This window comes from Acomys russatus, chromosome 28 (assembly GCF_903995435.1).
Source record: "Acomys russatus chromosome 28, mAcoRus1.1, whole genome shotgun sequence".
NCBI classification, from domain to species: Eukaryota; Metazoa; Chordata; class Mammalia; order Rodentia; family Muridae; genus Acomys; species Acomys russatus.
In genome coordinates, this window is record NC_067164.1 from 41924740 (window position 1) to 41996216 (window position 71477).

Here is a 71477-nt window from a genome sequence, read left to right on the forward strand (position 1 = left end):
TCTCTGAGATTGTGTGGATTCAGTTGATGCTGTACACAGACTTAGTGTGTCTATTTGTCTTTTTTGAGCTAAATGGATCCCACTTTAATATGCATGCCGTTTCCTCATCCGTTCAGCTGTCAGGTAGGTGGCGTTTCCGTTCCCTCGCTCCAGTGAACGAGGCAGCAAAAACGGCGGGGTTGGTGCGTCACGTTATTTGCACTGTGCAGTAGGCTCAGCTCTTCCCCCGTTGAGAGCGATCACAGGGTTTGTCGTCCTGAGCCCAGATCATTTCACTTTGCATCTTGGCTTCCAGGCTCATCCATGTTGTTGAAAATGGCAAAATTCCCTCTGGGTAGCTAAATAATGCTCCTGGTGCATGCGTGTGTGTGTGTGTGTGTGTGTGTGTGTGTGTGTGTGTGTGTGTGTGTCTGTGTGTGTCTGTGTGTGCATGTGTATGTCTGTGTGCCTGTGTGTCCATGTGTATGTCTGTGTGTCTATGTGTACATGTGTATATCTGTGTGTGTGTGTATGTCTGTGTGTGCATGTGTATGTCTGTGTGCCCGTGTGTCCATGTGTATGTCTTGTGTCTATGTGTGTATATGTCTGTGTGTGCATGTGTGTGCATGTGTATGTCTCTGTGTGTCTATGTGTGTATATGTCTGTGTGTGCATGTGTGTGCATGTGTATGTCTCTGTGTGTCTATGTGTGTATATGTCTGTGTGTGCATGTGTGTGCATGTGTATGTCTCTGTCTATGTGTGTATGTTCTACCATTTACATTTTGCCAACACTGTGCACGGATCCTTCTGATTCTTGCAACATATGCTGTTCCCTGTCTTTATATAGCAGCCATCCTTGCAAGTATGATGTGATCTCTCCATGCTGTTTACGTCTCTGAGGTAACTGGAGGTACCCTGCAGCTTCTTACATCTGTCTGTCTGTCCGTCCATCCGTCTGTCTATATTATATATATATATATATACACATATGTGTTTATCTAACATTTCTGGGATTTTAGCCCTTATTGCCTTTTATATAGCACACATTCTTTTTTAATACTTACCTTATATTTACTTATATGTGTGCATATCTCTGTCCACTTGCATGCAATCGCCCTCAGAGGCCAGAGGCCTCCCTCTGTCAGATCCTCTGAAGCTGCAGTTATGGGCAGTTGTGAGGCAGCCAATGCTGGGAACCAAACTCTGGTCCTCTCGAAGAGCAGCCGGGGCTCTTGATCTCCAAGCCACCTCTAGCTCCGCTGTATCTACTGTTTGGAGAGACACCTGTCCAAATTCTTTGGCCATGTTTGAATCAGGTTCCTTCTTTCTGTGTGGGCCCTTCCACAGTCTGGTGTGCTCACCAGGCATGTGAAGTCTGCAGTCTGGTCCCCTCACCAGGCGTGTGAAGGCTCGTAGCTATTTTCTCCCATTTCACAGGCATCTTTGCGTCTTAGTGATCCCTTCCTCCCTGTGCTTACAGAATCTCTTCAGTTCTCTTTATAGTCCCACTGTGTATCTGTGCTTTCAGTGTCCTCAAAATTCCTAAGACCACAGTCCGGGGGTTCCCCTCCCCTCCATGTTTTCTTACTTGAGGATTTGTCTGTTCTTAAAGCTCAGTCACTAAGCCGTGTTCTGTTCCTTTTCATGTGTTGTATACAATAGATCCAGCGCTCTGTAGCTGGTTGGTGTTTACCTTTCTCCTCTGGAAAAGTGCAGGCTATCTTTCAGATCCATGAGCACTAATGAGTGAAGGCTCCAGTCAGCCACCAGCTTGGTGGCTTCTCCATGCTCAGCAAGCTATGTAGGTATTGTCACAAACAACAGGGCCTGGCTGTGTTTAAGAAGCTTCTGCTATATGCCTCCATACCGTCCCTCCGTGGCCCTCAGTCTTAGGCGTCCCTATAATGCCTCCATACTGTCCCTCTGTGGCCCTCAGTATTAGGTGTCCCTCTAACGCCTCCATACTGTCCCTCTGTGGCCCTCAGTCTTAGGCGTCCCTCTAACGCCTCCATACTGTTCCTCTGTGGCCCTCAGTCTTAGGCGTCCCTATAATGCCTCCATACTGTCCCTCCGTGGCCCTCAGTCTTAGGTGTCCCTCTAACGCCTCCATACTGTCCCTCTGTGGCCCTCAGTCTTAGGTGTCCCTCTAACGCCTCCATACTGTCCCTCCGTGGCCCTCAGTCTTAGGTGTCCCTCTAACGCCTCCATACTGTCCCTCTGTGGCCCTCAGTCTTAGGTGTCCCTCTAATGCCTTCATACTGTCCCTCGTGGCCCTCAGTCTTAGGTGTCCCTCTAATGGCTCCATACTGTCCCTCTGTGACCCTCAGTCTTAGGTGTCCCTATCATGCCTCCATACTGTCCCTCTGTGGCCCTCAGTCTTAGGTGTCCCTCTAACGCCTCCATACTGTCCCTCCATGGCCCTCAGTCTTAGGTGTCCCTCTAATGCCTCCATACTGTCCCTCTGTGGCCCTCAGTCTTAGGTGTCCCTCTAACACCTCCATACTGTCCCTCCATGGCCCTCAGTCTTAGGTGTCCCTATAATGCATCCATACTGTCCCTCTGTGGCCCTCAGTCTTAGGTGTCCCTATAATGCCCTCTCGCCTCCCTTCACATTTGGTAACTCATGTTGCCGCCCCGCCCCGGCCCCCAGTCCTTTACTCTGTGGCTGGATGGATTATGCTCTGTTTACTGAAGGCTTGACAGCTAAGACCCACATGTAAGTGAACACACACTATGTCTGCTTTTCTGATGTAAGTGAGCACACACTATGTCTGCTTTTCTGCATCTGGGTCATCGCACTTGGAATGGTTGTTCTATCTCCATCCATTTGCCTATGAATTTCATGATTTAACTTTTTAAAAAGCTGAGTAATGTTCCTCTGTGTGTGTGTGTGTGTGTGTGTGTGTGTGTGTGTGTGTGTATGTGTATGTGTATGTGTACACATTTTTATCTATGCATCCATTGACAGACACTTAGGCCATTTCCAATTTCTGGCTACTATGAGTAGAACACCCATGAACCTAGTTGAGTAAGTGTCTCTGCGGTAGGATGTACAGTCCTTTGAGTACATGTCAGAGTGGTATAGCTGGGTCCCTGAGAACTACCACGCTGGTTTCCACACTGTCTGTACAAGTTTGCATTTCTATCAGCAATGGATGAGCGTTCAAATACCAGCATGAGATGCCATTTGTTTTACTGATGTTGGTCATTCTGATTTTGTTTCCCTGGTGACTGAGGATGTTAAACATTTCTTTAAATGTTGCTGAGCATTTGTGTTTCATCTTGTGAGAATTCTCTATTTAGATCTGTATCCCATTTTTAAAATTGTGTTGTTTTCTTTTTTTAAGATATATTTATTTGTATATATATAAGCACTCTTTTTGCATGTATGACCAAATGATAGAAGAGCATCAGACAGAAGAGGGCACCAGATCTCATTATAGATGGTGTGAGCTGCCACGTGGTTGCTGGGAATTGAACTCAGGACCTCTGAGTGAGCAGCCAGTGCTCTTAACCTCTGAGCCATCTCCCCAGCCCCATTGGGTTGTTTTCTTTTCTTTCTTTCTTTCTTTCTTTTTTTTTTTTAAAGATTTTATTTATTTATTGTATGAGTGCCCTGTCTGCACGTATACCTGCGTACCAGAAGAGAGCACCAGATCTCATTATAGATGGTTGTGAGCCACCATGTGGTTGCTGGGAATTGAACTCAGGACCTCTGGAAGAGCAGCCAGTGCTCTTAACCTCTGAGCCATCTCTCCAGCCCCATTGGGTGGTTTTCTTAATGTCTGATTGTTTAATTTCTTTCTATATTTTAGATAGTAGCCCTCTATCAGATGTATATAGTTGATAAAATTCTTTTTCTAGTTTGTAGGCTTCCACTTAGTCCAGATGAAGGTATCTTACCACACAGAAGCTTTTTGGTTCCATGAAATTCCATTTATTTATTAATTGCTGGTCTTAGTGCCTTCACTAGTGCTGTTCTGAGGAAGTCTCTTCCTGTGCTAATGAGTTCAAGCCTATCTCTCATTTTCTCTTCTGTCAGATTCAAGGTGTCTTGAGTCCTTGATCCACTTGGAGTTGAGTTCTGCGCAGGTGCTAAGTATGGACCCACTCGGGTTCTTGTACATGCTGCCATCTAGTTTGACTGGCAGCATTTGGTGAAGATGCTTTTTCCAAGTGTGTATTTCTGGCTTCTTTATAAAGTGTCCATAGGTGTGTAGACTTATGCCTGAGTCTTCAATTCAGTTCTACTGATTAATGTGTTGGTTTTAATGTTAATGTCTTGCTGTTTTTATTACTACAGTTCTGTAATGCAGTTTGAGATGAGAGATGGTGATCACTGCTGCAGTTTTTTGTTGTTTTTTTAATTCAGGGGTTTTTGTTTTGTTTTGTTTGGCTATCCTGGTTTTTTTTGTTTTGTTTTGTTTTGTGTTTTTTTTTTTTTTTTTTTGGTTTTATGAGACAGGGTTTCTCTCTGTAGCCTTGGCTGTCCTGGACTCACTTTGTAGACCAGGCTGGCCTCGAACTCACAGCGATCCACCTGCCTCTGCCTCCTGAGTGCTGGGATTACAAGCGTTTGCCACCACGCCCGGTGTTTTTTGTTTTTTGTTTTTTTTTTAATTTCTATATGAAGCTGAAAATTGCCCTTTCAAGTTCTGTGAAGAACTGTGTTAAAGTTTTGATGGAGATTGCATTGAATCTGTAGGTTGCTTTTGTTAGGATGGCTGTTTTCACTATATCAACCCTGTTACTCCATGAATGTGAGAGACTTATCTGATACTATCTCCTCTAATGTCTTTCTTCAAAGTCTTAAAGTTTGTATTATACAAGTATCTCATTTGCTGGTTAGAGTTATGCTAACATGCTTTTTGAGGCTTTTGTGAAAGGTGACGTTTCCGTGATTTCCTTCTCAGTCCATTTGTCATTTGCACATAGGAAGGCTACTGATTTCTGTATGCTAACTTTGTATCTTGCTATGGAGCTATAACCATTCGTAGCCTGTTCCTGGTGGAGTTTTTAGGGCCGTTTATGTATAAGACCATATTCTCTGCAAGTGAAGATGCCTTGGCTTCCTCCTTTCCTCTGTGTCCCCTTGATCTCCTTCAGCTGCCATATTGCTCCATCTAAGACGTCAAGTTCTGTGTTGAGCAGGTATGGAGAGAGTGGGCAGCCCTGTCTTGCTCCTGGTTTTAGTAGAAATGCTTTGAGTTTCAGGCCCTTAGGTCGATGCTGACTGTGAACTTGCTGTAAATTGCCTCCGCTGTGTGGAGCTTTGTCCTTGTATTCCCATCTCCTGTTCCCTTTCCTGAGACTCTTGAGACTGGAACTGTTAGGATTTCACATTTGGAAATATTTGCTTATAATATAGTGAGATATCTTCAGTTGGCAACATTAAATTCACTTATGCCCCATGCTTAAGTAATGTACATACATGTGCACAAATACAGTTTTATTCAGTATTTTTAGTGTGTTTGTAGTTTTTTCACAATCGTTATATGAAGTTAGGTATAGAATTCTCCAGGCATGGTGTCAGATTGATGCTCAGAATTTTCCAGATTTTATAGCATTTCAGATGTTAGGTTTCTGTGTTCGATGTTCAACCTGTAGCAGTGAGGCAGAGTGGAGCAGTGGGACCTGATGAGTTGGACCCTGGGAGGAGCTCCTCAGGCCTGTGTGTGGTGGCTGGGGCGCCTCAGGCCTGTGTGTGGTGGCTGGAGTGCCTCAGGCCTTTGTGTGGTGGCTCGGGCGCTTCAGGCCTGTGTGTGGTGGCTCGGGCGCCTCAGGCCTGTGTGTGGTGGCTCGGGCGCCTCAGGCCTGTGTGTGGTGGCTTGGGCGCCTCAGGCCTGTGTGTGGTGGCTCAAGCACCTCAGGCCTGTGTGTGGTGGCAGGAGTGCCTCAGGCCTATGTGTGGTGGCTCGGTCGCCTCAGGCCTGTGTGTGGTGGCTCGGGCGCCTCAGGCCTGTGTGTGGTGGCTCGGGCGCCTCAGGCCTGTGTGTGGTGGCTCGGGCGCCTCAGGCCTGTGTGTGGTGGCTTGGGCGCCTCAGGCCTGTGTGTGGTGGCTCGGAAGCTGCGAAATTAAAGATGGATATAGCTCAGCCAAAGAGCAGAAGTCTTGGGAACAGTTTGGAAACTGTGACATCTGTGTGTGTGTGTGTGTGTGTGTGTGTGTGTGTGTGTGTGTGTGCGCGTGCACGCGCAGAAGGCCACCTTGGGTGTCATCCTTATGAATGCTCTTTGCCTTGAGATAGGATCTTTCACTGGGCTGGAGATCACCAATCAGGCTAGGACAAGTGTGCAGAGAGCCTTGCGTCCATCTCCCCAGGACTAAGATGGCAAGCAGGCTCCCTCTGCCATGCCCTGCTTCTTAATGAGGGTATTTTTGTGGCAAAGCACTTTACTGGCTGAGATATCTCTTTCTTCTTAATTATGCTTTACATTTTATTTTATTTTCACTCATGTATGTGTCTCTATAACATGGGTGCCGGTGACCACACAGTCCATAAGAGGATATTGGACGCCACGGAGCCGGGGTTACGTTGGGAGCTTCCCAATGCCTGAGCAGGGAACTGAACCCGGGTCCTCTGGAAGAGCAGAACACGATCTTAGCAACTGAGCCGTCTCTCCAGCTCCTGAAATTTCTTATAATAAATATTGTGTCTGATTTCCCAGTGGATGCCACTAACTACATGTAGCCAGATGTTACGCAGTTAGATGTGGAAAATAATATGTATGGTTATTAACATAAGAACTTTGGGGCGGTTGAGATGGCTCAGCAGGTAAAGGCACCAGATAGTGAGCCTGGTGATCAGGGATAAGCTTCCAGAACACACATGATGGACACAGAGAACTGACTAGAGGTTATCCTCTGACCTGAACACGCATGCTATGTATGGCACACATGTGCAACCATGCCTGTGTTCATACAATAATAAATAGCTTTTAAAGCTGGCTGTCCAGGCTTCCTTCTCATTGAAACTTTAAAGTGTAAATGTTGCAGATAACACTTTGAAAAGGTTACTTTCCCCTAAGAGGCTGCTTCTGCTCACCTCATACTGTAACTACATAAATGTGCTTCACAAACAGCAGCTTCCGTCTCTCCAAGGACGCCATCCACACACTTGGTGGCAGGAAGGCGTGCATGCCTGTCATCCCAGCTTGGGAGGCAAAGGGTTGCCTTGAGCTGGAGGCCAGTTTGGGCTTCTCAATAAGATCCTGTCTAAAAAAAAAAAAAAAAAAAAAAAAAAAAAACAAAAAAACCCAGACAGTTAAATAGCTGGCATTTGGGAGGTAGAAGCAAAAAGATTAGGAATTTAAAACCATCCTAGACCATATGCTAAGTCTGAGGTAAGTCAGGATACATAAGGCCCCCCCCCCCCCCGCAAGTCCCCTACAAACCACAAAGCTGAACCTTTCAGCCCCGGCATGTGGGAGGCAGAAGCCGTAGAATCAGGAGTTCTAGGTCATCACACAAAAAAGAAGGAAAACCAAAAGAAGAGAGATTATGAAAGCCACAGCCCAGGAAAAGATGTTTGTAATACGTAACGACAAAGACTTTGTGTTCAAAATATATGAAGATAGTGACAAACAGCCCAGTAAAAATGAAGTTACAACACCTTAAATGAGCTTGACGGACAACGCCCATGTGGCCAGTAAACATAGAAAAAGGCCTTCATGTGGGTCATCAGAGAAATACCACTGAGTGTCACACTTTAGCCTCTTGTGCTCCTACAGACACTAGTGTGGAAAGAGCACCAGATGCTAATCAGGAGATGAAGTGGCTGGAGGTTGGTGTGAGCATTTTGGTAAGCAGGCAGGCAGGCAGGCGGCAGGCAGGTAGTAGCCAGGTCTTTTAGGTTTAACTGCTGCATATGATTCAGCAACTTTGCTTTTGGACTTATATATGGCGTGTGCACATGACTCAGTGATTGCAGTTCTGGGTTTATATATGCCATAACATTCATATGTTACATGTTTTTAACAACAGTGTCACACAACCCTAAAGTTTTAATAAAACGAATGAGGTGGGGTGATGGCCCATGCTGTAATTTCTGTACTTGAGATGCTGAGAAGCTTCCTACAAGTTTAAAGCCAGTCTGGTCTACATAGGGAGACCTTGCTTCTGGAAAATTAAAACAGGAAAGCAGAGAAAATTTCTACTGGAGTGAATTAGTGTAAGTGAGCAAAGCAATTCCTGAGTAAGCCTTATAAGCATAGCAATGAGGGGAAAACCAAGCGAATTCTTACACATAGTAAACGGCGCTGTGTCTGCACCAGGCTGCAAGGGTTACGAACAACACAAGAGAAGTAAAATTATGAGATTGATAATGACCTCAAAGCAATTTGTTCCGTGTTGGCTGTACACCAGAGACACAAGGGAACTTCCAAAAACTAAAACTGATTCTCATACACTAGAAAGCAAAGACATAGTGTTGCCACGTGGCCCTGCAACCCTCCTGTTGTACTCTGGGTGTACATAACCAGGACTTTAAAAGGGAGGAGGAGCGACTCGAAAGATTTGTGTCTCCATTGATAGCGCCGCTGTGAGCGGTAGTCTTGGCAGACCTGTGTGCTCCCTGAGAGCTATGCAGTCTCCGAAAGTGGAAGCAGCTTGTAAGGCGCTGATGGGTGAAGGTGAATAAAATCCACGTTGTCTCCACAGTGGGGCTGGACAGGGCCTGAGTGCCAGGAGCCCTTGGTGCCTCCAGAGTTAGTTCCCATCTCAAATGGCCCATCACCTGCCTCCTCTGGCATCACCCAGGGCCACCTTGCCCTTGGCTGGCCTCTGAGGACACCTGCGCATATGGCTACATACTCAAGCACACATATACATAGAAATAATTAAAAACATGAAAATACAAACTTCAAAAGGAAGGGAATGGATGCTAAGGTCATCTGTAAGTCAGGGTAGAATTCTTATGTAGCAGGAACGTTGCCTCGGGTTCAGTGGAAAGCACTACTGTGTGTTGTTGGGGGGGGGGGGGGGCTGTGGTGGTGGCAGCTGGCACACACCCGTGACCCCAGCTCTGAGGAACCTGAAACAGGAAGGCTGCAAATTCCACACTAGCTCTGGCTACAAGGGGGGTGAGGAAGAAAATCTGATATAATCTGTGAACATGGATGAGTCTTGGGGATTTTAAACTAAGTAAAATAAACCACTTATTTAAAAGTATAATGTGCTTACAAGATGGCTGAGCATGTAACATGCCTGCTGCCAAGCCCGATGGCCTGAACTTGACCCCTGGGACCTACATGGTGAAGAGAGAAATACGGTTTTTGCAAGCTATCTCTCATCTCCACATGCAAACCCTGTCACACACAAATAAATGTAATTCTAAAAATTAAGGTGAATTCTGTGTGATTCCACAAATAAGAGTGAGCATTGGGTCTGGTACCGCTGGCCTAGAACCCCATCTGCTGAAGAAGCCAGAGCAGGAGGGTCAGCAGTTCAAGACTCTTCTGAGCATAGAGAGTCTGACCTTGTTTCCAGAGTAATAACAGCAACAGAAACACGGTGGGTACAAGGTTGGGGGAGCCAGCGCTGGCGGCAACCAAGGGTGGGGGGCCAGCGCTGGCGGCATGTGCTGTTTAGTGGGTGTAGAATGTGAGTGTTGGGGGATAAAGACATGTTGGATACTTGTTTCAGAAAAATATGAATATATGCAACAATACTGAAGTAAGGGCTTATAACAGCTTAAGATGGTGTCCATGCGGACTTTGCCACAGCGTGGTAACTAGGAATGAGCGGTTATGAGGAAGCACTGACTTCCTACAAATGGCTCTAAACGCGGGCAGTCAGACAGCCACTGCTCGTTTTGCTAACTTACTTGAGAAATTATGTACACATTCCTGGTACCTGCACTGTGTCTCCACAGCAGTGACGCCATCTAAGCAGCTTAGATAGACAGTGTGCACCAAAGAGCCAGCCTTTAACACTCAGCATTTCTCTTCATAATGCATTTGTTTTCCATTTTACTTTTTTATTTTAGTTATTGTTGTTGGTGTTAAAGCTTGGACCAGGGCCTAGGCCTGCCTAAGCCCATATCCCTGCCACTGAGGTATACTCCCAGGACCTGCAAATTTAAGGGGGTTTTTGTTTTGGGGGGTTTTGTTTGTTTGTGTGTGTGTGTGTGTGTGTGTGTGTGTGTGTGTGTGTGTGTGTAGTTTGCCAGCAGTGCCTTTACCTGCTGAGCCATCTTGTTGGCCAAAACACTGTTTTTAGACATAATTATCTCATGTGTATGTCCATGTGTGCATGCAAAGGCCAGAGAACAACTTGTGAGTGTTGAGGAACTGGTATTTTAAAATAAATTACTTTATTTAACTAGCAAAGGAAACTTGGGGAGAAAATAAGCCACAAAATTCTTTATTCTTTTCCCTATGTCCAATGAACAACTACAGAAAACCTAAACTTTAACATCCCTGCTACTTATTTTTATTAGGAATTTGTAGACTTTTCCTGCTAAGGCCTCAATTTGTATTTTTGAAGAACAGAAAGACATTCTGTGAAGTGTGGAAATAATTTAAATTATCTAAGACTAAAACATACTATTTGTATAAAAAAGGTTAGTATTTATTAACAAATGTGTCAGTTGTCCTTTTTATTCCTGGCCCAAGATCTAGTGGTTTGTTTTGGGTTTGTTGTTGTTTTTTATTTTTATTTTTTTTGATGTTTTTGATTTTGAGGCAGTCTTTTACTATGTAGCCTTGATTAACCCGGAATTCACAATGAACTTATAGAGCTCTGTCTGCTTCTGCCTCCTGAGTGCTAGGATGAGGGTATGTACCACCATGCTTGGACATTTGTAAATGCACATTTAAACAAATAAAATGTGCAGACTCTTTCTTAGCTGTGTGTGCTATAATCCTAAGACTTAGGAGACTAAATCGGGAAAGTCTTGTCTGCAGCTGGCCTGGGCTGCGTGCATAGGTGTGAGACCTGTCCAACAAGCAGCAGCAGCACAAATCCAGGCTTGGTGCTGAGCTACTCAGTGAGCAAGGTCAGCCCCGAGACATAGTGAGACCTGGCCAGAAAACAAAACAGCTCTTATAAACAGCAATGTTTAAAGTACTTGTGTTTGTTTTTTGTTTTTTAATTTTTCAGGACATGTCCTTGTAGACAACGTTAAAATACCAGGACCTGAAGTGACTGAGAATGTCTCTGTCAAGTCGACAAACAGCTATTATTAACCCTCCTCCACCAGAGTACCTAAACGCTAGGAAAAATGGGCGGCAGACGAACCAGCTGCAGTTCCTGCACAAGGTGGTGCTGAAGGCGCTGTGGAGGCACAGCTTCTCCTGGCCTTTCCAGCAGCCTGTGGACGCCGTGAAACTGAAGCTGCCTGTGAGCGTTTTACTACATGTTCATTTTTAAATTACATTTTATTTTTTATTCATCAGTGTGTACAAGCATGGGAGGGGGCATGCACCCTTCTAGGTATGTGTGGAGGCCTGAGGGCATCCCAGGGATTGAACTCGGGTTCTCAGGCCCACAGGGTCTCACTGGCCCAGATCTCAGGTGCTGTGAATCTAGGCAGTGGGCGGACCTTCCGAGGAGTCCTGAAGCTGCTGTACCAAGGTGAAGCGGTGAAGACCTGGACAGCAAGTTCTGATGACATATGGGAGGAGAGAACTCAGTAGCCACATTCAGCTCCGTTCCCTGTGGTGTCAGCGCCCCCACTCCCACACAGGGCCTCACGTGGGAACAGGGTTTTGGGGGCACATGGAGGATGCTCTGCTCTCAGAGAACATTGGCAAGTCTAGGCTGATAACTTCCGTTTAGAGTAAGCTTTGAAGGAAGCGATTTTATATTCTAAAAACTATATTGAAAAGTGTGGGTGCCCACCACAAGCTGCGGTGCACACGTACAGGTCGGAGGGCAGCCTTTAATGTTGAGGAGTCAGTTCTGGGGCCCTGCCTGACTGTTTCTGCTGCTGTGCTGTGCACCCCAGGCTAGCTGGCTTAGCTCTGCCTCCCACCTCACCAGGGGAGTACTCAGATTACAGATGTGCACCACCACATCTGGCTTTTTATGTAGTTCCAGGGGGTGGAGCTCAGGCCACGAAGCTCGCACAGCTCATACCACCTGAGCCATCGCCCCAGCCCAGAGCCTGCCAGTTTCGTTGTCTGTTTAGGAGTTTACATGTTTAAAGAGAAAAGTCCACAACTATCTAAGGAAAAAAATGAGTTGGGGCTGGAGAGATGGCTCAGCAGGTAAGAGCAGTAGTGTCTCCCAGAGGACCTGGACTCGCTTCCCATCACCCGCGTGGCGGCTTCTGCTGTCTGTAACACAAGTCTAGGGTCCAGTGAGACCGGATGATGATCCAGCAGGAGCGCCAGAGAGCAGCACCCCCTTCTGGCCTCTGCAGGCACATACATGCTCCACAGATATATATGCGGACAAACACCATACACATAATTTTAACTTATTAATATTATAAAATATACATAATTCAGTATGATTATTCAGCACCACCAAAGACTGTCCTAAGTGTCTCCTCCCACTGAGAAAATGAAACTGAACGTCCTGGCCATTGATGTTCTTATTTTAACAGTTCAGGACAAACCGTGTAAGTTATCTTGCTCTCGCCTGCCCAGCAGCCTCCTGATGAACAATTGCAAGCTTGCCTTCTCTGTGAAGGCTTTCTTAACACTGTTTAGCAGACTTGCTTGTGTCACAGGGCACATTCCACTTTAAGTCTCACTGAACTTTTTAATCATGTTCAATCAGCAGAGTGATCAGTGCTGTGGTCAGCGAGTCAGGGAACTGGGATTTTCTTTTGAACCTGTCAGATTCCATAAATACTGTCCCTCATAATCCCCTTCTGTTTGTATTTTTTCAAAAATAATTTTTAAGAAATCTTGTGTTTATCAACCTTTTAATTTTTTCAATATTTATTTGTATGTGTGTGTGTGTGTGTCTGTGTATGTGTGTACCTGTATGTGTGTCTGTGTGTGTCTGTGTGTGTCTGTGTGCCTGTATGTGTGTGTGTCTGTGTATCTGTGTGTGTGTGTCTGTCTGTATGTGTGTGTGTGTGTATGTGTGCATGCACCAAGGCAGGAATATGGAAATTGGAGGACAGCTTTTGGGAGTCAGTTCTCTCACTCCAACATGTGGACGGAGGGAAGCACGGCAGGTGGTAGGCTTAGTGGCAAGCACCTTTACTGCCTGAGCATCTTGCCAGCCCTGCCTGTCTCTGCTAACCTACAGAGGCGTCCCCTTTTCTCTGAAAGGTAATGTTGTGACAACGAGCTTTGGTTTGTGCTAGCAAAGGCTCTCTCTGGCTTCCCCGCTGTGTCTTTGACAAAAGTAACTCTGTAAACGTTGTGAACTGTAAATCAACAGTTGAGGTGAATTCCGTCTTACATGTGGTGGTACCACACTGGACCTGAGGCCTCACGCACATGAGCGGAACACCTACACTGAGCCGCATCTCTGCTCTGCTTTTTAATGTACAGTGTTGCCTCACTGTGGTATCAGGATGGCTCCCAGGGCCGTGTACATGTTAGTTTAGTCTCTAGCACAGGGTGCACCCAGCCCTCCTAACAACACGGCTTCTTCACGCCCACAGGACTATTACACCATCATAAAAACCCCAATGGATTTAAACACAATAAAGAAGCGGTTGGAAAATAAATATTATATGAAGGCTTCCGAATGCATTGAAGACTTCAATACAATGTTCTCAAACTGTTATTTATACAACAAGGTATATACGCTTTTATTACACTGCTGTTATTTGCTGTGACGTATACAAGACTGTGCAGTAAAGTAGTATGGTTTCAGACTCGTTTCTGCTTAGGAACTCAGCGTGCTGCCTTGGAAAGGAGGGGCAGCGTGAGACAAGGCTTCTGGACTCAGCCCGTGCTGCCCTCATGCTTGAGGCCTTTCTGCTCCGCACCTGGAAGGCTGTGATTTAGGCTTGTGCTGTCATGTCCAGCTTACACCTGCTGTTAGAGATGCTGGCTCTACTGCTCTGTTAGTGTGCGAGCGTGTGCAGGGCTCGAAGAAGAGCTCTCAGGCGCTGTTCTCTCCCCCGCCATGGGCTGTGGGCCGGAGCTCAGGTCACTAAGCTTATATGACCAGGGTTTGTTCTATTTTGTTTTGTTTTTACCAATTCTGAGCTATCTTGCTGGCCCCAGTCTGCATTTTTTAAGTAAAATGTTTCTCATTGGATTTCATTAAATCTATTTGTTCAACTTGTTTTGTTTTGTTTTGTTTTCCAGCCTGTTGGCTGAATTTTCACCTGAATAGCAGAAATGTCCTATCCTTTAAGAAGTCAAATACCAAAGACTGGGAACTCACACCTGTAACTCAGCAGGCTGAGGCAGGAGGGTTTTATGAGTTTAAGGGCATCTTGGGTAACTGTGAGACCCTGTCTCAAGAAGAAAGAGAGCGGCCTGGGATGGCTCTCTGTGGCCATTGTGATTTTCCTCTGTCCTTCTGATGTCTAGTTACGAGGGGCAACGTGCTGACATGGTGATCTTGGCGACATTTTTTGGCCATTGCCAAATAGTGAACTAAATCACAGACTTTGCAGTGTTTAAGACTGAACCCAACAAAGTTGCTTCTCTTGGGAATGTTTTCGATGTCAGGCTGCTGCTTTTTAAATTTACTTAGTAGTAGTATTTTTTTGTTTTCTCAGCAGTGCAATAGTGCTGGTGGAACGCTACAGGGAGTGCAGATTTCAAACCCAGTCAGTGTACAGGGTCACTTAGTCACCTCAGACCATGAAGTGCTTTGCTCAGCAATGCCGGGCCCACTCAAGAGTAGAAACTGTCATTGCTGACTCCTTTTTGTATTTTCTTTTTTTAAAAAAATATTTTATTTATTTATTATATATACAGTACTCTGCCTGTATGTACACCTGACTGTCAGAAGAGGGCGCCAGATCTCATTATAGATGGTTATGAGCCACCATGAGGTTGCTGGGAATTGAACTCAGCACCTCTGGAGGAGCAGCCAGGAGTTAGCTGTCTCTCCAGCCTCTCCTTTCTGTGTCTGCATTGCCTCTGAGTCCTGCCTAAGCGTGCTATGGTAAATCCTATAATGAAATATGACACGGCAACCCCCCCCCCCCGATGTATTCTTACCATATTTTCAACATGTTTTCTAGCCTGGAGATGACATTGTTCTTATGGCCCAAGCTCTAGAGAAGTTATTTATACAGAAATTAGCTCAGATGCCACAAGAAGAGCAAGCGATGGGTGGTAAGGAAAGAATGAAAAAAGGTAAGGCCAGAGTGAGCAGTCAACACTGACACTGCCTCACTCGTGTAGAGAGAGAGAGAGAGAGAGAGAGAGAGAGAGAGAGAGAGAGAGTGTATGTGTGTGTGTGTGTGTGTGTGTGTGTGTGTGTGTGTGTGTGTGTGTGTGTGATGGAACAAAACATAAAATTAAAAAACAGAATCCTTTAAAGGACATAAATACATGAAAGTATCAAATTGTCAGTCTCTTGTAGCCATTGCTATTGCTGTTCCTGGTGGCTCTTTGTGCCTCTGTGCCTCGCTGTGCTGTGAGCTGTCTGCTTATACCCTGTCCTCTCTTCTTCTTTTTCTTTTTTTTGGGGGGTGGGGTAGGGTGGAGTTTTTTGTTTGTTTGTTTGTTTTTAGACAGGGTTTTTCTGTGTAGCCCTGGCTGTCTTGGAGTTGTTTTGTATATGAGGCTGGCCTTGACCTCAGAGATCTACCTACTTCTGTCTTTTGAGTGCTGGGATTACAGGTGTGCACCACCGCACCTGGCTCTTATACGCCCTTTCTTAATTTATACTGTGAGACAGAGTTTCTGTAAGTTGTTCAGACTGGCCTTCAGCACGTGGTCCTCCTGCCTCTGGCCTGTGAGTGGCCGGGGTTACCTGCCTACACCATCATATCTGGCTCTGGTGAAGTTCCATAGTTGATCATGGTATTTACATGAAAACATATGAAATTAATCTGAACATTCAAGCAGGTTATTATAGAGTGTCATCACGTGCTTATTAGTTCTGTGTCACTCAAAGCAGGTTATAGTAAGTCCCTTGGCCACTCTGTGCTGACAGCGTCTTCATCTTTACAGAAAGATGTTGACACTTTGTGTTTGTGAATGTTTCACATTTATAGTTAAATGGTGGAATAGAGGAGATTGTAGTGGGTCTGCGCTCGACATCATTTCTATTAATAGTAATATGGACTTTGTTCATTGCTGACAGTTTAAGGTGGGTTATGTCTTAGGAGAGTTTTCCTGATCGGTCATGCATGATACTCACTGATCATTAAAGTTCTTATGTCAGCCAGGTACTGTTGCATACACCTGTAATCCCAGCACTCGGGAGGCAAAGAGAGGTAGATCTATGTGAGTTCAAGGCCAGCCTGGTCTTAAAAATTGAGTCCAGTACAGCCAAGGCTCAAAGAAAGAAAAAAGGTGTTGATCTCAAGTCTGACAGTGTAGACACAGACTCCTCTAAGAGGGTTAAAACAAGCCCTTCTGAGATAGGCAGCGACAGTGTAGACACAGGCTCCTCTAAGAGGGTTAAAACAAGCCCTTCTGAGATAGGCAGCACATGTGTGAGGGTAGTGTTTATACGGCGTTAGAATAAGAGGCTAATTATTGATTTAAATTGTAATATCTACCAAGGGAAAGGTTATAATTTTTCTTCAAAAAGTATTTTATGCTGGGCAGTGGTGGCACACACATTTAATCCCAGCACTTGGGGGGCAGAGACAGGCAGATCACTGTGAGTTCGAGGCCAGCCTGGTCTACAAAGTTAGTCCAGGACAGCCAAGGCTACACAGAGAAACCCTGTCTTGAAAAACCAAACCAAACAAACAAACAAAACAAAAACAAAAACGTATTTTACGTGTATGAGTGGTTTTGCCTGCATTTATGTCTGTGCACCACATGCATGCACACGGAGACCAGGAGAGGGCGTCAGACCGTGTGGAATTCGAGTTCCAGATGGTTGTCAGCTACCATGTGATTCTAGAAATCAAACCTGGGTCGCTGAAGAACATACCCTGGTTTTAATTACTAAGCCATCTGTCCAACTTTTACATATTTTAAATTTGTTGGTTTTTTTTCTCCCTCCCTCCCCTCCTTCCTACCTTCCTATGTCATGTAGCCCAGTCTGGCTTCAAACCAACACTGTACACTGGGAACTTTGAACTCCTGATCCTCTCACTTCTGTTTCCCAAATGCTGGAACTGTAGGCACATACTATCATGTACAGCGCTTAAATCTCCCTCCTTCTCTTCCTCCTCCTCCTCCCCCCCTCTTCCTCCTCCTCTTCCTCCTCTTAGACAAAACAGGGATAGTGTTTGAATCTGAGTGTATTTTGTAGGCACGTGAGTTAGGTTTTTATACACAGTTTTTGGAAGTGGAGTGTTTTTGTGGTTACATTATTTTTCATTCAGGGAAATTAGTCAGTCATGCACAACTCAAAATACAGGGTGCAGAGTAGTAATCATGTCATCAACCCTGAGCCATCGTTCTTAACTCGGTTGATTGGTGTGCATGTGCCCTCTTTATCAAAGGTCAGTGTTCTCTCACTATGCCAAACATCTGTCTGTCAAGACAGTTTTTTCTTAGCCCTTCTGTCACTATCTGGAGCTTTCTTAAACACTATTTGTAAGTCATAATATAAAATATGATTAATCCTTAGCTTGGTTTTTATTAACAAGTGGGGTGGAACTTGGTGGTAAAACTCTGAATGACCCTTGGCTGCATAGAGGTTTCCTAGCAACACAGTTACATTTGAAAAGTTCTGATAAGAAAGCAGGTCAGAGAGAGAAAACAGAATGTTGTAAAACAAGAAAGCTGTAATCAGTTACTCCTGGCAGGAATGTCAGACCCGTTCCAGGAGGCTATCCCTGTGTGGGGGGGGGGTTGTTGCCTCGGGTTTGTGTAGAATTTGCCACACAGTGCCACTGGAGGAGTTGTGACACTCTTCCTCCCCCTCCTCTTCCTCCTCTTCCTCCTTTTCCTCCACCTCCTCTTCCTCCTCCTCTTCCTCCCCCTCCTCTTCCTCCTCTTCCTCCTTTTCCTCCACCTCCTCTTCCTCCTCCTCTTCCTCCCCCTCCTCTTCCTCCTCTCCCTCGTTTTCCTCCACCTCCTCTTCCTCCTTCTCTTCCTCCTCCTCTTCCTCCCCCTCCTCTTCCTCTTCCTCCTCTTCCTCCTCTTCCTCACCCTCTTCCTCCTCCTCTTCCTCCTCTTCCTCCTCCTCTTCCTCCTCTTCCTTCTCTTTTTAAAGACTTGTTTGTGTTGGGGTGGAATATGAAGGGGGCTTCAGGGACAGAGAATGCTGGATCCCCTAGCGCTGAAGCTACAGGCAGTACGTGTGGGAAACACAAATGTGGGTCCTCTGGAAGAGCAGGACATACTCTTAACCCCTGAGCTACTTATCCAACACCTTGAATGTTTTTTAAGAAAAATTTAATATTTTTTTCTTTTTTCAGAAATAAGGGTTGAATTCCAAGTCTTGCATAGGCTGAGTCTTAGGTTTATCGCTGAACTATATCCCAAACCCTTTTAGTTTTTCATACTGAGACAAGATCTTACTAAGTCTCCCCAGAACAGTCTCAAATTCATGAGGTCACAGGCGTATTACAACCACACTAAGTAAGACTTGTGTCAATTGTGCAAACAGTGGGTTTCACTGTTAGGCATGAGGCCTTTGGTCATAGTCACCTTCTATATTACTTTCTCCGTCTCTTCCCCCAGCCCCCTCCTCCTTCCTAACAGCTGTCTTCCACCTACCTACCCCCACCCACCCCCAGATTCTACAGGAAAGAAAACATGCAATGTTTGTTTGTATGGTGTCCATTTTTCTACACTACGTGACTTCATTCTTCTCATGGCTAAATTGCACTCTGGTGTGTTTCCACATTGTCTGTCAGTTCGTGGATGAGCACCTGGCTGTTTCCTTAGTTTGGCTGTTATGACTAATGTAGTGACCAACATTAGATCTGACGACTTGAGAAGTGAGAGAGCTCAGTCATCTGATAGCTCTAGTTTTAGCTTCTTGAGGAAGTTTCAAGTGGATTTTTAAAAAAGATTTATTTATTATGTATACATTGTTTTACCTGATGCACACCTGTAGGCCAGAGGGCACGAGATCTCATTGTAGATGGTGTGAGCTACCATGTGGTTGCTGGGAATTGAACTCAGGACTTGTGGAAGAATAGACAGTGCTCTTAACCTCTGAGCCATCTGCCCAGCCCACTTGAAATGGGTTTTAAAAGTAGACATATTAATATTCCAACCAGCAAGCATAAGATCTTTCTCGCTCTCACTGATTTGTTTTCATTTTCTTGGTGACAGCCATTCTGACTGGGTTAAGGTAAAATAGCAAGGCAATTCTCTCCCCTCTCTCTCTCTCTCTCTCTCTCTCTCTCTCTCTCTCTCTCTCTCTCTCTCTCTCTCTCTCTCTCTCTCTCAGTTTTTGGAGACAGGGTTTTTCTGTGTAGCCTTAGCCGTCCTGGACTCTCTTTATAGACCAGGCTGGCCTCAAACTCACAGTGATCCACCTGCCTCTGCCTCCCGAGTGCTGCGATTAAAGGCGTGCGCCACCACACCCGGCTCTTTTTTTTTTTTTTTTTTTCTTTCTTTTTTTTTCTTGTTGGTGCTAGGAATTGAATCCATGGCTTTGTATATACTAAGCGTGTGCTCCCTCGCAAAACCACACCCCCAGTTCTGCCTCCTCCTCCAGGTGGACACCGTGACTCACCGGGCAGAGCCTAGGCCTGTCCTATTCATTTTTGAACTACAGGGTCTGGAATAGTGTCCATGATGATATAAGCAGACAATCAATACTTAGTGTGTTCTTTTAGGTCTCAAATACATTGTTAAACCTAGTTGCCATTAGGGTGATCAGAGCTGAGCCCCTTCCCCTCACAGAGCCCTTCAGCTGAGTTGAGAGCTCAGAGGCTGTGTTAGCCAGCACCGGGCTAATATGACAAGATACCTGAGAGAATCGACTGGAAGGATTCACGCTTGAGTTCATTATTTAAGAGGCTTTAGTCTTTCTTGTTATTTTTGAGATATGGTTTTACCATATAGCTCTGGCTAGCCTGGAACTCTCTCTGTAGACCAGGCTGACCTTGAACGCACAGAGATCCATCTGCCTCTGCCTTCCCAGGGCTGGGATTAAAGGTATGCGTCATTACACCTGGCTTAAATTAAGATATTCCAAAATTATACTTTAGAGATTTTGATATTTTGGGGTTTTTAACTTTTAAGAACTTTTGATCTCTTAAGATTTCAGCATCTTAAACCATGTCTTTTGGGAATTACAACCAAATTGTCAGCAACAGTGCACAGGACTTATTTTGCCAACTGAATTAGAATAGAGTAGGAAGTGAAAAAAAAAGTGTTTTGTACTTATCACGTTTTGACTTCGATTCTCATTTCACTAGATACTCAACAGAAGATACCAGTTTCCTCTGCTGAGGAAAAACCTTTCTCCAAAGCAGTGGGAAGCCTACTTAAGCGGCAAGAGCTTCCGGCTGGCTGTCCTGATGCATCCCCCTTAAACACGCCTCAAGCAGGGGCCCCCACCTCTGACTCACAGACTGTGATCCAGGTAAGGTCAGTAGGTACACATGCACATGTACATATGTGTGTGTGGGGTGTGCTCACAGGTGCGTGGGTGTGTGTGCCTACTCCTGCCTGTGTAGAGACTTGGCCCTTTTGCCTGGAGATGGGGTCTTCCACTGAATCTAGAGCTAGGTTGGCACTCAGCAACTCTCCTGCCCCTACTCCTGCCCCACAGTGCTGGAGTTACATGTGTGGCCATGCCTGGTTTTGACATGGGTGCTGGGGTGTAGAGTTGGGTCCTCCTGTATGCACAGCGAGCAGGGTGGGCTACCTTAGGTTCACTGTGACTTTAAACTAGTACTTTCTAAATTATATTTTTTGAAATTTGTCACGAGGGTTGGTTGTCAGCATGAAATATTTTTTTAATTTTGTATTTTTATTTTATGTGCATGTGTGTATATAAATGTGTGTGCATAAAAGTTACAGGCGATTGTGCACCTAAAGTAGATGCTGGACAATGTGCCTGCCTGTCTGCGTGTTGTAAGCAGAGACCTAGGACAGTAAGGAAATATTAGAGATTTCTTAAGTAGAATTTGGACCATTTTACTGTCTTAATGGTATTGCTATTCAAAGTTGTCCACTTTGGTCCAGGTTTGGAGCAATAGCCCTGTAATGCTAACACTCAAAAGGCTAAGGCAGAGGGAGCCACAACCCAGAGAAGAGTCTGGAATGCATTGTAAGCTTAAGGGCAGCCTGGGCTATCGAGAAAGACCTCTCAAAACCAAGCAAAGCAAAGTGTCCACATTTACATTGGTGGGGTTTTGTGTAGCTGTTACAATAGGCAAATCTCACTGTAAGCAGAGATTTCTGAGGTGCTCACTCCTCTGTCCTCAGCGTATGGGCCAAGCCAGCATACCTGGATACACAGCTCATGCCCTAAGGTTGCATAGCCCAGCTAACTTCACCTGCTCAGAAACAGGATGTCGTTTATCTTTAAGATTTGTACCAGACAGTCCTTCGGGCTGCGGGAAGGGAGCATCAGAGCTATTTGTTCTGCCTGTAGAGGGAGAATTAACATTTACTAATATTTAATACATGGACTGACAAAGTGTGTGAAACTCCTCTCATAAAAACTTGGTGTTGGTACTTGTTTCCTTTGTTTTATTGATGGACGGCAGCTCCTTAAGGGTCACTTCTGTTGAACTGTTCTTCAGATCACAAAGGGTGTGAAGAGGCGAGCAGACACAACAACTCCCACCACTTCCGCGGTCAAAGCCAGTAGCCAGCCTCCTCCAGCACTTAGAGACACAAAGCCAGCGACCATGCCAGTGAAAGGAAACACACTGACGAATGTTCTCCCAGACTCTCAGCAACAACACAGGACTTTACAACCAGTCGAAGTAACTGAGCAACTACAGTACTGCAGTGAGATTCTTAAAGAAATGCTTGCCATGAAACATTTGCCATATGCATGGCCCTTCTATCACCCTGTGGACACCGACGCTTTGGGACTCCGCAACTACTATGACATTGTCAAAAATCCCATGGATCTTGGAACTATCAAGGTAAATACTGCCTGAGTAGGAAGAGCTTTCTTTTCTTGTCTTGATTGTAAAAGTATTTCATTATTGCAAAGAAATCCAATCTAATGTCCAGAAAAGTGTGAAGAAAATTACACCACCAGAATGCTAATGCCTGAAGAGGATCATTGGCACATTTTAAACACGTCTTTTCATTTCCCTGTAAACACGTCCATTTTACAGGCTAGCGGACCTTGAGCTCGCATCCTCAGTCTTGCACAGCGTCTCCTCAACCCTGGCTCTCTCTTAATGCACAGTTTTGTTTCATTATTTTTGATCAAATATAGTAAAGTTTGTTAACATGCTACACACGTGTGCTTGCCCTCATTTCTTGTACTCTGCTGTTCCCCTCTGAGTTTGCTATATATGCTGAAATTCAAATGCAGTGGCCATTTTGTGAGGATTTATAGGCTGTAAACTCCGTTTATATAAAGAAGTATCTTGCATGATTCTTTAACTGAATATAGAATTCATAATGACAGTCATTTTCTCTCAACAGTTAGATGACATATTCCAGCATCCATATGCTGGCCAGAACTTTCCTTTGTATGTAATTTGTCTTCCTCTCTCCAGCTCAGTATTTTATTTATCCATCTTGCACTGGAAGTTAACCCTTTTCAGTCTGAGGATCCATGTCATAAATTTTTAACTTTTATATCTTAAAATTGTACTGTTTTATTTTCTCATGCATGCAAACTTAGACCAAAAGGTTAAAGAGCACTGTCTGGTCAGGTGGTGGCACACACCTTTAATTCCAACATTTGGGAGGCCAAGGCAGGCAGATCTCTACAGAGTGAGTTCCAGGACAGACAGAACTACACAGAGAAACCCTCTCTTGAAGCCCACACACACTCTCACACACACACACACACGCACACACACACACACACACACTCACATGCACACACATGCGCACATACACACACTCAATCACTCACAAAGAGTACTATCTGAAATAGCCATATGTTAAGAGGTAAATAGGAGTTTCTAGTCATAGTGTGCTTCAAGTGGAGAACGTAATTTGCAGAACGGCCATGAGGTAAAGAAAACAGTTCAGAACAGTGTCTTTGAACTTAACACATACAGAGGATGTGAGAACCCAGAGGCAGGTAAGGCAGGAAGGAGACCAGGTCTCAAAGCTGCTACCGAGAAGCCAAGAGCCCCAACCTTATGTTAGGTCTTGTGGGGTTTTCCCCGGGAACTGTGTGCGCAGTGGTCAGGAAGCTGTTTCGGGGGTCCAGGAACAGGAAAATGTCTACACTAACTCAGGTCTGAAGTCACTCTCGATTGTCACTGATGTGATTGGTGAAAAAATGGCCTTCTTGGGATAGAGAGTTGCCTCAGTGGTCAAAAGTGCCTTCTGCTCTTGCGGAGGACCCAGATTCCGTTCCCAGCACCCGCTCGGTGGCTCCCAGCACCCGCTCAGTGGCTCCCAGCACCCGCACGGTGGCTCCCAGCACCCACACGGTGGCTCCCAGCACCTCTTGTCTGTCACACCTTCAATCCTAGCACTCACGGGAAACACAGAGTGGATCTCTGTGAGTTCAAGGCTAGGCTGGTCTACATAGTGAATTCCAGGACATGCAGGGCTACACAGAGAAACCCTGTCTCAAAAAACAAAACAAAAATTACATTCTGTACCATTTTAGTTTTGTGTTTCCTGCCCCAGCCTGGCTCAGGATCTACCTCCTCAGCCCGGTGAGTGCCAGGACTATAGCATGGGCCACTATACCTGACCTTGCATTTCCTTAATTTAAAGCGAGCCTCTTAAGTCGCCTGTTTTGTTTGCCAGTTACTAATGCACACATTTTGCTCAATGGTTTGTAGGATTTTCTTTCTAGCTTCTCCCTACCTGTGATGTCTACGCTATGTTCAACCCCTTGATGCAGCCGCCTGTCACGCGATTCACACCCCGTGAGGTCTTTCCACTGTTTTCTTCCTGTAGAACTTCCTGGCCATGATAGCCCAAAACTCCTTTCCCATCCATTTGGCCCAGAATGTCTCCCTCATCCCCTTTACATGTAAACATCCTATTGATTTCTTTTGCAAGTGTAAAATTTGATATTATAGCACAGTGTTTAGTATTTGTTTAACGAATGGCAAATGGCCTTCCTTCCTCTCTTCTTTCCTTCCTCCCTTCTTTCATTCCTTCCTTTTTTCCTTCCGCCCTTCCTTCCTTTTTTCCTTCCTTCCATTTGTTTGCTTTTCAGTTAGCATACAAAGAAGTAGACTCATGTGACTCTTTCTTTCCTTGTTTTCCCTTGTTCATTTGTTGGTTGAGACAGGATCTCATGTAGCCCAGGCTATCCCCAAACTCAGTGTATAACTTAGGATGGCCTTGAATTCCTGATCTTCCTCATTTTACCCACAAAGAGGTGGGTTTACGAGGATGGACATCCCATTGGCCTCGGCATTGGCGTATGTGTACACCACGGCCCTCTGTTCTTGTGGCTGCCCCCTCCCCGTGGCTTCTGTTTGCCCATCCCTTTTATTCCCGGAAATAGGACCTTCTTTCCTTCATATAACATTTATTCCATTTCCTCTTATTGGCTCCTTCCTGCTCCTCTCTGTTTTCAAGCTGTACACATGTGTGTATGTGTGTATGTGTGCACAGATTTAAATCTAGACCCCTCATATAGGAAGATACAGGATGTCTGTCTATCTGAACCTGTCTTGTTTCACTTAGCATACTCTCCAGTTCTGTCCATTTTCCTACAAAATTTGCAATTTATTCTTCTTTAGCGCTGAATAAAGTTATATTCTGTGTATGCAGCATTTTCATCAGTCGTCTGTTGACGAGCGTCTCAGGCGGCTTCACATCTTGTCTGTCATGTACAGAATAACAGTATCCTGAACGTGCACGTGTCTCTGCAGACTTACTCACTTGCTGGACCGTTTGTGGCAGGTCTTTCTTGTCATTTCTAAAGCCAGAGCCTATACTAACTTACATCCCTACCAGGAATGTATGGGTTGCTATTTGCTTGTGTCTCTCACAGTATATACTGTTTGTTTTCTTGATATTAGCCGTTCTGACTAGGGTAAGATAGAAAATCCAAGTAGTTTTTATTTTTACTTCCTAAGATGGATAAGGATATTGAACACTTTCAAATATTTATTGGCCAATTGCATTTCTTTCTCTAAGAACTGCCTGTTAAATTCACCAGTCTGTTTCCTCTAAGTGATGTGAGGGTTTTGTTTTGTCCATGTGTGTGTGTGTGGCGAGACTCTACCTAGACTAATCCTCCTCCCAGTGGTCTAGTGTGTGGTCAGCCCCGGTTCTCTTCCATCCCTGCATAGAGTCTCTGAATACCACACAACTCAAATGATCAATTATTGTTTTTTTTTTAATTACAGAGCTGTACTTTTTTTCGAATGCTTTTTCTAGTTGTGTTTTGAAGTGGGATTGCATACACACACACACGTGCACACACATGTGCACATACACACGCACACGCGCGCACACACACACGTGCACACACACGCACACACACATGTGCACATACACACGCACACACACGCGCGCGCACACACACACGTGCACACACATGTGCACACACACACGCACACACACGCACACACACGTGCACATACACACGCACACACATGCACACACACGTGCGCACACATGTGCACACACACACGCACGCACACACACACACACACGCACACACACACGCACACACGCACACACACACACACACACACACGGCTTCTCTGTAAGTTCATTATCGATGTGCTAGAGAAGCAGCTGGTGTTGTACGTCGTCACGTCTGTGTCCTCGCACACAGTGTTGATCAGGCCTGGAGGTTTTCTAATGGGTCCCGTAGGGTCCTCTGCGTGTGCAGTCATGTGGATAACCTGACCCTTCCTTTCCTGCTGGTACCCACTGATCCACTGCTCTTACTGCTCCAGCTAAGACTCAAATTCTATATTGAGTAGGAGTGAAGAGAGCAGTTCCCTCGCCTTGTCCCCTGTTAGTGGGGACTCACTTGTCCCCATGTAGCATAAAGCTGGTTGTAAGTTTGCTGTATACAAATCTTCAGTGTAGGCATGTTGCCCCTCTCCTGGTGTCCTCAGTGTTGGCGTGTTGCCCCTCTCCTGGTGTCCTCAGTGTTGGCGTGTTGCCCCTCTCCTGGTGTCCTCAGTGTTGGCGTGTTGCCCCTCTCCTGGTGTCCTCAGTGTTGGCGTGTTGCCCCTCTCCTGGTGTCTTCAGTGTTGGCATGTTGCCCCTCTCCTGGTGTCCTCAGTGTTGGCGTGTTGCCCCTCTCCTGGTGTCCTCAGTGTTGGCGTGTTGCCCCTCTCCTGGTGTCCTCAGTGTTGGCATGTTGCCCCTCTCCTGGTGTCCTCAGTGTTGGCGTGTTGCCCCTCTCCTGGTGTCCTCAGGGAGCATCCCATGGAAGAAGGTTGAGCTTTGTCCAAGGCCTTCCTCTCCAGGATCTTGTGTATTCCTCATCCTTTTTACGTTTTCCTGACTTTCTGGCCTTCCCCTCCAGGCCTGTGATCCTCTTTCCCTTGTCCTCCTGTAGTTGACTCTTCTGTAAGCTCACTGGTGACTTTTAGTAGTCAACTATTGAAACCCCCATGCACTGCCCTACTCCCTTCAGCGTCTTGGTGCTTCCTCTTGGCTTTGTGAGAATATGTGCTTCTGTGTGTCACGATTTGTACATCTGTCTGTCTCACACCTCTCCCAGTTTGATTTGGGCTTTTTCTTAGTGAATACTCTGTACTTTAAGGCTTGATTCTCCACACTACTGCTGCAGGAGAAAACAACTTTTAACCACGAGATACAGAAATATAGTAAAAATTGACTAAAGATCACTAATAGTTGGAAAACTGAAAATGGCAAAGCTAATGTAGAGCGCCAAAGTGAAAAATGCGTAAATATAAAAATAGCTGATGAGGACAGTGGCGCACACCTTTAATCCCAGCACTCGGGAGGCAGAGGCAGGTCGATCGCTGTGAGTTCGAGGCCAGCCTGGTCTACAAAGCGAGTCCAGGACAGCCAAGGCTACACAGAGAAACCCTGTCTCGAAAACACAACAACCAACATGCCCCCTCCAAAATAGCTGATGAATGAGACTATTGGAGGGAGCGGAGAAAGAAGGAAAATAGAATAAAAAAGAATAAAAGAGGAGGAGCAGGAAAGGAGAAGAAAGGTCTGAAAGAAGAAAATATATGTTAGTAGAGACAATAAATAGAATAAATAAAAATGGAAAAAATTACTCAAAAACAAAAAATTAATGAGGTTATTTAAATGAGGAAAAGAGAAAATGACATAAAATATAGATATAATACATATGTTATATGTATCTATGTACTTTATGTATGTCTGTATCAGGTAAGATCAATCCTACTGGGAACATATTAGGAGAGAAGAGAAAAGGGAGGACTAGTAATTTTTTTTAAAGGTAGCAAATAGATAGTTTGTATAAAAATAAATCTTAAAAATGGGAACTTTTCTTAGAAGTTAAAGAAATCATAGACATAGTAGGTGCCTCAGCAGGTGAACTTGTAATTGGGCCTGACAACCTGAGTTTGTCCCCTGGGACCCACAGAGCCAAGGGGAAGCTCACGCCTGTGGCTGCTCTCTGACCTCCATAAGAGATTCATCTCACACACAGAGGCTGACCCTTGGAGACTGGAGATGGCTAAGGCTATGCACAGGTCAGCTGACTACATCGGACTCCTGCCTCATGTCCAGCAGGGCTGCCCCTCACTTTAGTGTGTCAGGGGTTCAGTAGCCTGTGACTGGGCAGGTTCTCCTACTCTCTGGAAACTCCTCAGTTCCTGGCCCCTGGGGCAGCTGATGTTCTGGGCCGGGAGCCTTCCAAGTACACTGGGAGGAGGCAAAGCAAACAGTGCTGAAGTCTGCAAAGGCAGCCCTGCCCTCCATCCCAAAATCCACAAACATCCGTCCCCTGCTGGGGGATGTGGTGCAGATGGCAGGTTAACCCACGGAAGCTGCAGTTCTTGGCCCAGACATGCGAACCTCATGGCAGATAGGTGTCTCCACAGACTGCCCATCAGTGTCAGGCTCAGGGAAGCAGCTCCAATTACTTCTTCTCCAGGTGCCTAGGGTGGGCAACATCCTCTCTCCTTCCCTGCCCAGTCAAGTCTCTGGTCACTTGTACTTTTTAGTTTGTCAATATCCTGTCTGTCTGTGTCTATAACTGCTTCCTAGACTTGTCTCTCACCTTGGGGATGTCAGGCTCCCGTGGCACCTAGCCCTCTGAGCCAAGAGATGTCTCTCCCACAGCTGACCCCTCCTGCCTAAAAGGTTGCTGTCTCAGCAAGGGCCACAGCTGGATTTGAGGCCTGTGGGAGCTGTGGGTTTGTCCTGTGCATAGAGCCGTCCCAGTCTGGTCTGTCTTTTAGATGTAGCGTCTGCCTCCTCTCCCTCAGCCAGGGAATCGCCCTACTGGGCCTGTGTGTGTGGCTTGGCTTCTTCTTGCTGTGTTGCCCACCTGTATCTCCATATTTTTCAGCCCATTTATGAATTCCTAAAATTCTTCCACTCTTGGGAATGAGTTCTAGGTTTTTTTTTTGTTTTTGTTTTTGTTTTTGTTTTAGTCTCCCAACACTCACAGAGGCAAACTTCTAAGGCCATCACCCTACCCCAGAGCTGAAAGTATTTCCTCTGTGTTATTTTCTCCACTTTGTTGTGCATTTAAATTGTTTTGTGTGAATTGACTTCAGTTGTTTGTGACTCCTTCTAATTTTTCCTTAACTCAGGGGAAAATGGACAACCAGGAATATAAGGATGCGTATGAGTTCGCTGCGGACGTCAGGCTGATGTTTATGAACTGCTACAAGCACAACTCTCCAGACCATGAGGTGGTGGCCATGGCTAGGGCGCTGCAGGTGAGGCCGGCTCGCTTGCTCGCTGGGTGCCTTCCCCTGGCTGCGAGGCGCATCTTTCTGAGCCATAATTCAAGAAACAGATGATACCTCTGTCCTTAAATAGTACTAAATAATTTATAAATCACTCACTAACCTGCGGAGGTTTGTCCTTTCAGTTGTAACCGTTTGAAACATATTATTAAATGAAGTTGCCTACTTAGAGGAAGATGTTGATGAGTTGTTAGTGAGAGCAGGGCAGTAGGTTCCGGATAGGGTTGACTGCACTCCTGCCCTGCTCAGTGAAGGACCCAGTCTTAAGTCACTGAAAGGCAGACTATGTATGACATGGCTTTCCTTAGCTACCCAGCCCTTGAACAAAGGTTGGTACTGCTGAGAAGTGTGGAGGAAACGGGCTGAGGCAGGCAGACAGAGTGGCATCTGGGACTTCTGGTATGTCTTAAAGAAGTCTGCCCATATGTCTACGTGTGCTATTAAAGGTGTTCTTGTTGCATTAAATCAGAAATGGAGAAAACCAGGCCAGGTGGCGCATGCCTACAATCCCAGCAGTCTGGGGGTGGGTAGGAGTTCCAGGCCACCTTGGCCACATAGTGAATTCCAGGCCAGCCTAGACATGGTGAAACTCTGTCTTAAAGAAAAAAAAGAAGAAAAGTGAGCAGGCTAATCTTCCATTATAGGATGTTTTTGAAGTGCATTTTGCCAAGCTCCCTGACGAGCCCTTTGAGAGCCTGTCTGCTTACCGCTTCACCACCACCAGTGCGGGAGCCCTCAGCAGAGAGGGCAGCAGCGAGGCCTCCTCCGGAGACTGCTCATCTGAAGACCCTGAGGACGAGAGAGCGCAGCGTCTTGCCAAGCTTCAGGAGCAGGTGGCTGTGTACAGTGCGGGTGTTGATGGTCCCTGAGCTGCCAGGCTGTTGTATTTATGTCACCTAATATCTATAGCTTTAGTTACTTTGTGGCATATTTGCCACGTTTAATATTTTCTACTCAAATATTTGTGTGCTATACAATTCTAGAGCCACTACCTCCTTCTCTTCCCCCTCTTCTTTGAAACTGTCCCACGTGCCCTGGCTTGTCATGAAGCTCTGACCTTCTGCCTCTACCTCTCAGGTGCTGGAATTGTTGGCGTGCATTGATGCCTCAGGATTATTTGCAATTCTGTTATTTGCATTCGTGGTCTTAGTGATTGATTCTTATTGAAGTGATTTATGGCACGATGTGCTGTGTTGTGTGAATGAGATCACTTGCTACTTTCTGTGATAAAATAGTAACTTTTTCTGAGGTCATTGCCCAAAGACTGAGGCGGGAGAAATGGTTTAGCAGTTACGATCATTGGCTGTTCTTCCACATGACCTGAGTTCAGTTTCTAGCCTTTGTGTCAGGTTACTCACAACTACCTGTAACTCCAGCTCCAAAGAGGTCCAAGGGACCTCCACAGGCACCTGCACATGTATGACCCTACACACACACACACACACACACACACACACACACACACACACACACACACACGTTGACTGTTCTTGGGCTGTATATAACTTTATTACTATACAAAATTAATGTATTTATTTATTTGTGATGCTAGGTTCGAATCTAGGACCTTTTTCAGGCTAGGCAAGTACTGTGCTATTGAGCTATGTTTTGAGGTTTCCTGAACAAATTTTAGATGATAAGTTTTTGGGCTGAACATGAGATAGTGTTTGAAGTTTCATGTGTGCTCTTCAAAACACTGAGCTTCTAAAAGTGAGGCAAAACCCTGAAGGAAATAAAGTATGACGTGAGTTTCCCACCGGGTGGGCGTGGAGTGTGGAGTACTGTGTTTTCTATTGTCTTTAGTGACTTAGATCCTTAAAGGCTTTTGCTTATTTTTCCCCTTTCCCAGCTTAATGCTGTTCATCAGCAGCTGCAAGTTCTGTCCCAGGTTCCATTTCGTAAGCTAAGGAAAAAGAATGAAAAATGTAAAAGGGTACCAAAGAGGAAAAAGGTTAACAGCAGAGAGGAAAGCACAAAGAAAAAGCCTAAGCAAATGAAACAAAAGGAGACGCCTAAGAGCAAGTAAGTACATGCCTGGGAAGGAATCCGGCCTGCAGGCTAGCTCCGTGAAAGACTGTATTTTGCCTATAACGTCCTGCGTTGGGTGCAGTTGATTGAGATAAAACAAACGCGAATGTGATCCGGGTGTGTTGTATGAAGTTCCCAAATAATCAATAAAAATATGTTGAAAAGATGAAACTTATATATATAGTTTTGTTACAGCCAAACAAAGAAGAAGAAGCCACTTTTGAAATCTGAAGAGGAAGACAACGCGAAGCCCATGAACTACGACGAGAAAAGGCAGCTGAGTCTGGACATAAACAAACTCCCTGGAGACAAGCTTGGGCGCATAGTTCACATCATACAGTCAAGGGAGCCTTCCCTGAGAAACTCCAACCCGGACGAGATCGAGATCGACTTTGAGACTCTGAAGGCATCAACACTTAGAGAACTGGAGAAGTATGTCCTGGCTTGTCTGAAGAAGCGCTCGCTGAAGCCCCAAGGTAGGCGCGGCTCCACCGACCCTGGCCCCGCCCCATCCCGACCGTGGCCCCGCCCACCCGAGCCTGACCCCGCCCCATCCCGACCCTGGCCCCGCCCCATCCGGCCCTGGCCCCGCCCCGCCCCGCCCCTGGCCCCGCCCCACCCCGACCCTGGCCCCGCCCCACATCAGAGTCCCCTCCTCTCACAGCCAAGAAGGCCTTCAAGTCTAAGGAAGAGCTCCATTCTCAAAAGAAGCTGGAGCTGGAGAGGCGGCTGCTGGATGTGAACAATCAGCTGAATTACAGGAAACGGCAAGCGAAGCGTCCAGCAAAGGGTAGGTGGCGGTTTGCCAGCGCCGCCCGAGACCCGCGACGGCCCGGCTAACGCCCCCTGTTTTACAGCGGAGAAGCCGCCGCCCCGGCCGCCCCGGCCGCCCCGGCTGCCCCGGCCGCCCCCGCCGCCGCCGCCGCCGCCGCCGCCGCAGCCCTCGGAGCTGGCGAGCGGGTCCCGCCTGAGCGACAGCAGCAGCTGCAGCAGGAGCAGCGGCAGCAGCAGCTCGGGGTCCGCCAGCAGCAGCAGCGGCTCCAGCTCCTCCGACAGCAGCGACTCGGATGCAGGTTAGCTGGTGCTGGGCGCCTGCCGCGGTGGGGGGTGCGGAGAAGACCGGTGCCGGGGTGAGAGGGTGCCGGGGCGCGGGGGTGCGGGAGTGCCGAGGTGCGGGTGTGTGGGGGTGCGGGAGTGCCGAGGTGCGGGTGTGTGGGGGCTTGGGGTGTGGGGGCTTGGGGTGTGGGGGTGCCAGGGTGTGGGGGTGCGGGAGTGCCAGGTGCTCAGCAGGCGGGAGGTCTCCCAGGAGACGTACTAGACTTAAAACCAGAGAGTGCTGCTTTCACTTCTTTTTAGATACTGAAAACTTTATTTGGGACGCCTCAGTGTGTTCCCAGTGTACTCCAAGTCACCAATACTGTAAAGTGTGACCTGTTTGGACACTACTTTCTGAGCTGAACTGTTTTCTGGTTTGAATTAAGAAGCCACTCATCCCAGAATTTGTAGAGCATATTTTTTTCAATTTATCTGTTTCTTGACTATAGTTTATTATCTTTTATCTATACAAAAAGAAATAGATGAAAGTACCATATTCTCTTGTACAGTTTGTCAGTTGTATTAAACCAGGTCACTCATGTTTTCTTTGTTTTTCCATTACTAGTTTTATAGCTGGCCTGTGATCACTGCCCACCCCATCAATGGTGTTCCATTTTAACCAAGCAGCAAACGCAGAACACAGGGCACTTTCTTCCCTAAAATGTGCTTTATTATAAATGAGATGTTTCTTGTGAGATTCAGTTCTTTTTTTTTTTTTTTCTTTTTTATTATTATTATTAAAAGAAGCCCACAGAGACTCCAGGTAGAGGAGTTGCTGTTTACAAGGACACCCTAGTCAGGGTCTGCTGGCTTACAGCAGCTCTGGTTTCTTTCGCTTTTCTGTGGAGCTAATTGCTGCATTTGGTTTTCACGTTTCTGAATACATAGTGGTGAATGATTTTGTACAATTCAAAAAAATTTTACTTTGGTTAGAATTTGTTATTCTAATACATTTTAAAACTCATTTAGAGCTCTTATTATGAAGTATTTCTTATATTTGACTTCTAAGCATAAAACAATACTGGAAAAAATCCAAGTTGCATTTAGTATTTTAAATTGTAATTAACAGTTGTGATTTCACCCAATAAAGCATTTGTGACCTAATAAGTTAGAGCACTTTGTCTTTTATTTGTAGGATAAAATTATTAGTCTGTTAGTTTGAATAATAAGTGCTTTGAGTGCTAGAAAAAAACAACATGTATATTTTTCAATATAGGACCTTAATATTTAAAATACCTACCTTCCTTCCTTCCTTCTTACTTTTTTTGCTCATTATGTAGCCTGGCCTTACTTTTAGGCCAGACTGGACTTGAACTCAGCAGACTTCTGCCCCTGCCTCCCAGCAGCTGTGCTGTGCCACACCAGCTCTTGAGGGGATATTCTAGTATGTTACTTAAAGAAAAGAAAATGTTTATTATCAGCTATATGTTCTTAAAACAGTATAATGGCTTTTTTTCTAATTTTAACAGAACAATCCAATCTCAGAATTCTTATCTTAAAACATTGTTGAATTCACATCTTACAACCAGCATTTGTGACTAATGTTCTCAGGGAGTTTTGCTTTTGTTCTGTGGTAGTAGAGAGTAAGGCATGTGCGTATACAAGGCCAGTGCTCTGGCACTGAGCTGCTCCCTGAGCTGGTCTGGAACTTTCTCTGTAGCCCAGGCCATTCTTGAACTCACAGAACAATTTTATAAAATTCAATAGAATTTTTACTTTGGTTAGAATTTGTCATTCTAAAACATTTTAAAATCATGTAAAGTTCTTATTATGAGATATTTCTTGAATTTGACTTCTAACCATAAAACAATACTGGGGAAAAAATCCAAGTTACACTTATGACCCCAAGCAGTACATCATAGGTCTGTAAGCAGTACATAAGTCTGCATCTATAGACTGGTCTAGACACTTTTAAAATATGTATATTATTAAAACAAAAGCAACAATTGTTCTCCCTCTCTCAGTACTGAAGACTGAAGCCAGCGTTTTACACACGATACCAGGGAAGCAGTTTGACCATTGCGCTCTGTGTGTTCTCAGCTCTGTGTTTTATTATCATTATTTATTTTCAGACCATCTTATGAATAGTGTTGACTTGTTACAGAGACCAGATTGTCTTTGCAGTGGGCACCGTAAATTCTTTTTGCTGCTGCTGGAGCTGGAATCTCAGTGTGTAGCCCAGGGTAGACTCACATTCTTGTGGTTTCTCTCACAGCCTCCCGAATGCTGGAGTCACAGACATGTGTTGCTTTACCTGGCTTGTCATTATTCTTGAAGATTTAATTATTTTTTTTAACATAAAATCTATATATTTTATTGGGAGAAACCCTGTATAAGTGCATTATAAATTTCAAAGTCTGAAATGGAGGAACATGACATCTTTGCCTTCAATAAGCAGGTGAAGTATAGGGTCTTTTAATACTTTAATACTATAGTTAATAGTTAATAATGATACTAATTAAATACTTCAATACCAGTACTGCATGCTTTAAGATAGTATTAGGCTTATTAATTTCTAGTGTGTAAACTAAGAATATTTTTAGTTCCCTGAGAATAACAATAAAAATTTTTAAGGATTATAAATTGCAGAGAAAAATAAGTCAGACCACACATCAATATAGTTAAAAAAAAAAAAAGTCAAAACACCTCTGTCTTGATTATGCACACACCGTTTAAAGCACTAGATGACAAACACGTTGCCAACTTGCATTGTTTGGTGGACAACTTCTAATAAGAATCAAGCTAAGCACGCTGGGCGTGGTAACACCCAGCACTTGGGAGGCAGAGGTAGGCGGATCGCCGTGAGTTCGAGGCCAGCCTGGTCTACAAAGCGAGTCTAGGACAGCCAGGGCTACACAGAGAAGCCCTGTCTTGAAAAACAAAACAAAACAAAACAAAACAAAAAAACAAAAAAGAAAAAAGAAAAGAAAGAATCAAGCTAAGCATAGTGGCACATATTTGTAATCCCAGCATTCAGGGAGCCGAGGCTTGAATACTGTGAGTTCAAGGCCAGCATGGACTGATAATGAAGCCTGTTCTCAAAAAAACAAAAATTAACTGAAAGAATAGTAAGGTTTTGTGACTTGTTTACACTGGATGCAGTTGGATGCCATTATCCTGAGAGCCTGGGCAATAGGCACAACGTTTCTGAAAGCTTTGCTGATATATATACTTTGTTATTAAAAAGCTAATCCTTATTTTTTTTTATTTATCCACCTTTTTGGATTTGTTAAAATTATATTAGCATATGTTAATTTTATTTAATAATGGGTTTATTATGACATTTTCATGCATGTAGCTGTTGTGATTATGCTCAACACCGCCTTTTGTCCCCTCCCGTTTCTGCACGTCCCCTTCCTCTTCCCAATGGCCTCTTCTATGCATGTGTGCATGCCTGTGGGCATGTGTGCGTGTGTGCGTGTGTGTGGGCCTGTGTGAGTATGCGCATGTGCATGCCTGTGGGTATGTGTGCGTGTGTGCATGTGTGTGGGCCTGTGTGAGTATGCGCATGTGCATGCCTGTGGGCATGTGTACGTGTGTGAATGTGTGTGGACCTGTGTGAGTATGCATGTGTGCATGCCTGTGGGCCTGTGTGCGTGTGTGCATGCCTGTGGGCCTGTGTGAGTATGTATGTGTGCATGCCTGTGGGCATGTGTGCATGTGTGCATGCATGTGGGCCTGTGTGAGTATGTATGTGTGCATGCATGTGGGCCTGTGTGAATATGTATGTATGCACGCCTGTGGGCATGTGTGCGTGTGTTGCATGTGTGTGGGCCTGTGTGAGTATGCATGTGTGCATGCATGTGGGCCTGTGTGAATATGTATGTATGCACGCCTGTGGGCATGTGTGCGTGTGTTGCATGCATGTGGGCCTGTGTGAGTATGCATGTGTGCATGCATGTGGGCCTGTGTGAGTGTGCGTGTGTGCATGCATGTGGGCCTGTGTGAGTATGTATGTGTGCATGCATGTGTGCCTGTGTGAGTGTGCGTGTGTGCATGCATGTGGGCCTGTGTGAGTATGCATGTGTGCATGCATGTGGGCCTGTGTGAGTGTGCGTGTGTGCATGCATGTGGGCCTGTGTGAGTATGCATGTGTGCATGCATGTGGGCCTGTGTGCATGTGTGCATGCATGTGGGCCTGTGTGAGTATGTATGTGTGCATGCCTGTGGGCATGTGTGCGTGTGTGCATGCATGTGGGCCTGTGTGAGTATGCATGTGTGCATGCATGTGGGCCTGTGTGCATGTGTGCATGCATGTGGGCCTGTGTGCATGTGTGCATGCATGTGGGCCTGTGTGCATGTGTGCATGCATGTGGGCCTGTGTGAGTATGTATGTGTGCATGCCTGTGGGCATGTGTGCGTGTGTGCATGTGTGTGGGCCTGTGTGGGTATGCATGTGTGCATGCATGTGGGCCTGTGTGAGTATGTGTATGTGCATGCGTGTGGGCCTGTGTGCATATGTGTATTGCATGCATGTGGACCTATGTGCATGTGTGTGGGCCTGTGTGAACATTAAATGGCTTCCTTACCCAAAGTCCCAGCACTGTTCAACACGGAAGGAAGTCAGGACAGGAGCCTGCACAGGGCAGGAACCTAGAGGCAGAAGCCCATGCAGAGGCCATGGCGGGTGCTGCTTACTGGCTTGCTCCCCATGGCATCCTCAGCCTCCTTTCTTACAGAACCTAGGACCACCAGCCCAGGGATGGCTCCACCCACACTGGGCGGGGCCTTCCCACATGAACCACTAACTGAGAAAGTATCCTACAGGCTTGCCTACAGCCTGATGCTAAGAGAGATATTTTCTCAGTCGAGGCTCCCTCCTCTCCAGTGACCATAGCTTGGGTCTAATTAGCATAAACCTAGCCCCTCCCCCACAGGTAATACTGAAAGCCACATAGATGTCGTAGGTAGCTTTAGAACTGTTCACTCTGAATCACCCAAACAGCCCATTATTCTGAACCTTCAGTTTGTACTTTTTTTTTTTTTTTTTTTTTTAAGATACTCAGTTTTTTACTTGGTTAAGCAAGAACAAGTCCACAGTAAAGTACAGATCTCCAAGGGAAGTCCTGGTGAAAGTCTAAGAAATGCATTTAATTATAATTTCAAGCAAGATATTAAATCTGTTTCACGATAGAGTTCCTAATGAAATCCCAAATCTTTCTATAATGTGTATGAGGACCAGTAGGCAAAAGTAGTTTTCATTGCCAATTGCATTGTGATTGGATCACTTAAATGTTCTTTTTGAATGACGTCAGCACCAACAAACACTCATGTACAGATAAATCAAGAACATTTATTAAACATTTATATAAATATAAAACCTTTACATTTATTTTTCATATCTGTCAAAATATCAAGTGTAAAGCTGGGCATGGTGTGCATGCCTGTAATCCCAGCACTCAGGGAGGCAGAGGCAGGCAGACTGCTGTGAGTTCGAGGCCAGCCTGGTCTACAAAGAGAGTCCAAGACAGCCAGGGATACTCCGAGAAGCCTTGTCTTGAAAAAAAATAAATGTGTGTGTGTGCGTGCACGTATGATTGACATATATCTATATGTATATATATATATATGTCAATCATACATATAAAGTGTAAGATTCATGAGATAAAATAGGCTTAAAAATAAAAATTGATTCTGGCACAGCCTGTGCTGGCTGCTCTACTTTTGGGTGACATGATAAAGAGGAATGTAACCAAATGATTGAGATAACAACCCTACAGCTCATCAGCCGAGTGACTGAAAACTTCTGGCCCTCATCCCTGGGTTCTGAGGGCAGGTGGTCATCCTTACACATAGAACAAGTTCCAGGCCAGCAGAGCCTCACGAGACCCGATCTCAATTAAGTAAAGTACTAGTGCTTCTGATTGGAACCTCACAGGAAATGTTCTGAGAAAGTACTCAAGTGAGTAAGCTCAAACCCTGGGTGTGAGGGACGCTGTTTGAGGCACGTTTAACCCTGAGTGTGAGGGACGCTGTTTGAGGCACGTTTATCCCTGAGTGTGAGGGACGCTGTTTGAGGCACGTTTAACCCTGGTGTGAGGGACGCTGTTTGAGGCACGTTTAACCCTGGGTGTGAGGGACGCTGTTTGAGGCACGTTTAACCCTGAGTGTGAGGGACGCTGTTTGAGGCATGTTTAACCCTGGGTGTGAGGGATGCTGTTTGAGGCACGTTTAACCCTGAGTGTGAGGGACGCTGTTTGAGGCATGTTTAACCCTGGGTGTGAGGGACGCTGTTTGAGGCACGTTTAACCCTGGGTGTGAGGGACGCTGTTTGAGGCATGTTTAACCCTGAGTGTGAGGGACGCTGTTTGAGGCATGTTTAACCCTGGGTGTGAGGGACGCTGTTTGAGGCACGTTTAACCCTGAGTGTGAGGGACGCTGTTTGAGGCATGTTTAACCCTGGGTGTGAGGGACACTGTTTGAGGCATGTTTAACCCTGGGTGTGAGGGACGCTGTTTGAGGCATGTTTAACCCTGGGTGTGAGGGACGCTGTTTGAGGCACGTTTAACCCTGAGTGTGAGGGACGCAGTTTGAGGCACGTTTAACACTACTGACATACAGCTGACTCAAAGCAGCACCACAGTAACAGCATTAGTTGTCTTTTGCCAGTGACTTCAAAGTAGGAATAAAGTAATTGATCACTTCACCGTCATCAGGGCCTTCTGCAAAAGTACAGGTTCAACTTCTCACCTAAAATCTTTTGATTCAAAGGACTAGAAGGGTGTAGGAAGAAACGCCAAGGGTCCAGGCTTGGAATGGTCAGATAAGGACAGGTGCACACAGAGGCCCACCTTGAGGTTGGGACCTATGATAGCCATTCTTTCCCCTGCATTTTTAATTTCTTTCTATACAAGTGAGGTCTTCTTGGAGAAATAGATTGTACTGCTGTGCCTCACCCTTGGCTGCTTTAGAATGTCCTAAAAGCTTTTTATGACACCGTGTCTGAATCTGAGTCGGCATGGACGAAGGAGGCAGTATGCACAGTCTTGAAAATAAGCGAGGTTTTGGGGCCGATGCAGCTACAAGGATGGCTCAGCAGGTGAGAGCACTGGCTGCCCTTCCACAGGACCTGGGTTCAGTTCCCAGCACCCACATGTGCCTTACAGCTGTCTGTAACTCCAGGGATCTGATGCCCTCTTCTGGCCTCTACAGGCACTGGCTCACATGTCACACGTATATGTATATATACTGGCAAATAGCCATACATATGAAATAATTAAATTTTGAGGCTTCTAAGGTGCTATCATGTTTGAGATTAACTGCAGTTGTCTTTTAGTGGCTTTCCTCTTTCTAACTCAAGTTGAAAGACCCTTTGTAAAAGGAACAAGTGTTTATGACTGGTCTGTTCTTAATGTTAAAGAAACCACCAAACAATACAAGGAGCATAGCCAAAGGCTCCTGAAGGGGCCAGATTGCCTAGAATAGGACAGATTTTGAGTGTTTACAGGCCACCAGAGTGTGGTCTGGGCCTGCTGGCTCTGTAGAGTTAAGACACAGCTGCCACACAGAGTCCTGTCACTTCTGTGGACTTTTAGAGTGGGACATGCCTGGATTCTGTGTGTTGCATCACACTCTGGTTTTGTGTTGTGGGTTTCAATTCCTGTTCAACGTCTTGGGATTTTATTGCAAACTAGCTTTCTGGTGACATTCGGCATCCCTGGAGTACTGGCTCATGCGTTGATAGGTGAATAGATACCTCCTTCCCTTTTTACTGACTCTACCAACTCCAGCTATTTCTTTTAACCCTAGTGAGTTTTTTTTGTGATATTTAGAATAAAAATCATATAGTTAAATTTTTAAATTGAGTTTTTGAGAGATATGAAATGCAAGTACAACATACATCGTATGCATTTGATTTGTGTCTCCTGTGCATCGTACAGTGTGCACTTCTTAATTAGGCGTGTCTATTGTTTGAGGCCCCAGAGAGGCTAGTTGTTCATAGATATGTGGTCATGACTGTTGTCAGCTTAGCTGGTGTCTCCCAAACCTGGTTGCTCCTTATTTCTAGTTGAAATACGGTGTTAAGCTTAATAGCAAAAATGTGCCTGTATGCTTTTAATTCCCCCAACCAGAAACACAGTTATGCTTCCCCATGCTTTAGGGAGGCCCTTGCTTATGGTTAGACCGAGAAACAAAGTGCTGAGCCATCGGCTCTTATTAGTCCCCTGTTTATGTTCTGCAAAGCATTTGTGTATTAAAGAAGCTATAGTGTAGTGTTAAACACACTACATGTACTAGGTAATTCTGAAATTTCTAGTTAAAATTCTTTGCCTTTTGCTACTGTCTCCAGCTCTTGAGATTCTAATTTTTATAAGCCTAAGCATTAGTTTCATATGTCATAAGACTGAGGAGAGGGTCTTCAGTTTTTCTTAGTAAAGTACTGATGTGGTATGTTATATTTTAATTTCACTAAGGTATTCACAGTTGTAGGATATTGTAGTTTAGGTGCATGTTTGAATAACTAAAATAGATTAATAGACATGTGTATTGTTATATTAATGAAATATGTTTTTGTTCTTTGTTCAAAGCTGAAACTGTAGTTTCTCCTTTAAGTATGAAGGAGCCCTGGATCTCTACCCTGTGTGCTCAGCTTCTCCCACTCACCCCTCTACCCAACCCCAACACTAAAATCAATTTTGGCTGAGTGATACTGGTTCGTGTCATTTTAAATACTTGAATTCTTTAAATTAAAGTGCAGCTTTGAGTGCCATTTAGCAATTTAACAGTGTCCAGCATCAAATATTTTAAGAGAGAAAAGAACAGTAATTCATCCAGTGGAAACTGATGGCATTTCAGGAGGCAGAAGGTAATTATTAAAATTAGAATGTTTTAAGTTTGAATAATATTTGGTATTGCCCAGCCTGGTACCCCTAAGCCTGAATCAAGTACTGTTCAGGTGATTCTTGACAGCTGACTTGGAGCGGTGGGTCGAGGCTGTAACTATGAGGGTGTCACTTCACCGGTGAGCAGAGGCCTGTGCTAGGGATGGACCACAGACTGTGTACAGTAAACAGAAAGGAACCTTGTCAGGAAATGACAGGCAGGAAGGGCTGTTTATATTCATGTCTACAGCCAGTGTCGGCTGAACAGACCTTTCTGCAGGTAAAGGAGGCCCTGTAATGCCCGCTGGTCCCCTGGGGCGCTGCAGGGATAGAGTGCTCACTTGAGAAGTGTGCACACAGCCCTGGGTACCGTCCCAGCATCAGCGCAAACCAGGTGTGATGACAAGATCTCTCTCAGACATACCAAATTTGAAGCCATCCTGGCTGTATGAGACACTGTCTCAAAACAAACAGAAAAGAAAACCACTTTGTTCTCTAATCAAAACTGCCAAGTAATTTTCAAGTAGAGGTTAGTGATCAGATGGATCTTGTAGTTTAGCAAGGATATCAGATATTTCTTTAGAACGAATGCTTCCTCCGTACCTTCACAGATAAGTGTGTTTCTCTTGTGGTTGGTTCTCAGCGATTTCTAGCTAAGCCTCATACAGCTGCATTCATGGCTACTTAGCTGGTGTGAATTGGTACCAGTGTCTGAAAGCTTGAGCTCTGTTTTGTGACTTTCTCTTTAAACTCTCACTGGAGTTCCTTACAATGAAGGGGCACACTTGGATTTTTTTTTAACCTGAACATAATCCAGAGTGGAATTTCTGAATGGATATTTAGTCCATCATAAACAAAGAAGTTTGGGAAAATATCTTTTCCCAATTAAACAAAAGTGGGCTAATTTAAATAGGGCAAAATCTGTGACTGTCAGAGGTTGATATTACAGGAATTTTTTTTTCGAGACAGGGTCTCTCTGTGTAGCCTTGGCTGTCCTGGACTCACTTTGTAGATCAGGCTGGCCTCGAACTCACAGCGATCCACCTGCCTCTGCCTCCCGAGTGCTGGGATTAAAGGCGTGCGCCACCACCACCTGGCTAGAGGAATTCTTTTAAAGGAAGCTCCTTTCTTTTTTTCCCATGAGCCCCAGTGGTATTATTTTATTTCTTTCACTAAGAAATAGTAAGATATATTTAGGGTGTCTAGCATTTTTGATGTATGTATCATCAATAACATTGCCATGCCTGTCATCACACAAAAGCTACTCTGTTAGTATTTTTAAATATGCACAACATTACCAACCATGGTCACGTTATAACAGAGCTCCTGGGCGTGGTCTTTTGTCTACCTGAAGATGTGTGCCCTTTGACTGCTGTCCTGTGAGCAGGGCAAAGTCCCCTGGCACGTTCTTGTTTCATGCCCCTTCACTTATAATATGGGACAGTTGTAACTGGGTAGGGTTTTTTAACACTTACAAATGTTAAAATAATTATCTATATACATTTTCAGAAATATCTCCTAAATTTACTGGCATAAAGCAGAATGATTTGCCACCAAAAGGGAGTATAAAGGTAAGCTGAATCTTCAACCTCAGCATTAAAAACTGTGTGTGCGCTGGGACGGCTGCTGTGGTAGTGACAGTGTGTGTGCTGGAACGGCTGCTGTGGTAGTGACAGTGTGTGTGCTGGGACGGCTGCTGTGGTAGTGACAGTGTGTGCGCTGGGACAGCTGCTGTGGTAGTGACCGTGTGTGCGCTGGGACAGCTGCTGTGGTAGTGACAGTGTGTGCGCTGGGACAGCTGCTGTGGTAGTGACAGTGTGTGCGCTGGGACAGCTGCTGTGGTAGTGACCGTGTGTGCGCTGGGATGGCTGCTGTGGTAGTGACTGGGTGTGCGCTGGGACGGCTGCTGTGGTAGTGACAGTGTGTGCTGGGACGGCTGCTGTGGTAGTGACAGTGTGTGCTGGGACGGCTGCTGTGGTAGTGACAGTGTGTGCTGGGACAGCTGCTGTGGTAGTGACTGTGTGTGTGCGCTGGGACAGCTGCTGTGGTAGTGACAGTGTGTGCGCTGGGACAGCTGCTGTGGTAGTGACAGTGTGTGCGCTGGGACAGCTGCTGTGGTAGTGACAGTGTGTGCTGGGACAGCTGCTGTGGTAGTGACAGTGTGTGCGCTGGGACAGCTGCTGTGGTAGTGACAGTGTGTGCGCTGGGACAGCTGTTGTGGTAGTGACAGTGTGTGTGCTGGGACAGCTGCTGTGGTAGTGACAGTATGTGCGCTGGGACAGCTGCTGTGGTAGTGACCGTGTGTGCGCTGGGACAGCTGCTGTGGTAGTGACAGTGTGTGCGCTGGGACGGCTGCTGTGGTAGTGACAGTGTGTGCTGGAACAGCTGCTGTGGTAGTGACAGTGTTTGCGCTGGGACGGCTGCTGTGGTAGTGACAGTGTGTGTGCTGGGACAGCTGCTGTGGTAGTGACAGTGTGTGCGCTGTGATGGCTGCTGTGGTAGTGACAGTGTGTGCGCTGGGACGGCTGCTGTGGTAGTGACAGTGTGTGCGCTGGGACAGCTGCTGTGGTAGTGACTTTAAAGCATTGTGAGGGGTGAAGATCATGGTTATGCACATAAATGCTGTCAGCACTGAGGAAGCAGAGGAAGGAGAACCACAGGTTTGAGCTAGACTGAGTTATAAAGTGAGCGACTCAAAAAGAAAATTAAAAAGTCACATTTTTATTGTTCACATTAAAGTGTCACCACTTCCAGTCATTAGCTAGGCACTCAAAGACTTCCTCTAAAGGATGCTGCCTACACAGACGACTTGCTTCCTCCTTCTAACAAGGTATGACCGTTCTACAGGGTGAGTGAGTGGTTAAGTAGAATGAATTCTAGAGCTTTCAGCTCAGCCTCAGTGTTATGACTACAAAGAGGCCGCCTCAGTGCACAGAGCAGAAGCCTGTGCAGAAGCTGTAAACCAAAACCAGGAGAACAGCCCTCAGGGGTCTGGGATGTGAGGCGACAGGTGTCCAGCAAGCTATTTACTCTGTCTAAACCTTGGTCTCCTCATCTGCAGGGTCCCTCCTAGCAGGCCCTGGTGACTTAGGCCGTGCATTTTGAAGTGGTGTCATTAAAGCATTGTGAGTCTGTGTTCTCTTGTGCGGTTAGAACCCTGAGGGATAACTTGGTCTTTGTCTAGCAGATACAGTCCTCTGTGGAAGGCAGAGCCTCTGCTGAGCCTCCTCTTGCTCAGCAGGCTCCGGCACCATGTGGAGCACCAGGAAAGCACTCCCAAGAGATGAATGGCTGCCATGTGTCAGCGCAGGCCATGGAGAACATGGAATGTGTGCACACGCAGGCTCTTTCAGGTAAGGAGCACAAGTAAGCCAGTGTGGCTGAGAGCTGAGCTCCTAAGGCCACATGTGAGAGCATGAAGGGCATTGTCAGTGCTACCCATCCAAGAATCGTTGAATGAGCCAGGTCCAGGGGGGACTGGGCACTAAAGCACACTATTGGAAACTGTGCAAGCACTCATTGTATGTGTATGATTTATACTCAGTTTCTTTGAGTAATAGATGATGAAAAATCTCTTGTGCTACCCAAATCCAGCACCATTTTAAGCTACTTTGATAAATGCTGCTCTAATACCTATGTGGGAAAAGTGCAGTGGTGTTGGGGAAACAAAGTAGGGTTTTTTTTCTGTTTCGCTTTTGAGTCAGAGTCACATGCATTCCAGACTCTCCTTGAACTCACTGTGTACCCCGGGATGACTGGGCAGCGCACAAGGCTTTTGATTCTCTGTTTTTGCTTCCAGTGCAAGCCTCTGTGCTATTCTGTTTTGTCTGTAACTCAAGTTACAGCTCATTCTTGGGGAGAAGGAAATGGAAATCAGAGAAAACATAGATTGGGGGCAAGGCTTGTAGTTCAATGGTAGAGAAAACATAGACTGGGGACGAGCTTTTGTAGGAGGCAGATTCTACAAGCTGAGAGCTGGTGCGCCCTGGCCATTTGCTTCAGTGAAGACATGAGAAATAGCTGGGCTCTCTAACACAAACACAGAGCGTTTCTAAAGCAGTCGCAGAGTTATTTCTTTCATTCAAAAGATTTGAATGTTGGAAGGTGATTAGTAAACACTGAGCAGAGAAGCAAACAGCTGCTGTTTGTCCAGTGTGACTGTAGCCAGATGGCGAGGGCAGTGCCCCTGAGAAGGAGGGGAACAACGGCAAGAGCAATCGAGATGGCCCCATTCCCATTTTAACCCTGACTTGACAAGACAAACTCAATACCCAAATCTTCAGAAAGGCTAAAACCCTGTTGTGGGTGGTGAGTGAGGCAGTTAGTTTCTCTAGGTATGTTATTGTAAGGATTTTTTTAAATTAATTTATTCATATTACATCTCGATTGTTAGCCCTTCCTCTATTTCCTCCCATTCTTCCCTCCCTCCCATTTTTCTCCTTCTCCCCTCCCCTATGTCTGTGACTGAAGGAGACCTCCCCCCCTATATATGCTCTCAGAATATCAAGTCTCTTTTTGGTAACTTGCTATCCTTCCTCTGAGTGCCACCAGGTCTCCCCATCCAGGGGACATGGTCAGAAAAGGGGCACCAGAGTTCATGTGAGAGTCAGATCTCACTCTCCACTCAACGGTGGAGAATATCCTGTTCATCCACATAACAGGGACATATGCTCAACCATGTTCATAGCTGCTTTATACATAATAGCCAGAACATGGAAACAGCCTAAGTGTCCGTCAGTAGAAGAATGGACTAAGAAACTGTGGTATATTTACAGGATGGAATACTACTCAGCTATTAAAAACGAGGAATTCCCGAAATTTGTGGACAAATGGATTGATCTAGAAATTATCATATTGTAAGGATTTTAGCTATAGGTGGCAGTATGCCCAAGGGAAAGGAAATTGTAGATGTGTAGAAACTGTAAAACTAGGAAGTTTACTTTTCTAGAGCTTAATTTCAATGCAAATCAATTTTTGCTTTAAAATTACCTTAAATTTAACTGATTACCAAATTTTGAGGGGACAAGTCTTCACTATGTAGCTCAGGCTGGCCTAGAATTCAGTATGTAAACCAGATGGGCTCAAGCTCGCTAGTCTCCGCCCTATATGTGTAGGGATTAAAGGCTTGCCACCACCACATTGAGAGATTAACAATTTTTGTTCTGGAAATTTCTTGTTGAAAAAATAGTTTAATATTAACTTTTTTTAAACCCTCTCTGACATCTCCACATGAATTTTTTATCTCATTAAGTTGAAAATTTTGCCATACAGAATAACAAAAATTATTATTATAGTCTACCCTTTGTCCATATCATAAACATCATCATCAAATTATATCCAGCTGTTAAAAACAGACAGTGAACTGCCGTATGAATGTGGATTATCATGGAAATAAAAGGTAAATCAGAGAAGGGGCGGAGCTAGTGAAAGCAGAAACAACCAGGTAAAAGTCAGCTGAGCGAGGGCAAAGCTGGAGGGACAAGGAGGACGAGGATGGCAGGTGGACGTCACCGGAGCTGAGCTGTGGAGGTAAAAGACTTCCCTTAGACAGCCAGGGCTGGCATTCCAAATGGAAGAAGAGAATGTGGGAGGGCTTTTAGGAAACAAACCTCAACAGGACTAGAGCTCTGGCTTGGGTAACAGGGATGTAGAAGTAAACATGGACAAGTCAGCGAGGGCAGATCACAGAGAACCTGGCAACCAAATGCTTTGGGCGCGCGTGGGGGTGAGGGCATAGCTAGCGGGCAACGGAGGGAGGGCTGAGCAGGGACTGTGCTGGGGCACTGAACTGCCTGTAGCAGGGAGGCTGAGGGGTAGAGCTCAGAGAGCAGTCGGGGATGACAAGGACAAGGTGTTACAGTTGTGTGGGGAATGAAGTAAGTGGCAGGAAGGAAGGGAGCTGAAAGGCTTGACAGGTAAACTGAGGACTGCACATGTGCGGTGGCTGGGGTGGGGTGGCTCAGGCTGGCTCAAGGAAGCAGACATGGAACAGAGAGCAAGGAGTTTCATATGCTTGATGTGTCAATGGCCACTTTCATGAAATCGTCTCTCAGCGTCAGCCCTTGCTGCCACCCACCCTCTTGGCTGTCCTCCCTCCCTGGACATCCCTTACCTTTTTGGATGACTGCCTTTAAAAAGACGTTCTTAACGTTTGTTTTCTTTTGAGACGGGGTTGTAGCCCACTTTAGTGTCAAACTCACAATCCTTCTACCTTAATGTCCCAAGTGCTGGGAAAACAGGTGTGTGCCACTGCTTTCCAGCGAGCTGCTTTTCCTTTAATTCCAGAGCTTTCTACCCAGGCTTGCTGAACAAGTACTGATGCTCCTTCCAAAATGATGTACTTAGCACAGCCTCCCTGTTTACCTGGTGTGCTGTGTGTCTTCACTATTCTCTAGCGGTCATGGTATGGAAAAGGCTGAGGAAAAATGGGCTGTACACTGATTGAGGGTAATCTTGCTTTTTCTGTTGTTATTTGCACAAATGTATCTGGCCCAGGCATGCTTATGCAATGCTAGTGAGCATCTTTACTCAAATATCATATAATCGTTGCAAACCATGTAAAAACAAAATTCCCACGTTTCACTCGCCCGATTTTAAAACGGAATTTGCTTATAATTTAAATGTTATATCATGTGAGTGTTTGCCTGTGTGCCGTGTTCATGCCTAGTGCCCACAGAGGCTAGAAGAGGCTGTCAGATCCCCTGGAACTAGAGTTATAAATGATTGTTTATCACCGTGTGGATGATGGGAACTGAGCCACAGTCCTCTGGAAGAACAACCAGTGCCTTTACCAGCTGAGCTATCTCTCCAGCTGCTCAACCCTCACTCAGATTTTAATCTTTTCCTTTTTAATTAGTGATAAATAACACTGTTACCACTTAACAACAAGTTGGGAATCATTCTAGAATTTTCTTTACTTTGGACAGACACTGTATGTCGTTCTGCGCTTTCAGCTTTTCCTTTTTCATTCCTTGCTGACTTAAGAACGTGCATGCATGTTGGGCTGCGCAGGGTCTGCATTTAAGATCTGTTCATCTGGGCATGGTGTCGCACACCTTTAATCCCAGCACTCGGGAGGCAGAGGCAGGCGGATCATTGTGAGTTCGAGGCCAGCCTGGTCTACAAAGTGAGTCCAGGACAGTCAAGGAAACACAGAGAGACCCTGTCTTGGGGAAAAAAAAAAAAAAGACCTGTCCTTCAGCCCCTCAACAGGGCTTGCTCTTCCTGTGCTCTCTGTCTCTAGCTCTTTTAGCCTTGTCTTGAAGACAAATGGGGTTTAGTCAGGGGCCGAGGTTAGACGCTTGGGCCTAGGCCCATACAGCAAATGAGCAAGTACAATGGTGTGAGTTAGACTCAGCTAATAAAGGCAGTTTTGTTTTCTCTTCTCTGTGCTTTTGATCAACCAATCAAAATTGTTCATAGTTCAAACTGGATTATTGTATTGTGTCACACCGTCCTGCTCCCCCGGTCCCGCTTGAACCTCCCCCTGCATGTCTCCCTCCAGCCCCACTTGAACCTCCCCCTGCATGTCTTCCCCCTCTCCCTGCCCCACTTGTCCTCTTCCTCTATTAAAAAAATCCACTGCGTCCTTCAGCGTGCTCTGGGGGGCGTACTGCTGTGGCCATCCACTAGAGCGTGGGCAAGCCATCAGTAGCCACATTACCAAACAAATATGACTCCATGCACAGGGGCTGCCAGCAGCCGAGAGCTCTTCAGCTAGGGAGGGCCTGGCTGAAATGCTGGCTGGTTTGATCTGGTGAAGGTTTTGTTCAGACAACCACTGTGAGTTCCTGGATTCAGTGTCTGTGTGTCTAGAAGACAGCCCTGCACAGCGCTCCTCCCCATCCGTGTCCTGTCCCTGGTGCTCCTCTTCTGTGCTATTCCCTAAGGGAACTGAGCTCACAGTGGCTAGCTGAGGAAGGCTCTGTCAGGAGAACCAGTCAGGAGGAAGGCCTCTGGGCAGTGAGGGAGCTTTAGCTTGAGGGAGTGCGGGGTGGCCTTGAGCTTAGCTGGGGTTGAGACAATGGGGGTTGTGTCCCTTCCCATGGGGAAAGGGAGCCTCGGGCTTGTAAGTGACCAGGTAATCCACTGCACTTGGTTAAAATAAAGACAGTCAAGAGTCGAAGAGCTAGATTTTAACTCACTAAGCTTAATGATAAAAGAAAGACAAGGACAGGAAGCTATGGAGAGAGAAACAGGGAGTGAGCGCCCCACCGCAGACCTCTGGGTTTTTAAATCAGAGGTATCTGAATTGCAGGAGCCACACCCAGGACACTTCAGGGGACTTGTCTCCAGGGCAGCTTTGATATGTGTTTCTGCAAAAAGCCAGCTTTTGACTCCTTTTGGCCTAAAGTCCATACGGTTTGCTTTGGAAGTGCCCCTGCAAGGAGCTAGCCTTTTATACATTTTGGTCTTGTGGGCTGTTGCTAGCAGGGGGAACGCCTGCCTATTTCCAAGCAGGAGGCTTACAGGGAGGGGACGTCTCTTCCACCTACAGACAAAGGCCCACAAACAGCTTCTCCTCTGTGGCCTTTGATGTCCTCAGACATGAGCTTTTGATCACGTTCACACTGCCAGGCATGACTTCCTCCTGTGGAGCAGGCCTCAGATCCAGTCAGGAAGCTGTAGGTTATCCCACCGCAGTCACACCACTGCTGGTATGTCTCGCGTGGCAGGTGGGCATTATATAGGATGCCCTGTCCTGCCCTGTCTTTACTTCTTCGCTGGCTCCTGAGACAGTGTCACACTTTGCCTCCCTGGAAGCCTTTATTGCTCTGTTCTTTTGGACTTTGCAGGGGGAAGGCAGACTTTTTTATGAGTAGCTTAGCCTAATCCAGATCCACCTCTGGAGCTAGAACCAGTCTACAAGGTGGAGAATTTCACCAGGCCTAGCTAACTAACACTGTGGTGTGTCAGCCATGATGTCACCTCTCCTTCATGGTTCAAAAAAGGACAAAAACAAAAACATAAAAAACACAAAGGGTGTGCTGGCACACACCTGTAATCCCAGCACTTGGGAGGCAGAGGCAGGCGGATCTCTGTGAGTTCGAGGCCAGCCCCATCTTCAAAGAGAGTCCAGGACAGCCAAGGCTACACAGAGAAACCCTGTCTGGAAAAACCAACAAAATAAAACAAAAAACAAAGGTCACCTTCAAGTGAGAAATGCTTTCTTTTATAGCATAATCCAAAGAATAATATATAACGATGCAAAGAAAACTTAGTCATTTTATTTCATATATGTGTACATGCACGCGCGCGCGTGTGTGTGTGTGTGTGTGTGTGTGTGTGTGTGTGTTTAATTACTTTTTTCTCTTTTTTCTTAATCAGGATCTTATAAGCAGAACATGCTGACCCTGAACTTAGACCCTCAGCCTCAGCCTCTAGACCGTCGGGTTAAAGGTGGAGTGTGCTACTATAGCTGGCTATTTTTATGATATCTGATGTTGGAATGTGCCCCACTATAGCTGGCTATTTTTATGATATCTGATGTTGGAATGTGCCCCACTATAGCTGGCTATTTTTATGATATCTGATGTTGGAATGTGCCCCACTATAGCTGGCTATTTTTATGATATCTGATGTTGGAATGTGCCCCACTATAGCTGGCTATTTTATTTTTAAGATATCTGACATGGAAGGAAAAAGAAAATTAAACTCCAGATAAGTACCCTGAAGTGTTTCCGTTATGCCTATCTAAAGAGTTTGTGCTTCTAGGTGATTCCAAACAATTCTTGAGTGGCCTCACTATGGAGCACACCTCAGCTGAGAATCACACAGCAGTGGGGCCTGATTGTCACACTCCTGTGCAGAAGGTAAAAACAACAGTTTTCTCAAATGTCGAGAGGACATGATTTAATATGAATTACATGAAAGATGTCTAAACACTAACTTAAATAAGACAAGACCCCCAAGCCTAACTTCTGCTTATGTTCAAAGACAAAAGTACACAAATGTATCTCCTGCCTGCTATACTCAGTCTCTGACTGCCCATGGCCGTGCTGCAGGACCGTCTTTAGAGTCTGTACCAGAGTTGCTTATTCTGCAGAGCACACGCTGCCAGCGTTGTTTTCAACCTGCCTGCTAGATGTTTGGGGCACTTTAACTCTGCTTCTGCTCTAGGACTCGGGGACTAGGTTTCAGACTATGAAGACGCTGCATCGCTCGTGCCTCCCTAGGCGTGGTGAGGGCACAAGCCTCGGCCTTACTGCTTCTTTCTTTTTAAAGATTTATTGTTCTTATTACAAATGCATTTGCATGCAGCGTCCTCAGAGGCTAGAAGAAGGGGTATCAGATCCCCTGAGACTAGAATTGCAGGTGACTGTGAACCCCCATGAGTGTGCTGGGAATTGAACCTGGGCCTGCGTAAGAGTAGCTAGTGCTTTTAACCACTGAGCCGACGCTCCTGCCCCGCCTTTTCTTAGTGCTTAAGATAGTTGACTGGGCACAAAATCTAACAGTTCACCCTGCTAACGAGCAGAAGTAAACTACAGTGAAATCATTTGTAACCTTGTTATTTTAGTTTGATTTTAGGTAGAGTTTAAATACCTGTTTTCCCCACACTGACATCAAAGTCCACAAAAGTTTTCACAACCTCTGCCTGTCTGTTACTGAGTCAGAAGAGACCGTTTTCCTTCCAAAGAATTGGTTGGCACCTAACATAGGCTGAATCAATATTTGTTTATTTTAGGATATAAAGATCAAGAATGCAGACTCTTGGAAAAGCTTAGGCAAGCCTGTGAAAGCATCAAGTGTACTGAAATCGTCGGATGAGCTGTTCAACCAGTTTAGAAAAGCTGCGATGGAGAAGGAAGTAAAAGCTCGGACGCAGGGGCAGATGCGGCAACACATGGAGCATCAGCCAAAGGAGCCGAGAGCGTTGCAGGAAAGCCCAAGGTGTGTGACGCTGCCGTCTAGTCGGACACACAGCACACTGTGACCACAAGAAGTGGCCTCCCGAGGGCGCGGTGTGCAGGGCCACAGACTCTAAGCCGCTGTTGTCACGCTGTTGTTGTTCTTGTTGTCACCAACATAGGTCACCCCATGAAAAGCCTGTCGCATCGGAAGTAAAGCTCGGGGCTTGGGATGTAGCTCAGGGCAGTGTGTGAGGTCCTGTATTAGATCCCCGTGTGTAGTCCTTGCCTGGAACCCCCGCGGTGGGGAAGGGCAAGGCAAGAGTGTCAGAATTTCAGTGTCATCCGTAGCTGTCTAGGGAAAAGAGCAAAGACAGAGCAAAGGGAGGGCGCGAAGGAAGGCTTGACAGCCCAGCATGTCGCTTTTTCTTGTTTAATCATGTCTTTGTAATAAAAAATTTAAGGAACCTGAAACTTACTTTGTGCCATCCTGTTTCTTTAAGGGAGCTTGGAAATGGATTGGCTCTAGAATCTCCATCAGATAAAATGCACAGCGAGCATCCAGGAGAGGAACAGAAGGAACAGCAGCCACCAGAAGCTCAGGACCAAAGCAAACTCTGGCTTCTCAAAGACCGGAATTTAGCGAGGGAGAAAGAGCAGGAGCGGAGACGCAGAGAGGCAGTGAGTACCTGAACTGGCTGCCACAGCTCTGTCGTGTCACAGTGTTCAGGGTGCTCCCAGACACAGCAGTGTCACCTCTTCGGTGAGGATCAGGTTCCAAAGTAAGAGCCTAAAATACAGATTTCATAATCAAAAGAAGCAAGCTTGGGGCTGGAGAGCTGCCTTAGTGGTTAAGAGCTCTTCTTGTTCTTGCAAAGGACCCAGGTTCAATTCCCAGCACCCACATGGAAGTTCACCACTGCCTCAGGACCAGGCGTGCATGTGATGCACACACGTATGTGTAGGCAAAGCACTTGTATGAATAAAGTAAATTTAAAACAAACTAACAAACAAAAAACCCAAGCTTACTATAGTGCAAATGAACCTTAAAACCAGTAGGCTGCCTGCCTGGGCTCAAAGCCCAGGCTCTGCTCGTTACTAGATTTAGCTCCTGGCGGTTTATTTAATCTTCCTGTGACTTGAGTTCTTCATTTTAAAAAGGGAGTAGCTGTTCCCTGTTAGGAAGTAAATTAGCATACATTGAGCAGATAAAGAAAATGACTGTGAAGTTATTGCTGTCGACTGTTGCTACCCTGTTGTCCTGCTCAGGGTCTCTCCAAGTGACAGCTTGATAGCACAAACTCAGAGATCCCTCCAGGGGCAGCACAACTGCGCTTGGGACTGCCGTGCTCCTGCCTGGGTGTCAGTGTTGCTTGCCATGTCTGTTTCTTCCAGTGAGGACACTGATAACACACTGAAAAACCATTCCAGGCAAATCTGCCTGTGAGCCCATGAGTGTAACTGGAGTTGTTCACAGGAGCAAGCGTGGCTGGATGAGGGATCATTTACAGGGACATCACAGCTTATGGACATCAGTATACTGGAGTCGCCCCCACCAGCTGCTTCTACATCCTCAGTGAGGGGAAGGGGTCTCATCCATCTTTGAGGAAGGAAATGTCTAATCTTGTGAGGGGGTTGTGTGCATCGTAGCTGCTGCTCTGATTTCAAATGGCAATCTGCCGTGCCCAAAGGTCACTAGCAACACCAGCACTTCACTGTAAACCTGAGTTCCCTAAGTCCCTAGTATGGGGCTGGGGCGGTGCTCAGTGGGTGGAGCACTTGCTGTGCAAGGGTGAAGACCAGAGTGCAGATCCCAAGAACCTACAGAAATGCAGGGTCAGCACTAAGACCTGCTGGCCAGCTAGACAAGCCGCATCAATGAGCTCTGCATTCAATTGAGAGAGCCTGCCTCAGTGTTAAAGATACTTAATGCCAGTCTCTGGCTTCCACATGCATAGACACACACACACACACACACACACACACACACACACACACACACACACACAGAGCTCGTAGCTTACATTAGCACTCACTCTTTGTGTTGTACCTTCCATGTTTATACATTTTATTACTGTGTGTAAATTATAACTAGTTTCATTACAAACACACCTTGGTCATAGTCACACCCCACAACATACAGCATTGACCAAACCCTTCCCCTTGGTCTCTTTGCCAAATAGATTTTCCCTTCTGTTTTCATGACTTTCACAGACATGTAGCTTTTCTTTCTGAGTCTGGTGTGTTTTGCTGAACATGATGGTTTTAAGAATTTCCTATGATCTGTTAGCGTCAGACGCAGCCTGCCATTCTTTGTACGCTGAACAGACAGGCCTTTTGTTACCCTCCTGGCAGGTCACAGTGCTGAGTCTTCATCGCTTTCACTTCACAGCTAGTGAAAATGCCAGCTCTCATCCACGCAGCGGCTGGCTACAGACTGTGGCTTTGCCCGTCACTATGTACTGCTGCCCTGGGGGAAGGGGGTGCAGCCCTTTTCAGTTTTAATGTCTATTACTTCAGATGGCAAGGAATACTTAGGAGACTCTTGAAGGGCGTCCTTGGAGGCACAAGGCCACAGATCTGAACTCAAGCCGTTTCTTAGTAAATCCCAGCTTGACTTGACAAAAGAAGCTTGAGAAGCCACGACCACACTTCTTCTGTGTGGCCTGGCGTTTTGGCACTTTAGCACCTTTCTTTAAGATTGCAGATGAGTGAACACCGTCACCAGGGCTGCCCTGCGCCTTTGTCCTCTTCTCATAAGCTGTTTTGTGGAGAACACCCTCACGCAGAGTTTATTGCACAGTTAGCAGCAGAATCAGTGAAAACCCATGGCTTTCGCAAGTTACAGTTCTCTCACACAGGCAGTGTATTGCTTATGATTATTTTAAACTTTCTAAAAATTTTATTTTATTTATCTGGGGGTGGGGAGGAGCCAGAAAAGGGCATCAGACTCCTTGGACCTGGAGTTACAAACATTCATGAAACATGTGACGTGGGTGCTGGTAATTGAACTCAGGCCACTTGTCTGGGCCGTGCATGTCCCTAGCCACTGAGCCATCCTTCCAACCTGGCTAAAGCAATTTACAGTGCCTCCTGCCTCGTAGGCTGCAGAAACAAGAAGACAGTGTACGTGAGCTCCTGCGTGCTTCTTGTTTTGTTTGTCTGTCTGCCTGCCTGTTTTTTTAAGACAGGGTTTCTCTGTGTAACCGCCCTGCTGTCCTGGAACTCACTCTGTAGGTCAGGCTGGCCTTGAGCCAGGACATCCACCTGCCGCTGCCTTCCAGAGACGCGCGCCACCGCTGGCTTCAGCTTGCCGGCTTCTGAATGCTCCGTCAACACTGAGAGGCTCTTGTTGGCTGGAGAATTAAATTTACTTTTCGTGTTCTTACAGCATTTATCGCATGAATAATATACTAAGAGGGATGGTCATCGGCTAATTATTTATATTTTGCATGAAGCTTTTCCAAATGTGTAACTATTTGTCTGAAGCTATGATAAGGACATAGGTCTTAAACTAATTAGAATCTTCTTTTTCCTACAGATGGCGGGTACCATTGATATGACTCTTCAAAGCGACATTATGACAATGTTTGAAAATAACTTTGATTAAAACTCAGTTTTTAAATTAGCTATCAATTTTAAATGAATGGTAAAAATGTTTACAACGCATGTGGTAAGGTGATTATTTTCAAATACCAAGCTATCAATCATATATTGTGTTTTTACTGCCCTAAGATAATTAAATATTTTTCATTTACATTTTCAAAAAACATGTTCACTTTTAATGACATAGTTTATAAAATGTTTTATAATGTTGACCTCTAAAAGTGAATGGGTTTTATTCCTTCTAAAGAGGACAGTCAGCTACGCATTACAGCCCTGACATAAGCAAGTTTAAAAAGGATCATCTGATTGGGAAAAACAGAAGAATATATGAAAGTACATAAAAACAGCTTCTGTTGAGCTTTTAACTTTCGTTTGTTTATCTGAGCCAAATATTGTTTGTTTCTTGGCTGTGTTGAACTCAACAGTATATCCAAGGATGACCTTAAACTCCTCTTCCCTGCCCTCACCTCTCAAGTGACCTCTCAAGTGCTGGGAATAGCTGAGTGTGCCGGCATGCCTGGCTAGGGGACACCTGAGTGAGTGTGCCGGCATGCCTGGCTGAGGGGACACCTGAGTGAGTGTGCCGGCATGCCTGGCTGAGGGGACACCTGAGTGAGTGTGCCGGCATGCCTGGCTAGGGGACACCTGAGTGAGTGTGCCGGCATGCCTGGCTGAGGGGACACCTGAGTGAGTGTGCCGGCATGCCTGGCTAGGGGACACCTGAGTGAGTGTGCCGGCATGCCTGGCTGAGGGGACACCTGAGTGAGTGTGCCGGCATGCCTGGCTGAGGGGACACCTGAGTGAGTGTGCCGGCATGCCTGGCTGAGGGGACACCTGAGTGAGTGTGCCGGTATGCCTGGCTGAGGGGACACCTGAGTGAGTGTGCCGGCATGCCTGGCTAGGGGACACCCGAGTGAGTGTGCCGGCATGCCTGGCTAGGGGACACCCGAGTGAGTGTGCCGGCATGCCTGGCTAGGGGGCACCTGAGTGAGTGTGCCGGCATGCCTGGCTGAGGGTTTCCTTTTCAAAGAGATACTTGCCTGCTGCCAGGATTCTAACAAGTAATACTTGATTTCCATGTGAGTCACAGTATATCAAGAGTCTCTGTTGGTTCCATGTATAAATTTCATACTGACTTTTGTTTTAAAGCAATATTAGCTATGATTCGAAAGGTGTTGAATTTGAAACAAAATAATAGTAAATGTTGTGTTTAAAAGTCTGTAGGAGTGTGTCAGGCACTTGTTAAAGTGTGTAGGGGATAGCAGTGAACATTTGCCTATTATGGGAAGTCATCATCTATAACACACTGATGCTTTGTCATTTTCAAACTGCAGTTATGTCTAAACCATGTATATTCTCTTTTTGAATTCTAAACTTTTGAACACTTGAAACATAATCTGATTTACGCACTGTTGTAATATTATCTAAAGTATAAATTCAGTGTATCCACACAAAGCAATGCATGCCTTCTGTCCAGACCGAGCTGTGCACATCTGCTGTCCAGATGGAGCTGTGCACACCTGCTGTCCAGATGGAGCTGTGCACACCTGCTGTCCAGGTGGAGATGTGTACATCTGCTGTCCAGATGGAGCTGTGCACATCTGCTGTCCAGATGGAGCTGTGCACATCTGCTGTCCAGATGGAGCTGTGCACACCTGCTGTCCAGATGGAGCTGTGCACACCTGCTGTCCAGATGGAGCTGTGCACACCTGCTGTCCAGATGGAGCTGTGCACACCTGCTGTCCAGATGGAGCTGTGCACACCTGCTGTCCAGATGGAGCTGTGCACATCTGCTGTCCAGATGGAGCTGTGCACATCTGCTGTCCAGATGGAGCTGTGCACACCTGCTGTCCAGATGGAGCTGTGCACACCTGCTGTCCAGATGGAGCTGTGCACATCTGCTGTCCAGATGGAGCTGTGCACACCTGCTGTCCAGATGGAGCTGTGCACACCTGCTGTCCAGATGGAGCTGTGCACACCTGCTGTCCAGATGGAGCTGTGCACATCTGCTGTCCAGATGGAGCTGTGCACATCTGCTGTCCAGATGGAGCTGTGCACACCTGCTGTATCCTTAGCTCTTGGAAGCAGAGGCCAAGGAGGCACTGTTTCAAAGTCAAGACCAATCTTGTTCACATAGCAAACTTCAGATCAGCTAGGACTCTACAGCAAGACCCTGAATGGAAAAAAAAATAACCGTGTGTGTGTGTGTGTGTGTGTGTGTGTGTGTGTGTGTGTGTGGTTTTTGTGTGTGTCTATGAAAGAGAATAATAAGCAAGCAGAATTAAAGATTTAGCTATCTTATTACACCTATTTTTTTGTTTGTTTGTTTGTTGAGACAGGGTCTCTCTGTGTAGTCTTGGCTGTCCTGGACTCGCTTTGTAGCCCAAGCTGGCCTCGAACTCAGTGATCTGCCTGCCTCTGTCTCCCGAGTGCTGGGATTAAAGGTGTGCTCCACCACACCTGCCCTATTTTTTTGCATTTTTAATTAACATTTTATACAATATATTCTGGTCATAGTTTCCCTTCCCCAAATCCTCGTCGGTGCTCCCACACACACCACTTCACCCTTCTTTCTTTCTCCCTCGTTCACTGGAAAACGATGAACAGCAAAAAGCAAATGAGAATATAAATAACAAAGAGAAAGCACAAGAAACACACACACAATGATAAAAAAACAAAATCAGAACCATTATAATAAGCAAAGACAAAAAACAAGCCCAAACAAGGCAATATCAGACAAAAAGTCTACTATTGAGTTTATTATGTGTTGGCCAACTACTGCTAGTCCTGCCCTGCCGTTGACAGTGGCTGACATACCCAGTAAGACTTCACTGGAGAAAACTAATTTTCCTTTGCATGCAGATGTCATTTGTAGCTAATTTCTTGATTAGCACTGGGACCCCCATCTGGCTTGAAGTTTTACAGACTGAGTGTGCTGTGTGTGTGTGTGTGTGTGTGTGTGTGTGTGTGTGTGTGTGTGTGTGTGTGTCCCTGGAGTCACCTGTCACCTCTGGCTCTTACACTCTTTCTTCCCCCTCTTCCACGTGGCTCCCTGAGCTCTGAGGAGAAGGTTTGATAAAGACATCTCAGTCAGGACTGAGCATTCCGGCGTCTCTCACTCACGCACGCTGTCGGCTGTGGGTCTCTCTGTTCCCGTCTGCAGCAAGGGGAGCGTCTCTGTAGATGGCTGAGCAAGGCACTGCTCTGAGTGTGTGGCAGAGTGCTGTGAGGAGTCGGTGTGTTGCTATGTTCCTTTAGCAGAGCAGCTGCGTCTGGTTTTCCCCTGTGCCCTTGGCCTGTCCAGTCTCAGGTCCTTGGCCACCCGAGCAACGTCATGCATGGGTTCCATTTCGTGAAGTGGGACTTAACTCTAATCAGAGCAGGGCTGGTTTGTTGTTATTAAATTATAAGTTTGGCCTAATAATGTTTATTATCAAGCCTAACAGTTATTATTGCAGCAGTATTTTCTAACCCGCCAGCAATCAGTCAAGACACAGACACCTGTTATATTTTAAAATAGCCTTAGTTAGCCTGGGCAGGGCAGATATTAATCCTCTGAACTACTTCCCATAATGGGGAAGGTATGGGATCCTTGTCCCAATCTCATGCCATCTGGTTCTAATAATTTCTATCAAGCTACCTCCCATCCATAATCCCATCTCAGCTGTGTCAGTGTCCCATGCAGGTGCGCCATGTCAGCTGTGTCAGTGTCCCATGCAGGGGTGCCATCTCAGCTGTGTCAGTGTCCCATGCAGAGATGCCATGTCAGCTGTGTCAGTGTACCATGCAGGGGTGCCATGTCAGCTGTGTCAGTGTACCATCCATAATCCCATCTCAGCTATGCCATTGTACCATGCAGGGATGCCATGTCGGCTGTGCCAGTGTACCATGCAGGGATGCCATGTCAGCTGTGTCAGTGTACCATGAAAGGATGCCATCTCAGCTGTGCCAGTGTACCATGCAGGGGCGCCATGTCAGCTGTGCCAGTGTACCATGTGGGAATGCCCTGTCGGCTGTGCCAGTGTACCATGCAGGGGCGCTATGTCGGCTGTGCCAGTGTACCATGCAGGGATGCCATGTCAGCTGTGTCAGTGTACCATCCATAATCCCATCTCAGCTGTTCCAGTGTACCATGCAGGGATGCCATCTCAGCTGTGCCAGTGTACCATGCAGGGGCGCCATGTCGGCTGTGTCAGTGTACCATGCAGGGATACCATGTCGGCTGTGCCAGTGTACCATGCAGGGATGCCATGTCGGCTGTGCCAGTGTACCGTGCAGGGATGCCATGTTGGCTGTGTCAGTGTACCATGCAGGGGCGCCATGTCGGCTGTGCCAGTGTACCATGCAGGGATGCCATGTCAGCTGTGTCAGTGTACCATGCAGGGATGCCATGTCAGCTGTGCCAGTGTACCATGCAGGGGTGCCATTTTGGCTCACTGGTTCTGTAGCTGGGTTGGGAGTTACCTTTCTCCACTGGTAGCAAGTAGAGACCTTTCTGGTGCCATGAGCTCTGCTCAGCAGGACTGAAGGATCTCATTGGGTACCAGGTCGACTTATATATATGTTCAGTGAGGTGTGTAAGCGATGTCATTAGCTATGGGGCCTTCCCGTCAGTTGTAGAGAGCAGCCAGTAGCCTTGGCAATAGCCCAAGCTGTCTGGAAGTATTGTGGGGCCCTTTGGCCAACAACTCAATGAGAGGTAACCCATTCCTGGCACTGGAGGTTTCACTTGGCATCAAGAGATGTCCAACTGAGGCATCATCTCCCACATCATCTCATGATTCCATTCATATTTCTTTGATATATGTATTGATTTTAATAAGCTACAGTGGTGTTTTCCACGTGGCCTCTCCAGTGGCCCTCAGTGTCAGTTGTGTGGTGGTTTCCACGTGGCCCCTCCAGTGGCCCTCAGTGTCAGTTGTCCCTTTACCTTCCTTCTCCCTCACTCTTCCTGTTTAGTGCTCCCACTCCAGTCTCCGCCCATCTCTCAATAACTCTATATTCTACTTGCACTTCCCCCTAGTTCCTTACTCTGTGTCTACAATCTGTGTCTATATAGATTGTAGCATGCCTACCTAAGGCTTGAGAGCTAGCATCTACATACAGTATTTGGTTTTGGGGGTCTGAGTTACCTCAGGATATTTTTTCCTAGCTCCATTCATTTATGTGTGAATTTCGTAGTTTTGTTTAATAGCTGAATAATATTCCGTTGTGTAAATGACCATATTTTTATCATCCTTTGTTCCACTGGTGGACATCAATGTTGCCTCCACTTTGCCTTTCATGAGTAGAGCAGCAATAAAGATGGATAGGCAAGTACCTCTTTAGTAAGCGGTGGCGTCTTCGGTGTGCACAAGAGGCCCTGCCACACAGGTCTGCATAGCCTCCAGCAGTGGCCAGGTGCTCTCCTTTCCCCACGTGCTCACCAGCATTTATTTATTAATTGCTGTTCTTAGTGCCTTTGCCAGTGCTGTTCTGTTGAGGAAGTCTCTTCTTGTGCTAATGAGCTCAAGCCTATCTCTCATTTTCTCTTCTGTCAGATTCAAGGTGTCTGGCCTCATGTTGGGGTCCTTGATCCACTTGGAGCTGAGTTTTGTGTAGTATAATAAATATGGATCTATTTGGATTCTTCTACATGCAGACGTCCAGTTTAACCAGCACTTTTTTTTTTTAATATGCTACCTTTTTGTCCAGGATGTAATTTTGGCTTGTTTGACAAAAATCATGTGTCCGTAGTGTGTGGACTTTTATCAGAATCTTGAATTCAGTCCCACTGATTTTATGCCAACATCATCCTGTTTTTATTACTATTGTTCCATAGTACAACTTGAAATCTGGAATGGTGACACCCAGCACTTATTTTATTATTTAGGATTGTTTTTAGCTATCATAAATTCTTTATGTTTCCATATGATGCTGAAATTTTTTTCAATTTCTGTGAAGAATTGTGTTGGAATTTTTATGGGAATTGTATTGAAATCTATAGATTGCTTTTGATAAGATGGCCATTTTTTCCTACTGCTCTATGAACATGGGCGATTTTACCATCTTCTGCTATCTTCTTTAATTTCTTTCTTTAGCATCTTAAAGTTTATATTATAAAAGTCTTTCTCAAGCCAGGCGTAGTGGCGCACGCCTTTAATCCCAGCACTCGGGAGGCAGAGGCAGGCGGATCACTGTGAGTTCGAGGCCAGCCTGGTCTACAGAGTGAGTCCAGGACAGTCAAGGCTACACAGAGAAACCCTGTCTCAAACTAACAAACAAAAGATTCTTTGACTTTTTTTCCCTATCTATATCTCCTTGATTCCTTCGATTGTCTAATTGCTCTAGCTAGGACTTCTAGTTCTAAACTGGATAGGTATGGAGAGAGTGGACAGCCCTGTCTTATTTCTTATTTTAGTGGAAATGCTTTGAGTTTTTCTGCATCCAGACTGATGAACGACTGTGGATTTGCTGTGAACACCAACATTATATTTTTTCCTTTGCATCCTGTCTCTCCAGGACTTTAGTGTTGGAGTTTGTCAACTGCCTTTTCTGAGTCTAATGAGATGATCATGGTTTGTCCTTCAGTCTGCTTATGTGGTAAATTAGGTTCATCAATTTGTGTTGCACCATTCCTGCATCTCTGGGATGAAGCCAACTTGATCATGGTGGATTCTAGTTTTGATCTGTTATTAGATTTAGTTTGCTATTACTTTTCTTTTTTTTTTTTTTTTTTTTGGTTTTTCAAGACAGGGTTTCTCTGTGTAGCCTTGGCCATCCTGGACTCACTTTGTAGACCAGGCTGGCCTCGAACTCACAGCGCTCCGCCTGCCTCTGCCTCCCAAGTGCTGGGATTAAAGGCGTGCGCCACCACGCCCGGCTCTGCTATTACTTTATTGAGAATTTTTGTATTTGTGTTCATAAGGAGAAATTGGTTTGTAATTATTTTCTTAGCAGGGTCTTATGTGATGTATGTATGTATCAGGATAATTGTGGCTTCATAAAAAGAAATAAATGGCGTTCTTTTAGTGTCTGTTTTACAGAATAATTTGAGGAGTGTTGCATTAATTTTCTGATAGAAATCTGAGCTGAGTCTATCTGGCCCTGGGCTGTTTGTTGTTAATGACAGCAGGGTTAAGGGTATGCTCAAATTGTTTAGCTGGTCTTGGCTTAACTCTCATAGGTGGTGTATGTTAAGAGATGTGTCCATTTCTTTTCGGTTTTCTAGTTTTGTGGAGCGCAGATTTTTAAAGTGTGCCCTTTTGTTTCTCTGGGTGTCCTCAGTGTCTGTTGCTAGTGTCCCCTCCACACACGTCACCTCTACTCTTATTAATGTGGCCCTTTCTCTGTCTTTCTGTTAGTTTGGCTACGGTGTTTCAATCTAAATGATTTTCTCACAGAACCAAGTCATAGTTTCACTGACACTTTGTGGGTTTTGTTTGTTTCTATTTCATTGATTTCAGCCCTGAGTTTATTTCTTGCTATCTACTCTATTCGGGCTGTCATTTCCTTTGTTATTGTAGAGCTCTCGGGCGTGCTGCTACGTTACAAATGTGAGCGCTCTCCAGAGTTCTCATATGGGCACCTGGTGCTGTGACCTCGCCTCTTAGAGCCACTTTCCTGTGCCCATGGCTTTGCGTGTGTTGTGTTTTCACTTTCATTCAACCCTGATTTCCAACTTGACTCATTTTTCACTCTGTAGAAGGTTGTTCTGTTTCCTTGAGTGCGTAGGCTTCCTGTTGTTTCCGTTGTTGTTGACATCAGCTTTAATCCATGGTGGTTAGATAGGATATGGGGTGCTATTTCAGTTTTCTGATATCTGTTGAGACCTGCTGTATGTGGTCTCATTTGTGTGTGTGTGTGGTCAATTTTGGTGAAAGTTCCGTGAGGTACAGAGAAGAAGGTATATTCTTTTGTGTTTGAGTGAAATGTTCTGTAAATACCTGTTAGGTCCATTTGGTTAATAACATCTGTTAGCTTCATGACTTCTTAGTTTGTGTCTGGATAACCTGTCCATTGGTGAAAGTGGGGTACTGAAGTGTGTGAGGCACAATGTGTGATTTTAGCTGTTGTCACCTTTCCTTTATGAACTTGGGTGCCCTTGTGTTTGGAGCGTAGATGCTAAAAGTTGCAATGTCGTCTTGGTGGTTTATTTTGGTATGTAGTGTCCTTCCCCATCTCTTCTGATTTGGTTTGGTTTGAAATCCATTACGTCCTATATTAAAATGGCTACAGTCTCTTCCTTTTGGGGTCTACTTGCCTGGAACATGTTTTCCATCCTTTTACCTTGAGGAGAGGTCTATACTGATGTCACGGTGTGTCTCCTGGATGCAGCACAACAATGGATCCTGTTTTCTAACCCAGTCTGCTAGTCTGTGTCTTTTTATTGTGCAATCTGAAACTGTTACTGGGAGTTATCAATGAGCAGTTCTTACTGATCTGTTGTTATGGTGTGAGTTTCCCCTCTCCTCATGTACTGTTCTAGAATTATTTATTCCTCGTGTTTTCTTAGGTGTGGTCAGCCTCTTCGGGCCGAAGTGCCTTCTGTAGAGCTGGACTGGCGAATGGATTCAGCTTAAATTTGGTTTTATTGTGGAATATTTTTTTTTCTCCATCTATTGCGGTTGAGAGTTTTGCTGGGTATAGAAATGTATAGATCTACATGTAGGAAGTTGTGTCTGGCCTGGCATCTCTTATCTCTTAGAGCTTGTAGAACACCCATCCAGGCCCTTCTGGCTTTCAGAGTCTCCACTAAGAAGCCACTTTTATTCTAACGGGACTGTCTTTATACATTGCTTTTAATATTCTTATTTTGCTCGGTATGTGTAGTATTTTGATTGTTGTGGATATTTCTTTCTTTCTTGTCTTTGGTTTTTGCTTGTTTTTTTAGTTTTTGTTTTTGTTCTTTTGAGACAGGGTTCCTCTCTGTAGCCTTGGCTGCCCTGGACTTGCTCTGTAGACAAGGCTGGCCTCAAATTCAGAGACCTGCCTGCCTCTGCCTCCCGAGTGCTGGGATTACAAGTGTGCGCCACCATGCCTGACTCATTGTGGAGATTGCTTTTCTGATGCTATTTGGTGTTCTGTATGCTTCTTGTACCTTGATAAGTCACCCTTTTTTTTTTAGGTTAAGGAAAATTTCCTTTTATGATTTTGTTGAAAATATTTTCTGTGCCTTTGGTCTGGGTTTCTTCTCCTTCTGTTCCTGGTATACATAGATTTAATCTTTTCATAATGTCCAACATTTCATAGATGTTTTGTACTTGAAATTTTTAGATTTGATATCTTCTTTAACTGAATTATCCATTTCTTCTACCTTGCCTTCAACACCCAAGATTTTCTCTTCCATGTCTGGTACTCTGTTGGTGAACCTTTCCTCTGAGGTTTTTGACTTCCTAAATTTTTCATTTCTAGCTTTACTTCAGTTTGTGTTTTCTTTAGTGATTCTACTTCATTTTCATATCTTGAACTGTTTTCATTATTTCATTCTCCTGTCTATTGTGTGTTTCCACAGGCGTCATTAAGGGATCCATTCATATCCTCCTTAAGGTCCTTAACCATATTCATAAAGGCTGTTTTGCAGTCCTTGTCTTGTGCTTCAGCTAACTTGCCATCCTCAGGGCCAGCTTTAGTAGTGTTGCTGGCATGTGGTCTCCACATGTGGCCTTTGCCATCATGTGTGCGCTTTTGCACCGATGTCTAGGCATCGGGAGTTGGGATGGTTGAGGTGCCCGTAGGTGTTGATGTCTGGTCTTGTCTTCGTTGAGAGGGTTGTTCCAGCCCTTGGTTTCTGGTGACCTCTCGGGTACAGGATGCTTCTTGGGTTGGTGGGTGGCAGAGAAGAGTAGAGGTGGGCTAGGAGAACAGGCTGAGGGTCAGCAGGAAGGAGCTAAACAGTTCTGCGCATTCCTGGAGGTGTAAATAGTATAAGGATCATTTTTCCTCTAAATTTTATCTTTATAGAGAGACCTTAGCATTTGATGCAGACATTTAGGATGGGGGGGGGGTATGATGAAGGGGGAGAAGCAAGGCGCACGGTCCTGCCTGGGAGTCGGAGTAAGGGGAGATTTCTGAGGCTTCATCTTTACTTCTGAAGTCATCTTTCAAGTTTTATTTCTTCCTCCCTAACATTAAAAAAAAATGTTGATAGTATCTAAAACATTTATTTCTTAAAAAATAGAAATTTTATCATTTCTTCATGACTCTTAATAAAAACCCAGTTAAGTCAGGCCACCTTTCTGTGGTCTTTGGTCCTGGTCCCTGGAGCTTTTTGTTCAGCATGCAACAAGAAGAGCCAATTTGGGGGATCCAAAAACTCCCCATCTTTAGTGCTCCACAGTTAAATTGCCAGGGTCATCTTACATAAAATCAAATGGAGTACCAGTTGTCTCTTTTCCCTCAGATATTTCCTTCTTTTTGTTTGCTGTTTTAGTGTCTTTCTTTCCTAAAACTCGCAGCTTCTGTGTTGGCTGGAGCCATCTGTGGTTTGGATCCTGTTTCTGTGCTGCGTATGGGAGTAGAACAGCTCCCCAGGTGCTGTCTGCCCACTGCTTCTGGTTCATCCTGCCTCCTCCCAGGAACACTGGGCTCTAGGTGCTCCCCGGAAGCTCCCGCCCAGGAGGGCGGCGCTTGTCAGTCACACGCTGCCTTGCGTTTCCAGGAGGCTGCGCACACTCCTGGTGATTTCCCGACATCTCTTCCTCATTGAGCTGCAGGCTCTTGTCTTCGGCATCTCATAAAACTTGTAACCCAAGAGGGGCTTTTACAGTCAGCAGTAGAACGCATAGAAGGACAACCCAGAAGTAAAGCTGCGTTTATTGTATGTGTCCGAGGGTTTTGCCCACAGGTGTTTCCTGCATGCTGGGTACCCATGGAGTCCATAGGAGGGTGACAGATCTCCTGGGACTGGAGTTTAAAATGTTGGTAAGCTGCTGTATGCCTGCTGAGAATTTCTTGAGTCCTCAGCAAGTGCCATCTCTCCAGCCTCAGCCACCTATATTTGGATATTAGAGGTGTGTCGAGGGGAGAAAAAAAAGGCAAGGCAGAATGCTGGTAAATAAATGAGTGTTCTGACCAAATGTTCTGAAAATAAAATGAGAGGCCATCCAACAGTCAGCTCACAAACCAAGCCGGACCAACCAAAGGGAGATGTGGGCCTCAGAAAAAAAAAACCCCAATATTTACTAGGAGGCAATATGGGTGGTTGGACGCTGGGGACTCGTGCTCGGACCTGGCTTTGATCCTGGTCCCACCAAGGAAAGCGCATTGTCCCCGTAAGAGGAAGAGGGTCCCGAAGCAAGAGTCAACTCACTGAAGATGAGAAGTTGAGCGGGTGTCTTCATCCTACAAAAGTGCTCTGCAGGCCACCGAAAGAGAAACCCAAACTCCAACCCCATCACAAAACCTTTGCAGCCGTGTCCTGCCTGCAAGATATGCCGGGGCATCGATATCTGACACTGCCTGGATGACCAAGGACCTAGGGAAAACCAAATAGAGTCTTCTGGGGAAAACCAAAAAGTAGCAATAAAACAAAACAAAACAAAAGTGTACTATCCACGCTGGGTGCCAGAACTGTTACCAAAAACAACACAGCCTTACCTCAATGGGCATAAGACATCATTTATTCTGAGCCAAGTACAAGCGACGTTGGCCCAAGAACAAGGATTCAGGTTGTCCCGAGTAAGCATCTTCAAACATGAAAGTGGTCACATAAACTCTTGACAGTCACCAAACAAAACAGTCTTGGTTCAAGGCCAAAGACTTTGTAGACTGAGCTATATAGTTTACAGTGCGGGGCACTCTGTTGTAGGTTTTAGGTTTTATGTCATTTTGTGGCTGGTCTTGTCAATGCATTCAAAAGGTTTTACATGGCTGTTGAAAGGATGTTAGGCCAGATACAGATGTGGGCCATGAATGCCTTTAAAGTCCAAGATAATTTGTCTATGGATCTGTAACATTCTAGCTTTCCATAATTAAAAAAAAAAAAAATTCTACTCAGTCATCCTGGTAGGAGCTTTCGAATCTCTTGAGCACGCAAAGTGCAGTGTGTTGCCCGTTGTGCCAGAGCCCGTCGATGCCACGGGAGGGTTTATCACACATGCGGGTTTTTCTTGAGGACTTGATTCTTATGAGAAACAAACAAACAAACAAACAAAGCGAAACACAACGCTTGTCCAGCTCGTGCCCTCGGTGCTCTACTTACCCCAGGATTCGCCTGGTAAACACCCAGAACCATATGTCAAGACTGACTGTACTGTTCACAGGTCTTGCCTGGCTGGTTGTTGTGGGACATCTTTGCTCACCCTGACTTGTGGTACTGTGACTACCCCCTGGCCTACTTCTCAACTCCACTGGTTGTATTTGTGTGACAAGAGACCAACCTTTGTGAACTTTGCACCCATATGTTGAGTGTGACTAAAGGAAAATTGCAACTCTATAATTACAATCACTTTACATTTCTGACTTTAAACTCAAATGAGCCATCGTGTTAGCCAGAAGTCTGAGTTTCCATTATTTGTTCATTGTCCCTGGGCGTCAGGAGTAACCATATGATACCACACACCAGTCTGTGCCACTCATTTATTTTTGGTGTTGCACTGAGATAGCCAGAGTCACCTCAGGAAAGCATCAGGAGGCGGGCCACAGCTGCAGGGGGAGGGCCACAGCTGCAGGAGGAGGGCCACAGCTGCAGGAGGAGGGCCACAGCTGCAGGAGGAGGGCCATAGCTGCAGGGGGAGGACCACAGCTGCAGGGGGAGGGCCACAGCTGCAGGGGGAGGGCCACAGCTGCAGGGGGAGGGCCACAGCTGCAGGGGGTGGGCCACAGCTGCAGACATCACTATGTCCTGCTGCTCCTCCTCCCCCAGGATGTTGCTATAGCAACTGTGGTTTCCATTGCCAGCGTCCCTCCTGGAGCTAATTACCAGCACATAAATGAGTTTTTCTGAAAGATGAAGAAGAAAAAGTTAACATTTTCTTCTTTATTTTGGCTCTTCACTTTCTCGCCCCATTTTTAAACTTTTCTTTAACAGCCGTTTGTTTTTTAAGTTATTAAGATAGGAATGGGATTGCAGCTCAACAATGAAGTGCCCACTAACATGCACAGATCCCAGGGGTCAGTGCCCTGGCTGCAAGAAACACACGCGTGTATACATACAGACACACATGTACACACACACATACACACACACAGATCCCAGGGGTCAGTGCCCTGGCTGCAAGAAACACACACGTGTATACATACAGACACACATGTACACACACACATACACACACACACATCCCAGGGTTCAGTGCCCGGGCTACAAGAATACACATGTATACAGACAAACACACATACACAGACACATGTATACATACAGACACATGTACACACACACACACACAACCCACCCCTTATAGTTTAAAATTCAGAGGTTTTTAGGGTAGTCACTATAGGAAAGATAGAATTATCTATCTATAATTCTTTGTTTTACTACAGAAGCATTTACATTTTATATTACAAACCTTTTTTCCTTATTTGTATATAATTATGTAGAGGTAAGTAGTTAAAATTTGCCCACTCTGAAATCATAAGTTTATACATGAGTATTATATCCAAGAATAAAGCTTTATTCTTTTTAATGAAAATATTTTAGAAATTATTTAAATATGAAATGTAGAGACATTTGGGAAAGTTTATCCTCTCGTGTCCTAATCATAGAACAAAGTTTATGTTCTGTCCAACGAGGTTATAAATGTCATTCAAATATGGACACATGAAGCATTTAGTTAGCTGGTTTTTACAAAAACACGGCACTTTCGCTTTCTTCATGTATCACGACTGTCCACACAAAAACACAGGTTCTTGCCTCAGGTATAGAGGTGGTTTGTTCTGGAGTCCAATAGGTCTCCAGGGCCAGGAAACGCGGAGCACAGATCCATGTTGTCCCAACATGGAAACAGTTTCTGAAGTTTTCATAGTAACAAAGTCGCAGACTAAAAAATCTTTCTTTCCGCTGGCAAGAAGAGCAGGTGGTTACAGCAAAGCAGGGCAGCAGGCTGCTGGCCTCAGATGCTGTGCGCTGGTGGGAACACAGGGTGCAGGATGTTTGGGCATCATTGGTCCTTGGTGCTGCCACAACTCTTTCACTAAACTTGTGTAACTTGCTACTTAAGATTTATGAGATCACAGTATCCGGTCTGTGAGTAGTCAAATGAGCTGAAACACCCCATTAGGGTTTTAAGTTAGAGTAGGTTCGAATTAAATTTAGAGAGTTATCAACTTGCTTTTGGGTCTTACAAGCACGCCACCATGCCCTGTAGCTCTCCGGTCTCTCTCTGCCTTGGGGATTCCATCTTTCCAGGGCAAAGGAGTTCTCTCTGGTCTCCCACTCCAAAGCCAGCCATGCGCAGGAACAGAGAAACCACGATTGGCGCCGGGAAACCGGGTTCCCTCTCGGGATTGTTAATATTCACTAATGGAGAAAGAGCAGACCCAGGCTGAAGCGCCAGGACAGCGCATTAGTGTTTACAGCGAAAGCCCAGGGCAGCCAAGCCATCAACCTGACCACGCATGGCTTATAAAGGAAAACATTTAATTCTTTTTTTTTTAAAGATTAATTTATGTATACAGCAGTCTACCTGCATGACAGAAGAGGGCACCAGATCTCATCATAGATGGTTGTGAGCCACCATGTGGTTGCTGGGAATTGAACTCATGACCTTTGGAAGGGCAGCCAGGGCTCCTAACCTCTGAGCCATCTCTCCAGCCCCCAAAATATATCATTCATGTCCGGCTTCCAGTGTCAGAGGTTTGAATCCGTAGTCAGAAGCGTGGCAGACACAGCACTGGAGGTTCCAAGATGTGCATCAGCTGAAGGAGCCGGTGTCACTGGGCATGGCTGGAGCATGTATGGCCTCAAAGCCCACCCCAACGGCGACACACTTCCGGCAACAGCAGCGGCATCACGCACCTCCCAGTCGCGCCACTCCCTGAGGGCCAGGTGTTCAAACACAGGCCTGTGGGAGCCGGTCCTGTTTGAGCTGCCGCGGTAGGCCGTGCTGCTTGTCACCCAGCCCAGCTGCCCGAGTGTGACCCTCAGGGTCCTGACTGTGGAAGGAAAGGACTACAACCACAGCCGTTTGCTGACCTCCACCCGTAATGCCCCCACACACGTGTATACACACTATGTCATTCTTAAAACACTAAAGTGTTCACTATCCCGCCTCTTACTGAGAGTGTGTGAGAGAATTTTGCCAACCACTGATCTGCAAGACAAAATGAAAAGCCCCAGCACACATCTAGTGAGGATCCCTAAAGCCAACCAGGAACAACAAAAGTCAATTTTTGATCAAACAGCTGACTTTCTTTAAATTGAGAAAAACAAATTCTTGGGGTGGGGGCTAGTTTTGCTTTGCCTTGTGCATGCAGGTGTGTGTGGGGTATGTGTATATTATGTCTTTGTGGGGGTGTAGGTGTGTGTGTGTATGTGTGGTGTGGGTATGTGCAATGTGTGGTGTGGGTGTGAGTATGTGTGGACAGTATTATCAGGAAGATGTGTTAATCATGGTTGCTGCTACCTTTTCGTTACCAGTTGGTGGCATGTCATATGGTTTCTTTTGCCCTGGTCTGCACTGTTTGCCTCAGGAGGGTGTGCATGATGAGGGCCTAAGTTTGTGAGGTTTTAGTTTTTGTGTGTATAAGGAAAAGCTGAGTGTAGTTCACTGCTGGCTTCAGGTTTCTTTTACATTGTAAACCATAATTCTCTCTGTGTATAGTAAGGAGGACAAATCTTTGCTGAAAAATAAAAGGGAGGGCGTATGTCAGCTTGAGGTGTGAGTGCAGTAAAACTATCAACCCGGCAATGGAATGAAGGCCCCACTTTACTACAGGTGCCCCACCCTGGATGTGTGCACCCAAGGGCACCCCACCCTGGATGTGTGCACCCAAGGGTGTCCCACCCTGGATGTGTGCACCCAAGGGCGCCCCACCCTGGATGTGTGCACCCGAGGGTGTCCCACCCTGGACATGTGCACCCAAGGGCACCCCACCCTGGATGTGTGCACCCAAGGGCACCCCACCCTGGATGTGTGCACCCAAGGGCACCCCACCCTGGATGTGTGCACCCAAGGGCACCCCACCCTGGACGTGTGCACCCGAG

General features: G+C 45.8%; 1 protein-coding gene across 1 annotated transcript; it reads left to right on the forward strand.

Moving 5' to 3' along the window:
* The first annotated feature begins 11132 nt into the window (after positions 1 to 11132).
* On the forward strand, positions 11133 to 55879 carry Brdt (bromodomain testis associated). Its single transcript, XM_051170303.1, has 17 exons — positions 11133 to 11321; positions 13549 to 13686; positions 15094 to 15208; positions 20365 to 20531; positions 21700 to 22050; positions 28798 to 28926; positions 29601 to 29789; positions 30806 to 30978; positions 31180 to 31460; positions 31649 to 31774; positions 31842 to 32057; positions 42411 to 42472; positions 44086 to 44254; positions 50616 to 50713; positions 51589 to 51794; positions 52255 to 52432; positions 55293 to 55879. Exons 1-17 carry the CDS (start codon positions 11133 to 11135, stop codon positions 55359 to 55361), a joined length of 2856 nt encoding a protein of 951 aa, XP_051026260.1. The 3' UTR covers positions 55362 to 55879.
* Positions 55880 to 71477: the final 15598 nt, after the last annotated feature.

Coding starts and splice junctions, on each gene's coding strand:
- Brdt (XM_051170303.1), top strand. CDS start 11,133: ATGTCTCTGTCAAGTCGACAAACAGCTATTATTAACCCTCCTCCACCA. Junction 31,461..31,648: donor GCGCTCGCTGAAGCCCCAAG/GTAGGCGCGGCT, acceptor CTCCTCTCACAG/CCAAGAAGGCCTTCAAGTCT. Junction 44,255..50,615: donor GCACACGCAGGCTCTTTCAG/GTAAGGAGCACA, acceptor TTGTGCTTCTAG/GTGATTCCAAACAATTCTTG.